This window comes from Felis catus, chromosome E3 (genome assembly GCF_018350175.1).
Source record: "Felis catus isolate Fca126 chromosome E3, F.catus_Fca126_mat1.0, whole genome shotgun sequence".
Lineage (NCBI taxonomy): Eukaryota > Metazoa > Chordata > Mammalia > Carnivora > Felidae > Felis > Felis catus.
The window spans coordinates 12206999-12278253 of NC_058383.1; the positions used below are offsets into that span (position 1 = coordinate 12206999).

Below are 71255 nucleotides of genomic sequence, written 5' to 3' on the forward strand. Positions count from 1 at the left end.
TGAAGAATGTAGAGGTTTAGCCAACACCTCTAGGTTTTAATGCCTTTGGGGTATGCCTCAGTTTAGGGTGTTGTGGCCACACGGGCCTCAAGGAGTCCCCTGGCCGGTGGCTGAATGGAGAAGTGGGACTCAGGCCAGGTCATTTCCGCCTCATGAAGGACTCCTCCAGAGGGCAGCCTGTGCTCTCAAACTCCCCACGGGGCTGGCAGAGACTTGGCGAGTTCTGCGTTGGCCCAACAGCTCCCCTCTGACAGATCCAGCTTCCTTCCACCTTCCCATTCAGGGATGTTACTCCCAGTAAACCTACATCCCTTCCGTCCTCGGACCATCTGCTTCCAGCGACTGCCTATCACCAACAGCGCCTGCCTAGAAGAACCACCATTAAGACAATATGGGTGAAGATTGGAGTCCAGACTTGGCACCTGGGAAGTTACCCAATAAACATTAGCTACTGCAGATATCGCTACCCTTGCTGTGTGCTTGGAGGAGAGGAGGCAGTGCTGTTGAGTGATCAACCAATGGAACCAATTCCTTCTACCAGTCAGCCATTTGAGAAGATGCCATCTCGATGGTGCCTGGGTGGCTCCGTCGGTTGAGCGTCCGACCTCGGCTCGGGTCATGATCTCGCGGTTCGTGGGTTCCAGCCCCACGTCGGGCTCTGTGCTGACGGCTCAGAGCCTGGAGCCCGCTTTGGATTCTGTGTCTCCCTCTCTGTCTGTCCCCCACCCCCTGCTCATGCTCTGTCTCTCTCTGCCTCTCAAAAATAAATAAAAAGTGTTAAAAATAATAAAAAATAAATAACACAACATAATATAATGTAGAAGATGCCATCTCAAAGGAGACTTCCCGACGTCACGTTATTTGACCGTGTGCATCAGTCATAGCCAAGAGCTCATATCTGAGTCACTTTCAAGGGTGTGAGCCATTTATCTTTCAAGATGGTGCTGGCATGTGTGAGGGAGGTATGCGGGAAGTTGTGCCTACCTTGGGACTAGTCCTCTAGATTATCCGCTCTGCGGTCCCCAAAGAGACAGAAATCCGGCTCGCTTTCTGCAGACTCTTTGTGAACATGATAATAACCTGTTGGTGTGACCTTTTCCATTACGTCTCAATTGATTCGGCCTTATCTTTACAGTTGTGTCTCAGTCAATTGTCTTTAGAGCGTGGGCTTATATATAACCTCTGAATGGCACTTTGTGCTTTTGAAAATGCACAAAAACTTACAGATGACATGCTGTGTTCCAGCTTCCGCGTGCCAATTTGCTTCTGAATGCCTTCCACCATTCTGAGATCTTAACTTCTCGATGCAGGACATAAGAATTTTTCCATTCTCCTCCTTTCCCTCCCATTTATTAAGTATTTTTTCTTTATTATAATTTCTTTAATGTTTATTTTTGAGAGAGAGAGAGAGAGAGAGAGAGAGAGGGCATGAGCAGGGAGGGGCAGAGAGAGAGGGAGACGCAGAATCCGAAGCAGGCTCCGGGCTCCGAGCTGTCGGCCCGGAGCCCGACGCGGGGCTCGACCTCACAGCCATGACATCATGACCTGAGCCGAAGTCGGTCGGCTAACTGAGCCACCCAGGCGCCCCACTAAGTGTCTTTTAGATGCCAAGCTCCGTCTCCAAACTTTACACCTTACCTCATTCGCTGTCCCCAAAACTCACGAGGTAGGTGTTGCATAAAGAAACCGAGGCCAGAGAGGTTCGGCGTCTTGCCTGAGGTCACCTAGTTGGCAGGTTTCTGTGTCATTTGGGGACCATAGCTATAAGTAACAAATGATGAATATGTGCTGGTGGGAAAGGGTTTTGTTAAAAAGGTATCAAAAATTGTTAATGAATGATGAGGGCAATACTACTAAGTATTGGAAACAATAGTTTGGGGGGGGGGCTGTCAGGAGGCTCACAGAAATATTGAGAGGCAGAAGCCCAAGAACAATGCCCCATACTTCACTCAGCGGCTCCCCCCCACACCTTGTTCTTGTGAGTCCCAAGCTCAAGTCCGGTCCGGGCACCTCTGATGAACTGGACCGAAGTCACAAGCCCGAGCCTGGGAAAACGCATGTTCCAGTACCGTCAGCCTGTCAGTGGGAGAGGGTCTTTGCCCGTCACCAGGTCTCTGAAACACCGGCAGGTGTGGAAGGCAGAAAAATGCCCTCCGCCCCAAAGATGGTCAAAGACATTACGAGTATATACGGGTAAGGTTAACTGGCAGAGAGAAATTAAGGAAGCAGGTGGAGTTGAGTTTGCTAGTCAACTGACCTTGAAACAGGAAGATTGCCCTGGATGATCCAAATGGATCTCACGTAATCACGAGGGTCCTTCCAGGTGGAAAAGGTCAGCGTCAGAGTGATAGAGTAGGAAAAAGCCTCAACCAGCCCCTGCTGGTCTTGAACACGAAGCAAAGAGCCCACGGGCCAAAGGAATGTGGGTGGCCTCTCGACGCCGGACAAGGCAAGAAAGAGACTCTTCCCCGGGACCTGCGGGCAGGAACGCGGTCCCGCCGACACCTTCCTTTAACCCGGGGAGAGTGACCCAGTTTGCGCGCCTGCCCTCCAGAATGAAGGCGTCATAAACCTGTGTTGTTGCCAGCTGTCAACTTTGGGGCAATTTGTTACAGCAGCAACAGACGACTGATACAGCAGGTACCAAGACAAACGTCCCCTGGAACGCAGAGCCAGATCTCCAAAATCAGATCTGCCTGTTGCAAAGGTGTAGGCTCCGCTCAGAACACTGTGCTATAATGGTCTGCACCGGAGACGATTCAAAATGAGGGCACTGAAGGCCGGAGCAGAACCATGATGGTAGGAGAGGTGTGGCGTGTGTAAAAATAATCTGAGCGGGATACAGAGGAAGCAGAGAGGAAATAAACCCAGGCTTCAGATATGCTGTCTGGTAGGGGACAGTGAGTTGATACGGGCACGAAGGGCCCGCCAGCCTAAGTTCTGGCTCCGAGTTACCATGTAAACATGCATATGAGAAGCAAAGGTTGGAGGAAGACTTCTAAGACAAGGTTACGTGGAATTTGACCACCTCCAGCATCCAGGCTCCTCAGGGGCTCCCACGAGATCCAAGAAGGGAGACCCCCACCCAGCAAAATCGTGAACATACTGAACATTTGGGTGGAGGGTCCTGCTTGGAGTAAGTGCCCGTACGTTAACCGCAGCAAAGCAAAACAAATCCATTCAAGGCGCCGAAGAAGCCGGGGGGGGGGGGGGTGTCTCTAGAAAGTTTCCAGGGCACAGAAGGATGAGAAATGAAAATTGTTGCAGTATTGCTGCATGAGGGCGTATAAAATTCGATTGATGTTCTCTATGTTTGGTGAGCTGTTTTTCTTTTTTTTTTTTTAATGTCTTATTTATTCTGGAGAGAGAGAGAGAGAGACAGAGCATGAGCAGGGGAGGAGCAGAGAAAGAGGGGGGACACAGAATCTGAAGCAGGTTCCAGGCTCTGAGCCGTCAGCACTGAGCCTGACGCGGGGCTTGAACCCACCAGCTGTGAGACCATGACCTGAGCTGAAGTTGGACGCTCAACGGGCCGTGCCACCCAGGCGCCCCGCCATTTTCCCTTTCTTTAAAAAATATTTCTAGGGACTTTCAGGTTGCTCCCTACCAGCCTTGCCCTCCTAGTTTTCTCCTCCATGAGATCAGTGAAGCCTCCACTGCGAATCAAACACAATGGCGACAAAGGGGGTCTGGAAAACAGAAACCAAACTCCTGTAGTTTGAAGGAGACCATGAGAAGGGGCTTTGTGCAGAAGTCGGCTTCCATTTCTGCCCCCCAACCATTTGAACTCTGAGCTGTGGACCGAGTTTTTCGATCTCTGAACTTTTCTAAGTGTCCCTCAGCAACACAGAAATGGGCCATAAATTCTGATCATATACGTGTTCCCATTGGGCCGTTCTCGTGAATCTTGGTGTACCCCTAAAATCCAGAAGACCACATCCTTTCCGGCGAACCCCTGGTTTCGTGACCTATGATTTGCCCTGGGTTGCCCTGGGTTCTCTGTGTGTGTGCCCCACCCCTTCCCTATTTCCAGCCTGGTGGTGACCCTAACGCCCCCTCTCAGACCCTGGCTCCGTTCTGGCCCTGACTTCATGCCCTCAAACTGGAGCTGAATGGCGCCCCTACCCCAATCCCGCTCCCAGGACCGAGGACCAGCCTGTAAGGAGGTGAGGGGAGGGACTACCGATTTGTCTTTTTCTTCCCAGACCCTTGGAGCTCATCCAGATTCTATGGGCATCCGAGTTCTGTTTGTCTTTAGAATTTCTAATTTCTTCATCATCTTTTTACCGATTCGGTCTTGATTCCTTTCTATACTGTTTTCTCCCTGGGGGATGTGTGTTCAATCCAAGCATCTGCTCCCAGCCTCCTTTTGAAGACTCAGGCAAATATTCATTGAATTTCTGTTGCATTGTTTTCCTCTTCTCTCCATAAATTATCCTGTCTCCTCTTAGAGGCCACCACGTCTCCCTTACTGAACTCCAGGCTCCTCGTGTGCATGAAAAATCCCTCTGAATTTATCTCCATCTCCAATGCAGCCTCACCTTGATTATTTTCCAGAGTCGGCACGCTCCTGCCGCTGTCGGATATTAATGCTCGGGGTCGCCCCCGGAAACGTTTGCCAACTTTGTTCCTTCCTTGTCGATGAAAGTCTCCCTCCTGCATGAATAGGCTTCTGCCCAAGCATGGAAGAACTCAGGCAGCCCCAGCCCTTGGAAGCCCTATGCCACACACAGTCAGCAGCCCCGAGCCACGTCTCACCAACTCGTCGGCCCGTTTCCACCCATGTCAGGAAGGGTGGCTTCAAAGATGAGCGGAATGGTTCGAAGGGCCCTTCCGGCCCCGGCTGCCATGTCTGGGCCTGGGCTATCCCAGAACGTCCCCATCCCGTGCGGGTGCCCTGAGCCTGAGGCCGATGGGGATGCCCATTTAGACACGGAGTATCGTTCCGGTTACAAATCTGAGAGACAGTACGAGTGTTTTGTGATACTCACTCGGACGAGACAATGTAAGAGTTGTGCAAACGTTGGGCAGCATTCAAGGGTCAACCGCTGTTCACACTCCTTGGGATCATATCCCCGTATACCCCAAAAGACACCAGAAGGAAGGATCTTCTTTTTTGCCAGTCCAAATAGAGACTGGGAAAGGAAAGTTGTCCTTGCCCTTGCGTAACACTGAGGAGCATCTCCCTTGTGACCTGGTTTCACAGAAACCCTCACCAGGGCAAGCTAGGATGATACACACAGCCCGGAGGCCAAGGGGAAAACGCCATGGCCCTCGTGTCTGCACAACGCTCTACCAATTCGAGTTGCATAATCCAGGACAGGTTATTCAACTTCCCCAAGCCTCCGTGTCCTCAATATATAAAATGGAAACAGTAATAGTCATGTAACAGGACTGCCTTCCACAGGAAATGAGGGGATGTATTTGACTGTGGTGTTGGCTCTTCACCTTGGCTTCTGAGCTGGTGATGACCTTCTGGGTTTGGCATTGCAGGTGGCGGTCCTGCGGGACTTTCGCCAGGACAGAGAATCTGCTAGGCATCGTGGATTTGGGCGAGCCCCCCCCTTTGCACAGACGTGGATCCCCCCTCCAGCACCGTGGTGAGGTGCGTGGCTCTGGAGCTCAGATCTCGCTCCTGCCCCTGGATGGCTGAGTGATCTCTGGCAGGCAACGAGCAAAATAATAGAACGGATAGGATTTCACGAGGATTAAAAGAGATAATCCATGTGAGATATTCAACAAATACGTTCAATAAATATTTATTAATATCTAAATCCTTGATTATTTTGACATGTCATTTTCCTAGGAGGGGTGGGGGTGAGGATGGGGAAGATGAGGTTCTTTCCCCCTAAAGGAGAAGAACGTGTTCGTGTTCCTAGCACCTCTCCATGGTCAGAGCTTGGTGGACTGATCCTGTAAACTGTCAGACGAGTAAGGCAGCCACTAGGGCCCTCAGCTGACCGAGGAGGAAACTGAGACGTGGAGAAGTTCAGTGGTTTTTCCAAAGCCACATGGCCAGTAAGAGAGAGCACCCATCCATCCGACGCTTAGCTCAATGATCCATAGCATGCTGGCCCTCGAAGGAAAAGTCAAGCCAACGGGAGCCTAGCCTCCAGGCTGGAGTCAAGATAATTTTCTTTGAAACCTTTAATAAAACCATTTGTTTGCTTTAGTGCCACGTGTAGCTCCTCGCCTTCTCTGCCTGCCTCTTGCCTCCTCACCAGAAAAGGACATCGACTCATTCGCCGGTCTTTGAGATTCCGAGCGTCGAGCGGAATCACTCTCTGAGGTCAGTCCAGATGATTATTTGAGAGACTCAATTTCCTTTAGAGAAGGCACATTGTCAGTTCAATCTACTGTGGAATTTGTAGTATTAATGAATTGAAGTATACTTTAGGGATTTCTCCCAGATGCTTATTTTAATTTAAGCTCTAGGGGTTTAACTTTCCAAAATACTCAATTTTGTTCATTATGAAAACTAATAACTGGCTTATTTCACTGCTAATTTGGGTACGAAGGTTAATTATCTATAGTGGAGTGGTCTCGAGCTAATCTAAAGTCTACCTGAACACAGCGCTGTGGCTAATTGATTCCCCCATGCACTGAGAAATGACTATCTCTTTGTGGGGAGGAAAAAAAAGGAAGCTTCATCGACTTGGATTCTCTTTGTCTCTCTCTGTGTGAAAGGAGTAGAGTCTCTCCAAGATGGTGGGCAATCGTTCCCTTGTTAGGGTGCGGGGAATCCATGCAGTATCTCTGTTAGAATGTTCCACTCCGTTCCATCTCAGCGTCTCCCTTACGTCACAAAATGCCCCGTCACTGCTCCCACCATCGCTCCTTCAACGCAAAGTTTGAGGAATATGGATGCGTATGTTACATCATGCTAGCGCAGTCCTGCTCAAATCAGAATGCCTTGCCTTCTAAAATACACCCAAAGTGGGGCGCCTGGGTGGCTCAGTTGGTTGAGCGTCCGACTTCGGCTCAGGTCATGGTCTCGCGGTCCGTGAGTTCAAGTGGCGGGCTCTGTGCTGACTGCTCAGAGCCTGGAGCCTGTTTCAGATTCTGTGTCTCCCTCTCTCTCTGACCCTCCCCCGTTCATGCTCTGTCTCTCTCTGTCTCAAAAATAAATATACATTAAAAAAAATTCTTAAAAATAAAATAAAATAAAATAAAATAAAATAAAATAAAATACACCCAAAGTAATGGTAGCAACATCAAAAACAATATCAATGTCTTGTTCTCTTTATAGTTCCCAAAGGGCAAAGGGTTTCCCGCATCTTTCTGAGAGTCCTGGGAAGCACATGGGACACGTTATTTATTCCCCTCTTTAGCAGATGGAGAAATTGAGACCCATAGAGACCCAGCTTCCCGCATGAGTCTGTGTGACGCATGGAAATCGAATACTGGTTTCCCGATTCCTAATTCTGTGTGCTTCCTACTCAGTTACACCACCTCTCTGTGATCCGTAATGTATTCCAAAGGCAACCTATTCTGAGCATTCTGTACTATTTCAGAGATCCTGCAATATAATCGTGTTTCCGGCATTCCAAGAAACCCAATTTTGCCTCCGGGAAGTAAGGTAAGGAACGCTGCCCGCCGGATCCTAGAGAGCGCTCAGTCATTTGGTGTTCACCCCTTTGCCTGTAAGGTCAGCCCCTTCTCTCTGTTGGCTCTGTTCTTGGAATAGAAGGCAGGGTGTCTGGGTCCAACTGAGGAACCCACTCTTCTCCAAGACTAAAACCAGATTTGGCCCCGAACTTCCCGAGCACATGTTAGTCTTTGGAGCTCTCTTTCCCCCGTCCACCTCTGATTTATTTAAAAATTACTTTCGAAACCAACTTGAAGCAGCTCAAAATTAATTTAAACTCCCCCAAAACTGAATTTGTCAATGTCCACCATTGTAATTTGTTACGTTGCATTATAACCCACTACAACCCGTGGCAATGTCAGAACTCCAATGATGTAGTGTAATCGCCACGTACAATATATCATGAGAGCAGTTTCAGCTTGGATGATAGATGGAGAGAGCCTGGGAAGAATTCGAAAAGAGACTTAAATTTCCAGAATTTTTTTTCTTCCCTTTAAGTGGCTGAAGGCGTCACCCCCCCCCAGAGATTACTGAAAGTCCAAATAATTGTTTTCTCTTTCTCGCTCTGCATCGGACAGAGGTCTGCACAGGCAATTAACCCAGCACGTTGGCAGAATGGCTGAGGCATAATGTGCTTTTGCTATGGCCTTGTAGCTTTGGCCATGGCATTGCCCCATCGGTTGGGGCAGGGAGAGCAAATCTGCTTTTGTTTAAAGGTGCTAGCAATTATCTACGATCGTGGTCTACCCATCCCTTTGGCAGGCTCTGAACGTCTTGGGTAGGACCGATCCCCAAAAGAGGGGAAGGAATTCACCTACAGCCTGACCATCATGCCTGGGCCAACGCCTATCAGGCAACCTGCTGACTTAAATGCCTTGATGCTGGGCTGAAGCTCTACCACCATGGAGAACAAACAAATTCATCTACAGCGAGACATAACCTCTAGAGCAAGCAGAAAATACAGCGCACCCACGGATATGGATGATGTCCTGTCATTCTGGTCCTTACCAGAGTCCCAGACTCCTTTAGCTAACTTCCGCTCAACGGTCCAGCCGTCTCATTTTATGGAGGAGGAACCCCAGGGCCAGCGACTCATGTCAGGTCAACAGCAGGACCTTGGAACTGGATCTTGAGATCTCAGGTCCCTTATGGTTTGCACTCTAAACCGGCAGGTCTCCTTGGTGACTGCCTACCATGCTGATGTGTCCTGATGAACTGTGGGTTCGGCCGCAGGTAATTTGTTACTTACAATAACGTTAAAACTCGTGATTTTTTTTTTTTTTTTAGCCATCCTACTTGCTTTGTCGAATGAAAGAGAAAAACGGACCTGCAACCATCACATTGGAAATTACGTGTACCCCTTGGGAGTGAAATTCACGCTATAATGCTCAAACTCGTTGTATTAGATCGTCATGGAATCTAAAATGGGGTGAGAGGTCTGCCAACAGCGCGGAAAGGATCAGAACATCACTGGGGCCACTGAGGACCAGTGTTTCAATGACACAAATTGCCATGAAGACTATTCTCTCCTTAATGCATGGAATTGAGTCGATATGTTGTATACCCGACACTAATATAACATTGTACATTAATTATGCTTCAATTAAAAATATTTTTTAAGGGGCGCCTGGGTGGTACAGTCGGTTGAGTGTCTGACTCTTGATTTCGTCTCAGGTCATGATCCCAGATTCATGCGATCAAGCCTCACGTCAGGGTCCACGCTGAGTGTGGAACCTGCTTGAGATTCTCTGTCTCCCTCCCTGTGTCCCTCTCCTCTGCTCATACACTCCCTCTCTCTAAAAAAAAAAAAATATATATATATATATATATATATATATATTTAATTTTTTAACATTTATTCATTTTTAAGAGACAGAGAGTGGGAGAGGGGCAGAAAGAGAGGGAGACACAGAGTCTGAAGCAGCTCCAGGCTCTGAGCTGTCAGCACAGAGCCCGATGTGGGGCTTGAACCCACGAGCCGTGAGATCATGACCTGAGCTGAGGTCGGAAGCTTAACCGACTGAGCCACCCAGCGCCCCATATATGTCTTTTCCAAAGACTACTCTCTCTGTGGTACTCTTTGTTCCCATCGCTAGGGTGGTGTTTCTCCATCTGATAACACACACGCATACATGCGTGCATACATACATACGCACATAAATCCTGTGGGCGTATGAACAGCTCAGAGGAAGCCCAATAACCCGATCACAGAGACAAGCCAGGGCCTGTCATGGGCAGAAAGGAGGATAGGGGTGGGCGCATCCTGAGCCCTTGATCATGTAGATGAGCTGAGGGTCTCACCCTCAGACAAGGGCAGCTGTCAAACAGGTAGAATCATACCCCAGGGTGGAAAGGGAGATGGCCAGAATGAGACACAACCAAGGGCCGCCCGCAAACTCCCCCTGGACCTGTTATGGCCTTGATTTGGCTCCCAAGTCTCAACACCGTGGCGATCAGCAGTCAGCAATGGCCCCAGAGCCACTCACGTCACTAGTCCCACTTTCACTTAGCAGCTTTTGTGGTGGTCCCAGAACCCAACCCCTGTTACACGGAATGGGATGGCGTGGGAAGGTAGATTACGGTCACGTCCGGCGCACAGCCTCCGGGGAAGGACCCTTGCCATGTGACCTTGGGCTGACACTCAACATCTCGAGCGTCAGTCTTCTCCTCTGCTGCTCCGCACAGTATCTGACCCGAATGACTGGTTCATAAACGATAGCTCTCGCGTGTATCGAATCTGAAAGTTCCAGACACTTCAGATAGGCTATCTTATGGCTTGAGTCTATCTAAACTGGATTCTGAAGGCTTGATTGCTTCTTATCACTTCTGAATCGCCGACAGCATCTTGGCCCCACCCAAGGAAAGAGGCGATCGTTTCATCCTTGCTGAAATATTTCTAAGAGATACACTAACTCCTGATGCAGATGATGAATATGCTGCACCTGAGCAAAGCAACTGGAATTAATCACAACTGTTCAGTTTCTCGGCGACTATTATTCAACTCGCCCTTGCTGCAAGGCTCCTTTAAAAATGGACACGCTGAGCTCAAGCCCTAAGGAAAATATCATTTGATGCAAAATCAAAATTTCATCTAAAACCTGGGCAAGAGCTCCAAATGCCCGTGCTTCCAGAACTTCCTAGGGTATCTCCGCCACTTAAGAGGATTTGTTCGGAACTTGTGAGATTAACGATTCAACCCAGGGCGCCCGGGTGGCTCAGTGGGTTGAGTGTCTGACTCTCGCTTTCGGTTCAGGTCATGATCCCAGGGTTGTGGGATCGAGCCCCGCATCAGGCTCCGTGCTGAGCATGGAGGTTGCTTGAGGGTCTCTCTCCCTCTCCTTCTGCCCCTCTCCCCTGCTCTCCCTCTCCCTCTCTCTTCCCCTCTCCCTTTCCCACAAAAGAAATAAATAAATAAGAATAAAAGAAGAAGAAATCTCTAAACTGAGAAAAAACAACATAGTTGAGACACAGGAGGCACCTCAGATGTTGGTGGTGTTCCCATCTACAACCTGCCTCCCTCCTTCCAGAAGTGGAAGAAGAGGAGAAACAACCAAGTCAGCAAGTTCATTTGGAGAATCCGAGACCAGAGGGTCCTGGGCTGCCTCCTCCCCTCCCGGCAGGAGTTCGGAAAAGCAGTAAGACTCTAGCGAACAAAAGCCTGCCTGACACATCTCGCCCATGTGTCTGAGGGAGTCTCAGGGTCTTCCTTCGGCTCAGAGCCCCCGCGGGGAAGACTGGGTTTCCTGGGTGTCCAGGCACAGACCTGGCCCAAAATGCCACCGAGATGGAGAAGCTATGCCGGTCCCGAGATCGCTTTCCTTAGAGAGGTCTGTTGGCAAGGTCGTCCCCTGACTGGCGTCCAGGAAGCTGATCTGGGGAGGGCTCTCACCCCGCCATGTGGCGGGATGGGATGGCTTGCGAGAGAAGGGAAGTTTCACTCGAGAAAATTCAGTGACGTTTCTCTCATCCCCGTGCTTGTTCTGGCTCCATGCCAGCTCTCTGAAGAGAAAACCCAAAGTATAGGATTAGCAGTGGAGGCAAGAACATAAAGGTGTGGCTCACCCTCATCTAGCTTGCATTGTCCAAGAGTTGTGGGGTCCCCCCCTCAAGCCTGTAGACTGTCCCCCTGAAGAGGACTTAATATGGCAGCCGGTATCTCCACGGGCTCCCTCCATTCCTCCTCACGCCTCCTTCCCTTCTAATCTTCCCAGCCCTTGCTTCTTTTTAATTCATCCCTAAGCCACATCCTCCCACTACATTCTCCTAAAAAGCGAGCCCGTCCCACATGTGCTGTCAGCACATCTTCACGGCATTGGGTCTGAGCCAGACCTTGAGGACGCCCATCTTCTGTGGGCTCTGCTCTTGGTAGAGAACAGAGTAAACATGGAAGGTGTTTGGGGAATGAGGAAAAACTGGGAAATACTTTGTTGTTCCTCTTTATTTATTTTCGTGTATGTTGCGGGGGCAGGGGGAGAGACTTATGGTTCCCCAAGAATTAAGACCCCACCAATTACCATTATCAGGTCTATAAATGAGATTCATAACCTACCAAACCCACTCAGTCTTGATCTAATGTTCAAGGAGCATTTACCGCCTTGAAGTCCTCAGATGCTTTACAAAGCAGCCCCCAGCATCTCAGGGCTACCAAGACCCAGGCCCCATTCCTCCTCCCAGAGCCTGGATCTCCCCCTTCTTGGTCTCCCACCCAGCCTGGAGAGATTACTAAGAAAATGTGTCCCACCACCCAGAAAACAAAAGGGGGGGGGGTTCCTTTGAAGATTTCCTTTGTGGAGAAAGTGGTTTTAAATCCATAGATGAACAGATTATTTTATAGTTCTCCACTCTGACTACATTTGAAAGGCTAAAACTTAAGAGCATCCTAAGTTCTCTCCAGTTTTCCATAATCAGCACATTGGGCCTCCCATCTAGGGCTCCCTGTTTGACGGGGCCCCCCAGAGATGTGCTGTGGGAGGGTGTGGACGTTCTTGATGTCAACCTCAAAGGTAGCCCTGTGAACATCCCCACTTTCCCCTTCATCACACACAGTAGATCTATTATTCATCAGTTCTACTAAACCTTTTCTTGAAGTTCTTTAAACTGGCAGCCTCTAAGGTAGTCATGTTTCTTAGAAGATAATCAAGTTTGAAGGCAGTTTGGACCATTGTAGAAATTCCTTACGCAAGTAATTCCACTGTGGGTCTCCCTCAGCGTCCAGTCATGTCACAAAGTGCCAGAAACTCTGAAGGCGCCATATTGGACCCTGACCGGAGCCTCCTTCATCCACTCTGAGTATGTGTCATGTTCATTTCTCTCCATTCTTGAGAGCAGGTCCTATACCAGCAGCCACTCCTGGCCTATTTCCTCCTCCTCTCTCTCATAGAAGGACTAATACCTAAGACTTCGCAACGCGATACTGGAAAGAACGATTCCTTCCTTTTTTTTTTTTTTTTTTTGTTTCTTTGGTCTCCCTAGAGTGGCCATTGAACTTGACTTGATATTCCAGTTTAATTGCTCTGAGAACATCTCTACCACAAAGGTTTCATTCACCTCCACGAGAGCCTCAACACTCCACTTGGCCCCAACCTTCTTCATTCCACTCTTTTATGTTAGCAGGGCACTTTTATTTTCTGTTCCTTTGAATGTTTTATTTTAATTACCAGCTGAAGAGGAATGCCATTCCCCCCATAATGCAATTCCATGAAATACAACGGAAAATTATTTCAAAAGACTGGAGCATGGGGTGGCATCTTTGAAAGTCAAATGTAGCATGGTGCACACGCGGGCTTCAGCCGTGGAACGTACATGAGAGGAATTGGGAAAGCAGGCTGAAAACCACATGGCCTTCAGTAGCATGAAACGTGATACGCTTACCTACACTAAACACAAGTAAAATGTATTACGTTGGGTGTGGAGAGAGCCTATTGCCTTTTGAGAGAGTAATAGTCTAATAGTAAGGACCAGTTGCATACGGAGCTTCACGTTTTTACAAAGTCTTCATTGGCTCATGATCTCAACCCTGTGAAGAGTGACCATCAAAGAAATGCCAGTCCTTTTACAGAGGAGGGGACAAGCAAAGCTCTTGGGGACACCCACGGTCGTCCTATTCCTGAGTCTTGGTGCACTGATGCCATTGAATCGGGCAGAGGTCCCATCTAACAGGTGCCCACGCAAAGCCTGAGCTCAAGCGTTCAAAGCACTTGACCGGACACACACCCATGCAAGTGAGTGCATGACAATGAGTGAAGTATGCATAAGGCCTGTGGATTGCCCTAATGTCAATCTCCTAGCTGTGATGCTGCAGTCATGCAAGACGTCACCGCCGTGGGGAAATGGGCGAAGGGCACAGGGGATCCCTCTGTACTATGTTTTGCAACTTCCTATGAATCAATCTGTAATTATTGGAAGAGAATTTTGAAAAATTTCATTTTAGTTGAACCTAAGTTTTTAGAAAGTGTCCTTCTTTTTCGGCAGGCTGTTTATATTTGTTTTCGCCAAATTAGGAGCTCTTTGCCCTTACGAATAAGGACACCTGTAACGACTGACCCATCCTTCTCCAGTGAGACTTCATCTTAGCTAATTGCGTCCGCAATGTCCCAGTTTCCAAATAAGATCACATTCTGAGAACAGAGGGTTAGGAGGACATATCCTTTGCCAGGAAAAGAGGAGAAGAGATTCAGAGACAGACAAGGACGGAGGGAGACGTCCATGTGACCAAGGAGTCAAAAATGGGGGCGATGCGTCTACAAGCCCAGGACCACCAAGGCAACACCAGAAGCTAAAAGTTTGAAGATAAGGAACAGACTCTCCCCTAAACCCTTCAGAGGGAGCAGGGCCCTGCTAACATCTTCGTGGAAGACTCTAGACCCTAGAGATGGTACCGCTGTAAGTTAGAATGGACTCCGCTGGCGGCTACATACACATAACGACATACCGCTCCACTACGTACGGGAAATAGCGGTCTACTTTTGTCCTATAAAATCGTTGTTTGCTTACGACTTCTGAAACTGTTACCCCAACGAACTCCCATGATGCAATTCCACGAAATACAACGGAAAATTATTTCAAAAGACTGGAGCGTGGGGTGGCATCTTTGAGAGTCAAATGTAACATGGAACACACGTGGACTTCGGCCGTGGAAGCCACGCACGGGTCACTGCACGAGGCAGCTCCCAGCAGGGCTTGCCTAGAACAAAGCTCATCCAGAGCGGGAAAGGCCAGGGCCGGTTTACATCCTAAACCTGTTTACACCCACAGAATCCTTATCCTCCATGGAGGGCAGCAGGGTTTGAGAGGGACATCAATTAACAGAAGCTGAAACCAAGGGGGACGACAAGATTTCTCACCATGAAGCACCGGTGAGGAAATATTTAATCTGGAGACACAGAGATGTGAATGGGGCTTTGGAGCTGTCTGCTCGGATTTCAAGAGCTGTCGTGCAGAAGTAAGATTAAATCAATCTGCAGAAATTCAAGCTAAAACCGGTGATGGCTGTTAGACAATGGGCCAATTGGTTCTATATGAGAGAGACTGAGTCTCGTTAAGACTTGCCTCCTTCAAATACGTCCCCAGTGGCCTTCCATGTTGCTTGAAATCCCTGCCATTCACATCACTCCTTCAGGACAGGGCAGGACGGTTCCTATGAACGATCATCTGAAAAGCAGAACACCTCAAACCATTAGCTTCTACTCACACGTTTGCACAGATTACTTGGTTTCGCAAACCACCTGTGAAAGCAGAAAGCAAGCCACAGAATGGGTCCCAAGAATGGGACGCCCCGCCACACAGCTTAGAGCCAACTGCAAAGTGGGGTGTGCTCGGGGGGGGGGCGGGGGGAAGGAACATATTCAGTAAGAAAGACCCATCGAAAGTCCCTCCTTCAAAGTCCCATCTGTGGACAAAAGGGGATTCTGTTCCATCCTCTCCCGTTCCAAGATGAGTTGCTCTACGAACCCCTTGACCTTACACACACACACACACACACACACACACACACACACTCGAGCGCATGTAAAACAGGTAAAATCTGAGGAAGGCCTGTGGATTGTTTCGTGCCACTTTCCCAGTTGTGATGCTGGCCTGTCGTCCTACAAGATACCGCCATTGGGGAAACCTAGGTGAAGGATGCAAAGAACCTCCCTGTACAATTCTTTGCAGCCTCTTGCGAATCTGTGATTATTTCAAAGTAGTAAGTTTAAAGAAAACAAAACAAAACTCGATTTTAGGGGCACCTGGGTGGCTCAGTCAATGAGCGTCTGACTTGATTCCGGCTCATGTCTTTTTTTTTCATTAATATGAAATTTATTGTCAAATTGGTTTCCATGAAACACCCAGTGCTCATCCCAACAGGTGCCCTCCTCAATGCCCATCACCCACCCTCCCTTCCCTCCCACCCCGCCAGCAACCCTCAGTTTCTTCTCAGTTTTTAAGAGTCTCTTATGGTTTGGCTCTCTCCCTCTCTACCTTTTTTTTTTCTTTCCCTTCCCGCATGGTCTTCTGTTAATTTTCTCAGGATCCACAGAAGAGGGAAAACATATGGTATCTATCTTCTCTGTAGGACTTATTTCACTTAGCGTAACACTCTCCGGTTCCATCCATGTTGCTATAAAAAGCCAGATTTCATTCTTTCTCGTTGCCACGTAGTATTCCGTTGTGTATATAAACCACAACTTCTTTATCCATTCATCAGTTGATGGACATTTAGGCTCTCTCCATCATTTGGCTATTGTTGAAAGTGCCGCTATGGATATTGGGGTACAAGTGCCCCTCTGCATCAGCACTCCCATATCCCTTGGGTCAATTCCTAGCAGTGCTATTGTTGGGTCATGGGGTAGGTCTATTTTTACTTTTTTGAGGAACCTCCACACTGTTTCCCAGAGGGGCCGCACCAGTTTGCATTCCCACTGACAGGGCAAGAGGGTTCCCTGCTCTCCGCATCCCCCTGGCTCATGTCTTGATCCCAGGGTCGTGGGATCGAGCCCCGCGTTGGGCCCCCTGCTGAGCATGGAGCCTGCTTGGGATTCTCTCACTCCCTCCGCCCCTCTGCCCTGCTTGCGTTCTCTCTCTCTCTCTCTCTCTCTCAAATAATAAAATAACATAGCATAAAACAATCAAGAACGCGGTTTTAGTTAAATCCCCATGTGTCGTCTCCTTCGATTTTCCGCGAGTGCTTACAAACCTTTTTGACAAGCGAAAGGTCCAGTTGTCAGTTACACTTACCCAGGCCCCAGATCCCTGGAGTCACAAGTAACTGAATGGTATCCCCTGCCCCTCTGTCCTTTCCTCTTCCACCCTCTCCCCACGGGACAAATGGGCAGCCGGTGGCCACCCGGCTTCGGCGGGAGGGAAGGCATGGACGGAGAAGAAGGGAATAGGTCCGGCAGAGAAGGGAAGGAGGGAAAAGGAGAAGAGAAAGGAGAGAGAGAGAGAAGACACGCCAGCGTTTGTCATTCAAAAAGATAAACATTTTACAGCCCAGCTTGACTGGGTCAAGCACACTTGTGTTTTAATAGTAGGCCTGCAAGCTTTCAAAGCAAGTGTTTACCTGTCACAATAAACAGTTATGAGGGAGGAACACAAAACAGAGGGAACCAGGAGCTGGCGGCCTGCCAGCCCCGCTCGGCGCGACTCGGCACTGAGCTTGTCACCCAGGCGAGGACCACCGTCGCACGTGGCAAAGCCTCTGGGCCCAGAGGAGGCCATTCGGGGCCAGCGGGCGCCTGGTGGAACCAGATCCTCCAAGGACCCGACGCAGCCGCCGCTGGCTGAGGGCAGCCCTCGGAGGGGGGGTCAACGGAGGGCAAAGGGTTAAGAGATGGGCTCCCCCAGAGACCTCTGGAAAGACCCTTTACGGAGAGCTGGGCCACAAAATGCCACCCACTCCCCATCCTTCTCTGCCCTTTAATCTTTCTACAGAGCTCACGCACAAGGTGAGCGAACAACAAGGGCCCTGTGGCTACTTGAATATTTGTCACTGGCCACCGGGAGCTGGCGGTCTCGTAAAAACTCACTTCTCCGGAGCCCTTTCTTCTACACCAAGAGCTTCCGTGCCCTTCCGTCTCAGGTCATCCTCATGACCATCTCTTGGGATAAGCTGGGGAAATATTACCGCCCCCACTTATGGGAACTGGACACGTCGCTTCACGCCTGACCCTCGAAGTCCAACAACTAGGAAAGACCCACACGAGGCCTCCCACCCATAAACAAATGCCTCCAATGACCTGTGGTTCTCAGTCTCTGCTTTCAGGGATCCTAAAGAAGAATCTCTTGAGTCACTCATTTGAAAGGCAGACCCCCAGGGGCGCCTGGGTGGCTCAGGCGAGTAAGCGTCTGACCCCAGCTCAGGTCCCGGTCTCACGGTTCGTGGGTTCGAGCCCCGCCTCGGGCTCTGTGCTGACAGCCCGGAGCCTGGAGCCCGCTTCGGATGCTGTGGCTCCCTCTCTCTCTGCCCCTCCCTCGCTTGTGCATTCTCTCTCTCTCTCTCTCTCTCTCTCTCTCTCTCTCAAAAATAAATAACCTGAAAATCTTTTTTAAGAATAAGTAAAATGCAGCTCCCCAGTTAGATTCAGGGATGTGGGCGGTGACGCAAGCATCGTCGTGTTTAATCAAGCGGGAAGCGGACTGAGAGCCAGGTGATTCCGAAGCAGGGAGCCGCGGAGGCACAATTTGAGAAACATCGTCCCTAGAATCTGGGGCCCCCGAGATGACCGGCGTGCCTCCGAGCCCTTGCGAATTTACCGGCTGGAGCGGAGCAGGCCGACAGTGTGGCAGTTATCTGGCTAGCGAAGCCCGGCGAAATGTGTGGACAGCCGTCCAGGCTGGAATGATATTGAGGGACGTTACCGGGTTACACGGGGTAGATCGCCTCACGTGAATTCTACCCCTTCCTTTTGACTTGTAAAATGTGGCTACCAGACCGTCTAAAGTGACCTGCGGGGTGTGCAATCCCGTTGAACAGCACAGGTCTTCGGGAGTCTGTGAGGCACACGAAAGGCAGATTTCAGCCCACGGCTTAGCAAAGGGCCACCGTGCGAGGATGGCAAGGTGAGACCGGTGGCCCGAGGCAGACCCCCGGGGGGTGTTCCCTGCCGGCCCCGTCTGGTCTCAAAGGACAAGGAAGAACACAGAGGCAAGGGGGGAAGCAGGTGGCGGCATAAGCCCCCCGCCATTCACTTCACTCCTGCAGGGTAAGGGTAGCTTTGCAGCAATTCACGATCTGTCCAGGACAGTCCGCCAACCACGTGGTATTACTTGGGAGGGACCAAAGGTGAACGGGGGTGGTTAAGCAGGAGTCCGTACGTGAGCTCTCGAAAGGCGATCTGAGAAGCCTGGGAGCGATCCTGAGCAAAACAGACAAGCACAGACGGCACTGAGGGAGGGGAGGGAAGCACGGTCAAAGTTGACATCGAGACCGTTTGACTCTGGCTGCAGTGGGAAGGATGGATTTAGAGGCAATGAGACTAACTAGTCGGTGCGACGCTTGACCAACTGTAAGCAGTCAAGGCCACCGTTAGAGCAGTGCCTGGAAACGCAGAGTCAGCCACAGAATCCAGAAACCCAAGAAATTAACTCTGGTGATTAACCGGCTGGCTGTGGGGAAGGAGGAGGCGGGCCCCACCAGGCTCTGGTGACGGGGAAGCTTAACTGGTGACTCCAGAAACGGAATCTGGGAGCTTCGGAGCAGACCGTCTGTCTGTTCACTTGGAAGGAGATGGTTAATTTCGTTGTGGATAGGACGCACTCCGGAGAGGCCCGCGTGACTTTCACGCGCATAGGTTCTGTGCAGAGCAAGCTCTCTCTTCAGTGGGCTCCAAGTTCAGACATAAGCGGGATGCTATCCACATTTGGGAAGCATTTGTGTGGCGGGTGTTCAAAACCGTGAGAGTGAATTGAAATCACAAAGGATGACAGGGACACGGAGTCAACTTGAGAAGCCGGTGACTCACCAGCGTTCGATCTGGAGACTCCGCATTAGTCTGCGTGTTGGCAGACCCTCATGTGACTCATGCCAATCTCCACTCCCACCATTACCACCACGGCCGGATCGAACGCCTTTTGCCTCGACCCACTGGCTCAGGGGAGCTCACGGACCGGGGACAGGAAGCCACTTCTGAGGTCTTTGGGGGCCCTTGACTCCATCGGTGCCCTGGGATGGTCATGTGTGGCCTTCCCTATGCAAACCCAAGAAGAGTCAGGGAAACACATGTTCCTCTATTTCTAGAACATATGACCCGTTTTTCTTCCTTGGAAGATCAAGTCACGCAGAAAAATACAACGTGACCACGCTTTTTCGTGTCGTTTCAAGGTCTTAAATAGAATATAAGTTCCTAAGGACGGGGATACATATTCACATTTCTTTGGTGTCTTCCTCCTGACTCCCACTTTCAGGGGTCAGCAGAGGGCCAGACGTTTAGGAAGGCGTCTTCTCTTGAAAAAGAGGTTTTAGGGGCGCCTGGGTGGTTCAGTCGGTTGAGCGACCGACTTTCAGCTCAGGTCATGATCTCACGGTTCGTGAGTTCGAGCCCCGCGTCGGGCTCTGTGCCGACAGCTCGGAGCCTGGAGCCTGCTTCTGTTTCTGTGTCTCCCTCTCTCTCTGCCCCTCCCCCACTCATGCTCTATCTCTCTCGCTGTCAAAAATAAATAAAACATTAAAAATTTTTTTAAGCAAAGGAAAGAAAAGGAGGTTTTAGATAAATATTTGCAGGCAAAAAAATATATATATATATATACACTCCATCCAAATACACTGAATGACGGTGCATGAATGAGATAATCCCTCTGTGTAGGCGATCTTGAGCTATAGCAATATACGTATTAAACTATTAAAGCCTCCCTAGGTAAACCGAGGCTGGCGGTTGCTACTTTCACTTGCAGGGGGAGTTGCAGAGTTCACGTGACCAAGACAGAACTCCTGGATCTCATCTTCCAACCTGTTCTTCCTTGGTCTTCCCTGATGCTCAGCCAGGACCGAGGAGCTGTCCTCAGAACCGTCCGTGTGTCCTGTGCCCCGGATCTACTCCAGCACTGCCTTTCTCCAGTCTTCGGCCCAAGGGAGCTTTGCAAAACGCAAGCCAGACTGTGTCACTTCCCGCCTCCTCCCCTATCCCAGCTCCCTTTGTTTAAAACAGCCGTCCAGTGGCCTCTTACTGCATTTGAAATAAAATCCAAACTCTGGAGCGCCCAGTCTCCGGAGTCGCTGTGATCGCTGAGCGTGACTTCAACCCCAAGATCCTTCCCGGGCTTCTCCTCTGCTTCCTGTCTTTGCTCTAGCGTCTCCTCCTTGCAGGGAATCTTCTCCAAACTGCTGACTCCGTCTCGCTCTTCAGAATCCAACTTAAAATAACACCCTCCTTGGAGGTACCTTCCCCAATCACACCTCCATTAATTTCAGCCCAAAGGACTAACTCTCCCATGTACGTAGGAAAACATAATGTAGAGCTTGTATGATTAAAACAGTGGGGTCCTGGGGCGCCTGGGTGGCGCAGTCGGTTAAGCGTCCGACTTCAGCCAGGTCACGATCTCGCGGTCCGTGAGTTCGAGCCCCGCGTCGGGCTCTGGGCTGAAACGAAAAACAAAAACCTTGTCTTTTTCGGTTGCGTTAGAAGCAAATTAAATAAAGCAGGTGAAAGTGACTGGGACAGTGCCCGGGATACTGAATGTGCCCAATAAATGTTGGTAATCGTCATTACGGGGCGGGGGCGGGGGGGGGGGGAATGGCTTTGACATTGCGATTCTATTTTTTTTTTTTATTCTTTGCGTGATCATTGTTCGTTGTTGTGATTGCTTGGTGAAAGAACATCACGTTAAAAAGAACATTCCAGGGGCGCCTGGGTGGCGCAGTCCGTTAAGCGTCCGACGCTTGATTTCGGCTCAGGTCATGATCTTGCAGGATCGTGGGTTCAAGGCCCACATCGGGCTCTGCGCTGACAGTGCAGAGCCTGCTTGGGATTCTGTCTCTCTCTCTCTCTCCCTTTCTCCCTGCTCCCCTGCTCATTCTCTCTCTCTTTCTCTCGCAAAAATAAATAAACTTAAAAAAAAAATCTTCAGGTAAACAAAGAACATTCCCACACTACATTCGCCGACGATCTACAGTCTTACGTCTTTCTTCTGCTCTGAGCCTCGGTTTCCTTATTTCTTCACTAGGGAGGTTAACATGGGGGCTTCGGGGTTTTCGCCAAGAGTGGAAGAGGACCGGCCTTTAAAATCAGTGCCTGGAGCATAGCATGTACTTAATAATAATCGCGTCCGTCTCCTTCCCTTCCCTCCCCATCTGTCAGTCATATACTCAGTGGCAGAAGCAAGCTCAAAACTCAATTGCCTGCTCCCCCACTCCCCCCGGGTGATTCAGGTTGGAGAGCCAGTCCTGCTGGGGGTCTTGGGAGACTCAGGGGATCCCCAACCTGGTGCAGTGGCTGAGCGTCTCATCCCTGCAGACCTAGTGCCTTTTAAACCACAGTCTGCATTTGTAGCAGGTGACAGCTTGCCAGGGCGTCCGGCCAGGCATCCGGGTCTCCTCCCTGCCCCGGGCTCCTGTCTCGAAAATCCCAGTGCCCCAGTCTGTCCACCGAGGAGTCCTGCTCAGAACTTCTTCCCCGTGCTCTCTAGGATCTAAGGGTGGCTTCTAAACTTGATCCCCGATGCTCGCCCGGGCGCCCTCCCTCCCACTGCAGCCCTGCACAGCCTGACAGTCGCGGTGCACCCCTCCCAGCCTCGAGATTCCTGCCCTCAGGGCCTGGTTCTGAGAAAGGCAGACTTCCAGATTCGCCGTACCTTTGAAGACCAGCCCTTAGGCACCTGTTGGGATGAACACTGGGTGTTGTATGGAAACCAATTTGACAATAAGTTATATTTAATGTATATTTAAAAAAAAAAAAAAAAGGACTGTTGGGGCGCCCGGGTGGCTCAGTCGGTTGAGCTTCCGGCTTCGGCTCAGGTCATGATCTCGCGGTCCGTGAGTTCGAGCCCCGCGTGGGGCTCTGTGCTGACAGCTCGGAGCCTGGAGCCTGCTTCCGATTCTGCGTCTCCCTCTCTCTCTGACCCTCCCCCGTTCATGCTCTATCTCTCTGTGTCTGTCTCAAAAATAAATAAACATTTTGTAAAAAATTAAAAAAAAAAAAAGGGATTGTGCAGGGAAAAAAAAAAAAAAAAAAGGCCAGCCCTTAGGAGCTGGACAAAGGGATTTGAGAAGCTCTGTTAAGCAATCCCAGAAAAAAATACTCCTATGGGATGTTCTAGGAGGTTTGCGCCGTGCTTCCCGCTGTATAACCAGCCTTAGTGGAGCTCAGCGGCAAAGCAAAACAGATGAGCAAAGACTAAATAAACCAACAGGCCGGGGGCCAGAAGGTCAGAGCCCTCGGCCATTTGCATATGCATTTACCAGCCCAGGGCCAAGCTCCCTGGGCTCCAAGTCACTTAAAAATGCGGGTCAAGTCACCGAAAGGTTCTGCTTTTAGGAAAAGCAATTGAGTCCCTAGGCCCTCCAAGAGATCAAAGGACCTTCTTTGTCCTTTAATGAATAAGCTGCGAATGAATAAGAGAAACAATTGAATTCTCAAGCGACAGAGCGATTACCCCGGGGCCGCGATCCAGCGGGTTTGCACCCCGAACCCTCCTTGGAAACGAGAAATCCCAGCCCCCAGCCGCGGCAGGCCTGTGCTTTAAGGGAGCCGGAAGGCAGCCCGGTCCCCAGCTGGAGGAGAAGACGGGAGAGAAGCAGGCACACTTTCAAGGACCCAAGTTTCTCCGAAGCCGCTGGAAGTCTGGGGCCCCCGCAGGAATTGAGGGAACCACTAAGAGTTTCGCGGGGAGCTTTGGGGTTTACACCCTCACTCCTGCGTCCCCTCGGGGCGAGCGCCTCTCCGCACCACGCACACGCGGCCTGAGTTTTTCCAGGGCCCTCGGCCTGGCCTCTGGCTTTGAGGAAGGCAGACAGATGTCATTCTGGAGCCTGGGCTGGCCCCAGCGAGGGGGACGGAACCACGGGGCCCGCAAAGGGGCCTCAGGCGCCTCTCATTCTAAAGTTCTCAGCGGCGCCCTGGGCTTAACGAGAGGCTTAATAGACGCCCCGGTTCTGGAGTTTTCTGGAGGTGGGTGTGAATTTTCTGGATTGGCCGGCAGCACTGATGAATATTTACCAAAGGCTCCCCGGGAACCTGGCACTTTGCCCAGTCACCGGCTGCCTGGAAATGTCACCCTTCCTCGTCCCTCAGCTGAACTGAAAACTGGGGGCTATTTTTATTTACTTATTTATTTATTTTAATTTAAACTCAAGTTCGTTAACATACAGCGGTAGCATAGTCTTCAAATGACAGGCAGGAAATAATCAAGGCTTCATTAACACCTTCACCTTCGTGCTGTTGAAGAGAGACAGGGGGCGCCTGGGTGGTTCAGTCCCTTAAGCGTCCGACGTCAGCTCAGGTCATGATCTCACGGTTCGTGGGTTCGAGCCCCGCGTCCGGCTCTGTGCCTACAGCTCAGAGCCTGGAGCCTGCTTCAGATTCTGTGTCTCCCTCTCTGTCTGGCCTTCCCCTACTCGCACTCGGTCTCTCTCTGTCTCTTGAAAATAAATAAATGTTTAAAAAGAGAGAAAGACAGGAATGAGGAAGAGGGGAGTGGGGAGAGGGGAGGGAATCCAAATAAATACCCCAATCCCAGGACACACTACTGAAAGGGTATCTGAGCTTCTTAAACCTGCCGCCTCCCGTCTGGGTCATTGTTAAGGACCCTTCAGGGCCGGACCGCCTTCCTTTCCAGAACCTGAGAATAAAAACGGATTAATTCGGCTGTAATTCTTCACATAAGAGAAAGAGCCCTGGCTTCATGAAAGATCTGACTACGAGGCTCGTTGAAGTAGAGAATTTTCCTTCTATTATTTCAAGCGGGATTAGATTTACATGCAACCTCTCTCAGGCAAAATGAGGTCCAACCCTAAGGGGGTTTATCCAATAACTGGGTTGAATTACAAGTCGCCAGAATTTACAGACTTCGGTGCTTTGGGGCACAGGATTCGGGGTTCCTACATTCCATTAAAAGACGGGGAGAGGGGCGCCTGGGTGGCGCAGTCGGTTAAGCGTCCGACTTCAGCCAGGTCACGATCTCACGGTCCGTGGGTTCGAGCCCCGCGTCGGGCTCTGGGCTGACGGCTCCGAGCCTGGAGCCTGTTTCCGATTCTGTGTCTCCCTCTCTCTCTGCCCCTCCCCCGTTCATGCTCTGTCTCTCTCTGTCCCAAAAATAAATAAAAAACGTTGAAAAAAAAAAAGACGGGGAGAGAGCTGGATGGAGAGGCCTGGGGTCCATCCAGGCACCTGCTCATAGGGCCTTGGGCAAATCCCGTGTCCTCTGTACGAATCAACTGCTTTCTCTGGAACATGATGGGGTAGTCCCGGGTAGTCTCTGGATCTCCCAGGTCCACGAATCTGCATTCATTATCATCCAAGTTCCTATTTGTGATTTTTCTGCCTTGCATTAATTCAGAAGGAAGGACAGGATGCCCGGAGAGATGTATCCATTTCCACCGAATAGAATTTATCTTCCAGGCTCTGGGTGCAAGGGAGACAGAGAGGAATACGGTTTGGAGACTGCTTCTGGAAGCTGAAACAGACTAAGGAATATGGAAAGCAGTCTAAAGACGAAAGCAGATTGGGGTTCCTGGGTGGTTCAGTCGGTTGGGCGTCCGACTTCGGCTCAGGTCGTGATCTCACGGTTTGTGAGTTCAAGCCCCGTGTCGGGCTCTGCGCTGGCAGCTCGGAGCCTGGAGCCTGCTTCGGATTCTGTGTCTCCCTCTCTCTCTGCCCCTTCCTCACTCGAGCTCTCTCTGTCTCTCTCTCTCTTAAGAATAAACATTAAAAAAAAAAAAAAAAAAGAAAAGACCAAAGCAGAGAGAATGGGCGCCACTTTGGGGGGGATAAGAGAGTGCATCAGAATACATCAGAGCTAATTCTGAATCAAAGCAGACAAGGCAGGGCACGGTCTTCTGGAAACCTTAAACACAGAGTCAGATCTGCCCCAGTGCTCACTAATGTGCCGTCCTAGCTTAACTCATTCGAAAAAGGTCCCGTCGAACCTTCCGACGGATCTTAAGGGAAGAGTCCCCATAGATTCCTCATAGATTTCTGCCATCCCGGACAGAGAGGGTGGAAAAATTCTCCCGCTCCCCACAGCACTTCTGATAAACTCCCTTACACCATGTGAGCTTCTAATCAAGGTCTAGGAAGCTAGATTCATTAATTTTAATGAATCGCTAGAACCACCCAAACAAGAGCCCTTGCTAAAAAAACCCTTGCCTGAGTAAGATGACAGGTATCCTTCCGAGTAGGAAAAAAAAAAAAAAAAAATCCGTAGAAAACTAAAAAAGGAAAGAAAAAGGCATGGTTGGGGGGGTAAGAAATCACTTTGGAACCTCTGGATTTCTCCAGTCACAATTTACAATCTACATTTCAAGGTCAATTGAACCACTTGATGGCCAATTTGGGGACACGCAGAGAGATACATGAGGAATTATAAATAGGCATAAGGGTTTCTGACACCAAATAGACCCTCACAGCCACACATGGCTGAGTCCGTAATGATCTCAGGTCATTCCCCCAAAGCGCGGGTCAAAGGGGCTCCGTGAGCACAGGGACTGTTGATTTCACACCGGCCTGGTGACATCCATTCCGCTCCAGTCCTGGGCACGGACTCTCAACGTGGAGATATGGCACTAGTGAGCTGCGAGGGGGAAAATCAGGATTTAAAGTGGTTGCGGAAACCTGACCCTTCTCTGACAGCCCAGGGCTCTCTTCTCAATTCTGAACCGTCTATCCTGTTTCAGGGACGACACCCTGTGGGTTCTGATGGGTCACGATCGGGGAACACCGGGCCCTGACGGAGATGGTCGTCCACGGGGACTGGAAGTCATCCAGGAGGGGACTTTGTCCAAGGGGTCAAAGGAAGTGCCTGAGGAACCGGAAAGTAGAATCGGTCTGTCTGTCTGTACGCCCCAACCTGACAGCCTGTGGTGGTCACGGTGAAGGGGAGGCCTCAACTCTTTCGAGCGTAGGGAAAAAATTCATCCCCACGTCAAGACGAAGCCCCCACGTGGGTATTCAAATATGACTTCGTTTGGCCACTTTCCTTCGGGGGCCGAATCAGAAGTTTAGGGAGCCTTGCCTTCGTAGAACACGTCTGAAGATTGCACACTGTTTCGTCCTTGCCGCCAAATGTTCGAAAGCCGGTGTAGACGCGGCTGCGTCACAATCACCATTTCTCACGCGTGCCCTAAACCTCACTGCCAGAGATCTGGGTTTAGCGGGTTACCAGCGCTTCGGTCTCCCCACTGCTCACTGGGGAAACTGAGTGGTGGAAAAGGCATTCATATTTCATGATAGAGCTCATTCAATTCTTCTTGGGAATTCAATTCTTCTTGGGCAGGGGAGTTGCCTCGGAAAACGAGGCAGCTGGTTCCGGACCGAGCCCCGAATGGCCCAGAGATATTCAACCCCCGTCCGACGTTCATTCCCTCGCTAATCCGTTTTTTCCCCTCCTCTCCATTTGGAGGGTCTCTTTCCCCTTAAATTTCCTGCTTGTCTGGCTGCGACACCCGGGGCCTTGAACGTGATCCGGTCCGCCCCCGAACCCACAGCCGAACACGCGCTCTCGTGTTAAACCCTACAGCTCAGTCCTGTACTTCATCAAGGCACGATCGCAGCCGCAACACCTGAACATGCCCCCTAATACGTTGTGACACCCTATTACTACCGTGCCTTTATGGCCTTCAAGGGAAATTACATTTTAAATTATAGCGCACAAGTATAATGGAAAATCTAATTGTAGCAATGACAATTTATTTATCAATCATTTATCATTTTGATTTATAAGGTGCCCAACTTGATTTAAAGGTAGCTAACGTTCTAAAATCTCAGGGCACCCGTACAATCAAGTACACGTTGGAAGCAGCAGACTGAACAAGGGGGCTGATTTTCTACAGCCTTCCGCTCATCTTTTCCCAGGGCTGACGCTAGGAGCCCAGCGAGGTTGAGCCCAGGGACCTCCAGGCAGTAGCTCGGAACTTCTTGATATCACATCTCATGTATTATAGAATTTGGCGGCCATGAAGCGTCAACGTTAACAGGGAGCCAGGTCCAGTCGTATTGATATTTCCACGTGCCGGGTTTACACGGCCTCGGAATTCAGAGGTAGGAGGGGCTTCCAGAAGCAAACTGATGGCCTTGTCCCCCTCCTCCCTCTTGCTTCTAAGGAGTGTGCCTCTAGGATTCACCCAAAGGCGTCCGTAAGTGCAGGTTATCAGCCCTTTGCACGCAACCCACCCCGTGGTGCAGATTCCTACGTTCTTGCTCCCAAACTCTTCCTTCCTCCCTGTCAGACGTCCGTGGGCTTTGTTCTAGAATCTGAGCACCTCTTTGACCGCCATGCTTGCTTAAGCTCGATGTGTCCTTCAAAGCCTGGCCCACCTGTATCTGGGCTTAGCTTTCATGACCCATCAACAAGGTCTACCCAACGCACACCTTCACCGTGCCCTAGTTTCCCACTTGACTGCACTCATTCATTCTGGCTCTGGAAGCCCCAGATGACCTCACCGTGAAGCAACACCCCAGTTAAAGCGTCAGGAGTCTTGGGATGCCTGGATGGCTCAGTCGGTGAACCATCAGACACGATATCGGCTCAGGTCGTGACCTTGGGGTTGTGAGGTCGAGCCCCACGTCGGGCTCCGTGCTGATCTTGGAGCCTGCTTGAGATTCTTTCTCTCTCTCTCTCTGCCCTTCCCCCACTCATGAGTGCACACACACTCTCTCTCTTTCCCTCAAAATAAATAAATAAACATTTAAAAAATAAGTCAATAAAGCATCAGAAATCCTAGGAGATCTGAAGCCTCAGACGTGTTGTTGCGGCAAATGAACCAAACTCAGAGACTCTGAGGGAGAACCATGCCCACAGGTCAAACTCAGTGGTCACATAGGGTTTTCCAGAGCATAGTTTTTCTTTCTTTCTTTCTTTCTTTCTTTCTTTCTTTCTTTCTTTCTTTCTTTCTCCTTTCTTTCTTTCTTTCTTCTTTCTTTCTTTCTTTCATCTTTCTTTCTTTCATCTTTCTTTCTTTCTTCCTTTCTTCTTTCTTTTTCTCTCTTTCTCTCTTTCTTCTTTCTCTCTTTCTTTCTTCTTTCTTTCTTTCTTTCTTCTTTCTTTCTTTCTCCTTTCTTCTTTCTTTCTTTCTCCTTTCTTCTTTCTTTCTTTCTCCTTTCTTCTTTCTTTCTTTCTCCTTTCTTCTTTCTTTCTTTCTTTCTTTCTTTCTTTCTTTCTTTCTTTCTTTCGTATTTTGAGAGAGACAGAGAGAGAGAGCTCAAGAAGGGGAGGGACAGAGAGAAAGACAGAGAATCCCAAGCAGGTTCAGCCCTGTCCACTTGGAGCCTGACAAGGGGCTTGGACTCACGAACCATGAGATCATGACCTCAGCCAGAAATCAGGAGTTGGACACTTAACCGACTGAACCACCCGGGCGTCCCCAGACCGTGGTTTCAACTCAGCACACACACACACGGCAGGCATCAAGCTAACTGGGGTCCTACCACGAAGGGATTTTTCCCAACTACATGTTCTTTGAATTCTGGCCTTCTACCTTCCAAGGCGAAATTTTTTCCACTACACCCAACTGTTCGCCAATTCAACACATCCCTCATCATTTACGCTCAACCTTGTTTGGAAAAAGACCTTGGGGTCCCTAAGCTGCCACTGTGAGAAAACACGACTCTTCTTTGCTTCTTCAGGGTTCTGACACTTGGCATTCCCAAATGCCTTGATCACTTAATAGTTATCATTTCTTGACTTAGGCTAAAATGACCTTTAAGGGCCTTTCTTGGGGGCATCTGGGTGGCTCAGTGGCTTGAGCGTCCGTCTCATGATTTCGGCCCTGGTCATGATCCCAGGATCGTGGGATCGAGCCCTTTGTTGGGCTCCATGTGAAGGAGCCTACTTGAGATTCTCTCTCTTTCCCTCTGAAATAAAATAAGTAAATATTTCCCTAAGAAATAAAATAAATAAAATAGATATATATATGTATATTTATATATAAAATAAAATGTCCCGTAGGGCTCATGATCTTCCCCCAGCAAGAAAGACGAATCTCCAAAAACAACTGATGGTTGGATCATCTGCCCCCTTACGCATGATGGGGGACCACTTGGGATTCGCAATGAACTCTGTACACACCCCCACCATTTTCTTGCCTGAAAAAAGAAGGTAAAGTTTTCTCGCCTCCCTCGCACTAACTTGAAGGCATAGAAGGTTGGAAAGCCAACCTTCGATCTGTTTTTAGAGGGAACAGGGCTGACCCAACTCTCTATGTGGTTTGATTTCCAGACAACTGTTCGGCCCCTGGAAACATTCCCTTTGGGATTTGTGCTGAACATAGTGCTTGACATGCCCTAGGCTCTTAAAATACATTAGCTGGCAATTATTATCAGTATTATAATGATTATTGCTACTATGTGTTAAAATCTGTTGGGGGCACCTGGGTGGCACCCTTATCTTGATTTTTGGCTCAGGGCATGATCTTACAGTTGATGAGTTCAATCCCCTTCTCTGGCTCTGCACTGAGAGTGTGGAGCCGGCTTGGGATTCTCTGTCTCCCTCTCTCTGCCCCTCCCCCACTCACCTGTACGCTCTCTCTCTCTCTCTCTCTCTCTCTATCTCTCAAAAATAAATAAACATTTTTTTAAAGATCTCTTAAAATTGATTCAAATGCATTGACTATTATGTCACTGTGTGTGTGTGTGTGTGTGTGTGTGTGTGTGTGTGTTGGGAGCGGGAAGGAGCATTTGATCCCTTGTTCTAAGAAGGCATAATTTAGATATTAAATTTTTTTAATGTTTATTCTTTTATTTTTGAGAGAGGGAGAGAGAGAGAACAAGCAGGGGAGGGGCAGAGAGGGAGAGGGAGCCAGAGAACCCAAAGCAGGCTCTGGGCTATCAGCGCAGAGCCTGACGCGGGGCTCGAACTCACGAACTGTGAGATCATGACCTGAGCCGAAGTCGGACGCCCAGCCAACGGAGCCCCCCCCCCGCAGGCGCCCCTATATTTTAAAAAATCATGAGAGCAACTTGCACGTTCACTGCACTTCACCTTTGCGTGCAAGGTGGACTTTTAGAAGTCAGCTCAAACACCAAAGTAATGGAACCAAGAAGGAGCAGGATGCCACCCCGGCGTCAGCACGGACGTCCTTATCAACTCCACCCCAGCCAGTCCCCACCCCAGTACCGACCAGCTCGGCCGTGGTGTGGCACGCCTCACTTTAGCGCTCTCGGCGAGTAAGGACGCAATTGGCTGAGCACCTGCCATAGCCACACAGCCGTCTGGGTGGTAACTTTCTCCAACCCATCTTGTCCCCTGGCTTTCTGCTGAGGCTGAGGAACCCGGTTCTGAGCTGCGGACAGTGCGGCTAAAACCCTGCCGCCCTAACTCGGTCTGCTACCGCTCTTTTCTGGTGGCCAGACTTTGTCCCACGTGTCTCCCAGGTGGCCAGTACCTGTCTGCCACTGACACCTGAGCGTTCCTCCACCCCGCAACCTAGAACCTTCCACCGTGCTCCACCCACTGGACGTGATCTCCTGGGAACGTGAGGGCAAAGCCAGTTCTACCCACCGTTGGTTCTTCTGCCAACTCGGACACTCGTCATGGGAATCCAGACTCTTCCACCCCAAGGTGGGATCAGTGATCTCCAGCCGTGCCCGGACCTGATCTCGTCTTCCACCTGTGACTCGGGTGCCCCTACACGAGCTATGACGTGAAGGGTCAGAGGAGGGAACAAGACGTCAACAGACAGGATTGCACAAATCTCCACCCGAGCCCTGGGAAGCCTAACGCATGGGACACCCATCGCCCTTCTCAGTAGCTTAGCCTCAGGTCAGAGTTTAATTCTTTCACTAGACTTTGAACACCTGGAAGGCAGGGACCGAATCTCACTGTCGCGTCCCCAGTGCCCGGCATAATGCCACAGGCACCTGACATGCTCGGTTGGTGTCTGTTGACTAAATGAACATCCCAACAACTATCCTCGATTTCCGGCTCCCAGGTATCACTCCAAGGTCCGGTTCTGCCACGGGAGCAAAATGGACGCTTAGTTTTCTACTAGCCAACAAGTCAGCCACATGGTATTATTAATATCTGCCCTGACAAGAGTACTCCGAACCCGTTAAACGTCATTCCAATGTGTCCGTCATAGAAAGTCGAGTTCGCGCAGATAAGCAACAGGTACGAAATGCAGATCAAAACCATGGTGAGCTCCCATTTCACACCCACCAGGAGGGTAATAATTACAGAAAATAGTAAGTGTTGTTGACGATGTGGGGAGATCGGAACTCCGAACGCTGCTGGTGGGAGTGTAAAATGGCCTACCCCCGCGCGAACAATAATTTGGTGGCTCCTCAAAAAGTTCAAAAGGCACTGCTAGGTATTTATCCAAAAGATACAAAAACACTGATTCGAAAGGGCACACGCACCCCCGTGTTTATAGCAGCACTGTCGACAACGGCCAAAGTATGGAAAGAGCCCAAATATCCATCGGCCGATGAATGGATAACAAGAGGTGGCATATATCGCGTTGGAATATTACTCAGCCGTCAAAAAGAATGAAAGCTTGCCATTTGCAATGATGTGGATGGAGCTGGAGGGTATTATGCTGAGCGAAATAAGCCAGTCAGATGAAAGACAAATACCATATGATTTCACTCCTGGGTGCAGTTTACGAAACAAAACAGATGAACGCAGGGAAGGGGAAGGAAAAATAAAATAATATAAAAACAGAGAAGGAGGCGAGTCATAAGACCCCCTTAACTGTAGAGAAAAAGCCGAGAGTTGCTGGAGGGGAGGTGGGTAGGGGATGGGCTAAATGGGTGATGGGCATTAAGGAGGGCACCCGTTGGGGGCGCCCGGGTGGCTCAGCCGGTTAAGCATCCGACTTCAACTCGGGACACGATCTCGAGGTTTGTGAGCTCGAGCCCCAAGTCGGGCTCTGGGCTGACGGCTCGGAGCCCGGAGCCTGCTTCAACACATCAGCTGTGTGTCAGGAACGAGAAACAGAGACCAAATATCTCTTCCCTATTGTGTCACAGCTGCCCACTGCTGGACCGATGGAATCTTCCAGAGCTGCCCCTCCGCCCTGGCCTCTAGAATTGCGCCAACAGAGAGGTGGAGCTCCCAAGCCACGTCGATCTTGGCTACAACCCTCTCTCGTCCCCCGTACCCACCATGGACTTCACGACGACCTACAATCTGTGGCGCCTCGGTCGGCTCATTATTGAAGCCAGCGTGGGACCCCTTCCTGGCAGGGGAGGCCTCCTGGGGGAGGAGGCGAGGGGAGTCTATTCAGTAGCTGCTCTATCAGGCCCGGGGAGGAGGCACGGCCTCTAAGGGCGCAATGAAACCAACTCCATAGTGGGGAGTCTGTCTCTGCCTTCACGGCAGTTCTCGAACCAGTCAGTGGGAGACAAGTGGGACCCACACACGGGGACCCACAGTGATGCAGGTTTTCCGGTGCTGGGGGACGAACAGTGCCGGAGGGGGTCACGGGCCTCCCCAGGCTGGGCAGGCCCCCGCCCAAGGCTGCTTTTATCCCGGCCAGGCAGCTAGAGAAAGAAACACCCCAGCGGTCTGGGGAAATGCCTCTAAACCCATCGTGACCCTGAGGCTTTCACTTCCAGGCTCACTCAAACAAATCTGGGCCTGGGGCAGTCGCCTCGCACCCCATGATCCCCCATTTTCAGGCCGCTTTTTTATTGTAACCAGATCAGGCCATCTAGTTGAAAATAGCCTCGATTGAACCTCTGATCCCTGCTGGAGTGGGAGGTGAGGAGACCGCCCCGAGGCGGGCGGCCAGGAGCCGGGAGGGTGGGTTGGAGCCTCACTGACAGCTCAGAGCCTGGAGCCTGCTTCCGATTCTGTGTCTCCCTCTCTCTCTGCCCCTCCCCCGTTCATGCTGTGTCTCTCCCCATCTCAAAAATAAATAAACGTTAAAAAAAAAAAAAAAGAAAAGAAACTCACCTCTTCCAGGAAGTCTGCCTGGATTACCCTCTCGAAACTACCCATTCCATCATACCAGCTTCCTCAAATGCAGCATTGCTTCCAATTTATATCTTCCTTCGTCACCGAGTCCTTCTAATAAACGGATATCAGAGGGAACGGGGTTCTTGTTTTCTAATTTATTCTGAGAGAGAGAGAGAGAGAGAGAGAGAGAGAGAGAGAGAGAGAAAGTGCTCACGTGCCGGGGAGGGGCAAACAGAACCGGGGAGAGGGACTGAGAATCCCAAGCAGGCCCTGCCCTGCCAGTGCAGAGCCTGATGCAGGGCCCATGAGCCCATGAACCGTGAGATCGGGACCTGAGCCCAAATGAAGAATTGGACGCTTAACCGACTGAACCACCCAGGCGCCCCAGGCATGAGGCTCTTGATCAGATTATCTCTCAAACTCAGAAATTAGGAATTCTGACATCAGGTGTGTTCCTTTTCCAGGGCCGTTGAACCTCCACAACGTGACCGTGAAGCAGATGTTTTCAACAGCTTTGTCCCAGAGCACCCAGCTGGAAATGTGCCTTCCGGGATCGAAACCCAGGTGTTCCGAGGCCCGGTCGAGCATGGCTTCCGATCGCCTGCCCCCTCTTTCGTGGTGTCTCCCTCCTGCCTGCTCACCCGGGCGCTAGGTGAGCCCTGATGAACTGGCCGACCGTGACAACAGAGGGACGCGGGCCGAGACCCCTGTCCCATCTCAGAAAAGAAAAAAACGGCCATTCGGTTGCTAAGAGCCGTCCCTCCCACAAACCCCTCTCGCTCCCCAAGGTTACGGGTCCCCTGGATTTTCACTCCGCTGACTCTGAAATGTGGACATTGGCCAACGTCGCTCCTACCCCCCCTTCACGTGCCCTGAGCCACGGCGATCTCTCAGACCTCTGGGTCCAGCCACAGGCAGACAGGGTGGGCACCGTGCCCCTACGAGCCCCTCGGGGCTCCCCAAATATCTCCCCCAGAAACCTAGGACAGGTGGGTCCTACAGCCCTGGTACACCCTTCAGTGGGGCGGAAGGGGACGGGGTCCCAGACAAGGCTCTGATGAGCGACCCGTCCGCGAGGGCTGAGTTATCGACAACTGGGGTTATCGACAGCTGGGCTCTCCGAGTTCCGAGGAGGGAGCCAAAGGGCCGGTAGCTAACCTCCCAGCTCGGCCCTTTGGCCAAGTGGCATCGCCTAGCCGAGCACCACGCTTCCTGCGGGGCTTATTAATTGTACCCCGCCAGCCCCTCGGGGCCCGTTAAGCCGTCGGCACCAGCGTTCAAAGGAAGATCAGCTTCAAGGCCGAAAGAGAGTAACAAGAAGTCAGGCAGAAGCTGTGCTTCCGGACGGATTTCCACGGACCTCTCTCCACTCCGCCAGGACCCTCTGGAGAAGCGGGAGCCCCGGATCCCGGCAGCAAAGGGCTGGCCCAGGATCCCGGGCTTGAAAAATGTCACGTCCCCTTGCTCTGGTTTCCTGCTGTCCTGTTGGAGAAGCTAGAGACGGGCCGGGCCGGCGGGCGTCCCGGGGAGGGCGCCTTCTCAGGGAGGAGCGTGGGAACTGCAGGCGACCAGAGGCACCTGCCCGGTAAAGCAGGCACCAAGGGGACTCAGTTGCCTGGGGGAAGTGGCCACACACCCCAAGGTGCGGGCACGGGGCACTTTACATATCAATGAGGTCAAGGATCAGAGGCTGTCCGCTTCCCGGGTGCTGTTATTAGCCTTTCTGGTGAAGAATCTTTCAAGCATAATTATATTAAAGCACGATTCTCTGCGAGTTTGAAATACGGGAATGTTCCGTTTCGGTACGCCTGTGTCATGAGATGATGAACACCCGATGGCCCGGCTACCGCGATGAGGTCTTTCATCGGGTAGAGCAAGACCCGGTAGGTCCTTGCTCTACCGGGGTCTGGGGGAGGGCAAGCGAGCTCGACAGGCAGGCGGCGGGGTAGGGGGTGGGAGGAAGGGTTCCAAGGGCAGGACTTTCCAGCAGACTTTGAGGGGAAGGGAAGGGGCCGGTCTCCTCTCTAGAGGAAGAAAAGGCCACCCACTGGTGTGAGTTCTGGGGTCCCAGGAGGGCTCCTCCCCAGTGTCTGCCCCCCACGTCCCGTCCCTAGGGGCTGGAATTGGTTTCTTTATGGAGGACACACTGTGGTTCCCAAAACAGAGGACCGTGACAGGGGCTGATTCTGTGCCAAGCACACGTAAGTGCAGGTCGGGGGCACAGAGTTTCCAGACACCCGGGAGGAGGGTCGGGGAGGACCAGGAAGGAGGAGATACAAGCAGGTAGGCATATTTGGACATACCTGGTCGACTTTACCCATCCCTGTAACTGCCTACATGTGACACAGGACACAAACGGACCCTCCTGGGAGCCAGGCAGCCCGGGAGCCATCGCCCGTCCCCACTGTCACACAGGCTCAGCCTGAGTCACAGGTGCAAGGGGAGATCACTTCCACAGTCCCAGAAACACAATGTCAGGGGCGGCTCATTTCTGGGAGTCCCTTTCTGCTGGCTTCGCTTCTCCTCCACGACACCTGCCCACATCAGGAGGTTCCCTTGTGCACCTTCGAGAACAATGTCTGGCTCAGAGCGAGCCCCCGGGTTTGTCTTATTAGTAGGGACGGTGGGAGTGAAGGCGTGGGAGCCGCCACAGCGGAGAGCCTGGTCTTTAAACATAAACCCGAATTGGCGCTGGCCGCCTTCTAGGCTCTTCTGCCAACGTGACATTGACGCAGCCATCTCTGACCCCTACCTGTGGGTCCAGCCTCCCACCTGCCTGCGGTGGAGATCTGTGGTCAAACAAAACCAACCCCAAGAAGAAGAGTTCACAAAGAAGCAGCCTCCCAACTGCGTCACATGAGGTCACCGGGAAAGGGGATTTCCGTGACATTCCACGCGTTGCCCCCACATTCACTTAAATCACAACCTTGACGGACTAAACGGCGGGGACACAATGCCCCTAAACACCGCCGGGGCTACGGGGGCCAGCAAAACCGTGGACGACTCTGGACTTGAGTCATAACAAACACGGGAGACGGTTGCTAATATCACCCCATTTTACAGATGAGGAAACTGAGTCACAGAGAGGTTAAAGAGCGTCCCCAAGAACAGTCACATGGCTAGGAGCGGCAGACCCACTTGGCTCTCAGTCTCTCTTGGTTAACCACGAACTTCCCCTGCATGGAGGTGGCCGGCTGAGAAATACAGGAATGGGCGAGAGAGAACACTCCCTCTCTCGGCTGAAAGGGAAATTCAGAGGGCGACAGAGTGTGACCGCAGCACACATCACAGTAAATAAAGAGCCAGCAAATGCCGGTGACCCAGACAGCCAAATGGCAGGGGTGAGAGAGAGACTAGGATCTTGGCAAGCAAGGGTCCCTATCCAGGCAAGAGTTGTGTAGCAGGGGCCAACAAAGCCCAGGTCACCCTGTGAACGAGCCTTTACATCACGGAAGATGCCCACAGAATGCGCCTCCGGTCCTCCCTTGTTGGGGATAGAAAAGGTGACGGGTCACCCAAAATGTCTCGTAATCGAACCATCCAGAAGGTGAACAAGAGCCAGATACCGGAAGCCCCAAGGCCAAACCTGGGGAGGCCGAATACCGTCTCCAGACCATCGCGGGCACCTGCCCGGCAAAGAGGCGTCCTGCCGCGTCCTCGGGGGCACAGACCAGGCTGAGCCGCCTGATCTGGCTTCCCAGCTCCCCCAGTCCCTAGCTATGGAAGCCTCGGGAAAATTGCTGGCTTTTTCTGAGCCTCATCTTCCTCCCTGGTAGAACCGGGTTCTTATAAACATTAAATGGGTGGTTATCTCATGCCGGCCTTCTTAAAACACAGGCCCCCACCCCGGAGATTCTGAGTCAGTGGGCCTGGGGCCTGGGAATCAGCATGGCTGACAAATGCCCGGATGCTGCTGGGCCCCCACCACCCTTCGAGAACCCCCCGCTGGCCTAGAACAACAAGCAGCAGGGGAACTCCGGAGAAAACGCGTGTTGCGACCCAGGAACGCGGCTCCAAATTGGATGTTTGAACGACCAGCCCTCGACTTGGAATCTTCTGGGATCTAGGCCGATGTCTGAGACACTGTGCAGGCCACGCAAAGACATGGCCACCCTTGCGTGACCCTGAGCAGAACATTCAGCGAAGGGCGGCCCCCTGGGTGGAGAGGCCTGGGTCCGTGCGGACGACACAGAGAGCATGTGCGTCGCTGAAAAGCAGGGAAAGCAGGGAGCCTGCTCGTTCTGGAGACTTCTGCGCTCTCCTGCTGGTAAGATGTCAAGATAGTTGAGCGGCTTGTGTTTTTCTCTGACTTCAGAAGCAACTTATGCAAATGCGGATAAGGAAAAAAGACAACAACACCCCCCCACCCCCGGCAAGCTGCAGGTTAACATTCTAATAAAGAGAAAAGTGGGGCGGGTAGGCGGGGCGCGGAAAAATTGTTCGGAGGGAGAGATAGTGGGATAAGGGGGGGTCAGCGGTTCTCTAACCAAAAGTCAGCTTTCACGGCAGATATCTGAGATATTCGTGTTACAGCTCTGAGAGCATCAGGAAGCATTGAAATGAAAAAAAAAATGTGGTTTCTTTCTCTTTTTTGGCCCCCCGAAAGACTTTCTAAAAACCAGGAAATGCGAGAGTCTCAAACATACCCCTAGAGATCTAGAAAGTTGTTTTCATTTGTACCAGTTTCCATAAATAGCATTTGCGAATAAAATCCCTTAATTGTTTGTAATATTAATTAAATTGGAATACACCTTTGATTTGCACTGGCACCTTGGTGTGAAACCAATATCATCGGGCTTTTGTTCAGTGATGTTCTAATTTCCCCCTTCTTTTTGTGAGAAGTAAGTCCCCTCGTCACAAGCAGGGTCTTTGTTGGTTTCGTACAAGACATGCAAATTCACCATCCTTTCTTTTTCTTTTTTTTCCAAAATGCAAGGTACAGGTAAGGAGAATTGGCTTACCTGTTGCTGCTAATCAATTTATTCGGATCCACACAAATCTCTGTTCTGTGGGTTGTTTTTTTTTTCAATCTGCATGCTCTAGATTCGTTACAACTAGAATCCGATGATTTCTAGTTACCATTCTAGTGGGACAACTTGACCAAGAGCTGTTCGATGCCAGCTGACTTCCAAATCCAAACTACCTATTTTAAAATGGGGATGAATGGGGGTGGGGGGGGGCGCCTGGGTGACTCCGTCGGTGAAGCGACCGACACTTGACTTCGGCTCAGGTCATGATCTCACGGTTCACGAGTTTGAGCCCCACGTGGGGCTCCGGGTTGACAGCTCAGAGCCTGTTTGGGGTTCTCTCTCTCCCTCTCTCTCTGCCCCTCCCCTGCTCATGTGCACTCTCTCTCTCACCTTCACTCTCAAAATAAATAAATAAACATTTAAAATAAGATCAAATAAAATGGGGGTGGGTAGGTGTTTTACAGCAAGGATTTTGTTTTGTTTGCCTTGTTACCAACTTGGTTTGAAGGTCGAGAGAGACAGAGTTCAGGAGTTTCCGCTCAGAAGTGGGACGGAGGGCAGGTACAGAGGACGATGCCCCAGACCCCAACCAGGCACCTATTTGCAAATCAAACCGAAAGTTCTAGATATCTGGTACCCACTAGTTTTAGGGGTCCTCCGGTTATCCGAGGAGAGTTAGGGTACGAAACGTCGAGTATACCCCACAGTCCTCAGCAGCTAAATGGGGAGTTTGGTTAAATGCAGGCAGCGCCCTCATCGTGAACACACTTGGGCTGTGCGTCCGTGCACAGGGGTGTGCGATCCGGGGCCACGACTTTCAAAGTGGCCTCGAAGGTCAACCGGTTCACACAGCTGTTTCTTTGGGATGCGGTCTTAGGCCATGACCACATTCTCATCCCGAGCCCCTTCCGACCCATTAGACGGATCCCTGTGTGGCTCTATTTTAATCTCTGATCCGCTTAATTACCTGCGCTCTGCTCACGATCCAAGGCCACCATTGCTGTTTCCATGGGGATGAGATATCCCATCCCCCTCCACGTTCGTTCTAAAGCCGCCCTCCTCGGCTGTCCTGGATAGTCCCACCTTCGTGGAATGTTCTTCATGCCAAGCCCAGAGGCCCTCGGAATGGACCGGAAACCCGAATCATAGTCGCAGGTGTCACCCGCCTAGACAGTGTCCACATCCAGCTTTCTTCCGGGAACCCAGTGTCAGGAGGAAGAATCCTTGGAATCACCACCTCCCCGTCCTCGGTCTCCTGCCAAAGAAAGACGTCATGGTTCCCCGCAACGCACCTACCCTCTTCCGGCACAGATTTTAAAAGACGACGCTCGTAGGACGAGACAGTAAATGTCACCGAGTGGCCAAAACAACCAAGCTCTGGGCAATCAGTGTGTCTTCATCTTCGATTTTGGGTAATGGAAGGCTAAACGCAGGGAAGTGACGGGCACTGAGGCTCTGCTACGTACCTCTGTGTAACCTTGGGAGAGCGGTTTAACCTTTCTGGGTCTGAATTTCCCTGCCCATGACCCTGAGGGGCTTGGCAACATCCTCTGTCAATTTCCTTCCAGTTCTAACATTCCACGATGCTGTGACTTTGAGCCACCCAAGGGATATGGTAACGGGCTACTTTCCACCAAAGACTCGGATGTAGTGTTATGAGCTGTAACACGGGCTTCCAGCAAATTCCCTTGCTCTCCCCAGCAGAATTCCCCGTGTCCGCACTCGGGGCCAGCCCGAGGCAACATTGTAAAACTGGAGAAGGCTGCTATCAACCTCTCCTCTTCCCCTGGGGCTGCCCCCCACTGCCCCAGGTGACTGTATTATTCACTTGTCTTGCCGTCACCCACCAGGGCTGATGCCGCATGTTCCGACCACTTCCTGCTCCCCCAAGAGCCTCCAAACCCGTCTTCCACTCCTCTGGGGCTCAGTGTGCCTTCCGTCAATCTCACGAGGTGCTCCGTTTAAATACATATTACTCGCCTCTAAAAGATACCCAAGGTGAACAAGACATCGTAGCTCTCTCCTCGGGAGCCTTCGATCTCAGAGGCAGGGGATCCTTACACACAATTATGCACTGGAACACATCGAGGACAAAAATAAAAACGAAACACCCTTCTTTTAAGAAGAGGAACCCTTCTTTTCAGAAGAGGAAAAGGGCATCGCTCCCTGAAGCGAGAAGGGAAGACTGTGCAGAAAGGGGGCATCTGAGCCGTGACACGGGTGTAGGTGGCTTCTGATGGCCCAGATGGCCGGTAAGAAAGGAAAGAAAGGACAGAAAGGAAAGTGTGAGCAAAGAGGCCGAGCGAGGAAGCACACCGAGCGACCCGATTTGGTTGGCTTCCACGGAAAGGAAGCAAACGAACGAGGTTATCAGCAGGGCTGGTTGAAAGCCCGTCATGAATGCCCGGAAAGCCTAACTAAGGTGCTGTTGTTTTTTCCATTGGACAACAGAGAGCTCTTGAAGGTCACGGGGCAAGGGCAGGGGAAGGGCAGGTCAGACAAGTGTGAGTTCCCAACTCTCCCCCGCATCGAGCAGCTGTGGTGGGTGCACGGATGAGAGTTTTGTGTTCACAGAATCCCTCCCCAAGGACATAGCTCTGGCTGCAGGCAGACCTGTGCACAACCGAGGAAAATAGAACGAGCCTGTCGTGGGGCGCCTGGGTGGCTCAGTCAGTTCAGGGTCCGACTGCTGATTTCGGCTCAGGTCATGATCTCGCGGTTCGTGGGTTCGAGCCCCGCGTCCGGGCTCCGTGCTGACAGTGCAGAAACTGCTTGGGATTCTGTCTAACCGTGCTCTCTGCCCTTCCCCCGCTCCTGCTCTATCTCTCTCTCCCCAAAAATAATGATAATGAGGAACTACAGACTGAAGTCCTGAGATGGGGGGGGAGGGGTGGGAATGAGACAAAGAAATGTAAGAATTGGAGGAAGCCCGCCCCCCCCCCCGCCCCAGGCTGGGGGGTGAGAAGGACATTTTAAGAACTTCTAAAAATGAAACCATCTTGGGGCGCCTGGGTGGCGCAGTCGGTTGAGCGTCCGACTTCAGCCAGGTCACGATCTCGCGGTCCGTGAGTTGGAGCCCCGCGTCGGGCTCTGGGCTGATGGCTCAGAGCCTGGAGCCTGTTTCCGATTCTGTGTCTCCCTCTCTCTCTGCCCCTCCCCCGTTCATGCTCTGTCTCTCTCTGTCCCAAAAATAAATAAACGTTAAAAAAAAATGAAACCATCTTAGATGCATATTCCTAAGGGAACGAAGCCAATCGAGGAAGGCTACCCACTGTATTTTACCAGCTACGTGACCTTCTGGAAAAGGCGACGCTAGGGAGGCAGTAAAATGATCAGTGGTCGCCAGGGGGTGGGTGGCGGGCAGGGGTGAACAGACACAGCAGAGGATTTTCAGGGCAGTGCAACTCGTCTCACGATACTTCAACGGTGGATACACATCGGTGCCCGTTTGCGCAAACCCACAGGACGGACCCCACCGAGAGTGGACCACAGTGTCAGCTATGGTGGGGTGATGACGGGCCAACGTAGGCTCCTCGGCTGCCACAAACGTACCAGTCTAGTGCAAGATGTTCCTCGTGGGGGCGCCAGGTGTGGGGGTGGGAGACTGGGGGGCATAGGAGAACTCTGGCTTTCCGCTCAGCTTTGCCATGAACATAAAACTGCTCTTAAAAAAAAAAGCCGATCTAAAAGGAAAAAAGAATGGATACTGATATTGCGTCCTTTTTTTATGTTTATTTATTTCTGAGACAGAGAGAGACAGACCATGAGTGGGGGAGGGACAGAGAGAGAGGGGGACACAGAATCGGAAGCAGGCTCCACGCTCTGAGCTGTCAGCACAGAGCCCGACGCGGGGCTCGAACTCACAAACCGCGAGATCATGACCTGAGCCGAAACCAAGAATTGGATGCTTAACTGACTGAGCCCCCCAGGCACCCCAAGGGCTTTTTTTTTTTACTTCACGGATCACCCAGTAGGAGCAGAGATTGATGCACGCAGAGAACACCCCGCTTTTAAAGGAAAGGCAAGGCTGTAAAGAGAGTCCATTTTTACACACACACACACACACACACACACACACACACACATTACGGCCAGGATCTCCAAACTTCACTTTTTCTGTAACACATCTTCTCGAAGCATGTTAGCCTGTGCGTGATAATAGGTGATATTATGCGTGGAAATAAACTATCTTTACACGGTGCGTTAAAATAAGGTTTCGTTTTCAAAACCTCTTTGCCATAATTACGGGGATTCACGGAGGCCGCGTCAGGGAAGCCCCTCAAGGCTTTCACGTATTTTTAGAAAGTCCTGAATCCCGGACCCTGAAGCAGGTGTACAGGACTGCCTGTCCCTCCCCCAAAGGAAAAGCAGGCCAGCTTTCCCGTCACACCCAGGGCCACCAGAGGAAGCCCTTCTGTGCTTCCCATGCAGCGTCCAGGCCTGTTCTGATTCCTGCCGAATGATGCTAGACCAGCTTGGTAACAAGGGGAAAACTTTCAGTCCGTTTGTTTTGTGGGCTTGATATTTCCCGAGGACTTATTCTGAGTAAGTTCAACTCCTGCCTGTTTTCTGCAAATTTAACTCTGGGGGTTTCTGTATTTTGGGTAGGGCTCCTGTTCACGCTTCAGTCGTGCAAGGGCAGAAACTATAGGAATTCATGTGCTTTGGGTGAATTTTTGGAATCTCAGCTCTTCCTCTCCAATGTCATAGTGCCAGGCTACGGCCCCGCCTTCTTCCTCCTCCTCCTCCTGGATTCTCTTCACAAAGAGAATGACAGGGGCGCCTGGGTGGCTCAGTCGGTTGAGCGTCCGACTTCGGTCAGGTCATGATCTCGCGGTCCGTGGGTTCAAGCCCCGTGTTGGGCTCTGTGCTGATCACTCAGAGCCTGGAGCCTGCTTCAGATTCTGTATTCCACCCCCCCACCCCTCTCCCGTTTGCACTGTCTCTGTCTCTCAAAAATGAATAAGCGTTAAAAGAGAACATTAAAAAAAAAAAAAAAAAAGAGTCCAACTCTTGATTTCGGCTCAGGTTGTGTTCTCACGGTTTGTTGAGTTCGAGCCCCGAGTGGGGCTCTTTCGGACAGGGCAGAGCCTGCTTGGAATTCTCTCTCTCTCTCTGATTCTCTCTCTCTCTCTGCCCCTTCCCAGCTCATGTGCGCTCTCTTTCTCTCTCTCAAAATAAATAAATAAACTTAAAAAAAAAGTGAATGACGATGATCAACCCCTAGGTAGACACCAGCACGTATTAGGTCCAGCCTGTTGCTGGCACCGACAGAAGGAAACCAGCCACAAAAGCGAGACCTCTCTAGGCCTGTCACCCGTGATCCTTACACCAGGGACAGAAAGGATCCTCCTCCCGGGTTGCGGTCTTGAAACAACACATGCCCCTTGTGCGGCCATCCTCTAATTTAATTGTGTTGTAGACAGAAATTGCGGTCTGTATGTTACTCTTCGATATTTTCTTAAATTTGTCTTATGGGTTAATCAGTGGTCAATTTTTGCAAATGTGGCCACGTGTACTAGAAATAAATATATATTCACTAATTACTGGGTACAGAGTATGCTTTTTGTATCTTGGAGAGTTTCAAAAGATGTTTATTTTTTAAAATCTTTTTAACGTTCGTGGGCTCGAACCCACGCATCGTTGAGATCACGACCTGAGCCGAAGGCGGACGCCTAACCGACTGGGCCACCCAGGCGCCCCAAAAGATGTTTAAATAATGTATGTCTTTCTATGTTTCAGTCTATTGGTTCTAATACTGACAGTGAGGCAAAATCTCCCAGAATCATTATGGATCTGTCCAATTCTCCATATAATTCAATCAAGTTTTCCCTGTGTATTGTTTGAGACTGTATCATCACTTCAAGCTTAAAATCGTCACGCATTTCCAAAGAATGGTTACTTTTCACATCACGGGGACCGCGTCATTATGCCTAATTTCTCCTTTCCTTGGAAAGCAGTTGTCCAATGTGAATGTGACAACGTTGTCTTGTTCAGCAGCTGACTCGTCGCTCTTCCTTCCGAATACTTTCGATGCCTCCGTGTCTTTACGTTCTGGGTACGTCTCCTGTATTGTGCACTCAGATGGATTTTTCTTTTTTCATTCGACCTCTCAGCGTCTGCCTCTCGACTTAGGAGTTGAGTCCACTTACAGCAAATGTGCAAACCAATTTTTATGCCTTCAGTTTTTACTATTCTGTGCTTTCTCATTGTTTTTTTTTTTTTTCAACGTTTATTTATTTTTGGGACAGAGAGAGACAGAGCACGAACGGGGGAGGGGCAGAGAGAGAGGGAGAGACAGAATCGGAAACAGGCTCCAGGCTCCGAGCCATCAGCCCAGAGCCCGACGCGGGGCTCGAACTCCCGGACCGCCTCGAACTCCCGGACCGCGAGATCGTGACCTGGCTGAAGTCGGACGCTTAACCGACTGCACCACCCAGGCGCCCCTAAAAAAAAATTTTTTTAATGAAGTCGGATGTTTAGCCAACTTAGCCAAAAGCTTTCCTTTGCATAGGTTACCTCTATCTACAATTACTGTATTAGAAATTGATATATTTTTTTAAAATTTTTAACGTTTATTTATTTTTTTTTCAACGTTTTTTATTTTATTTTTGGGACAGAGAGAAACAGAGCATGAACGGGGGAGGGGCAGAGAGAGAGGGAGACACAGAATCGGAAACAGGCTCCAGGCTCCGAGCCATCAGCCCAGAGCCCGACGCGGGGCTCGAACTCCCGGACCGCGAGATCGTGACCTGGCTGAAGTCGGACGCTTAACCGACTGCGCCACCCAGGCGCCCCGCTTTCTCACTGTTTTTATGTTTTTTTTTCCACATTTCCACGCCCGCATCCTGAGACTAATCAGTTATCCTTTATACTTTTACTTCCCTCTGATACTTAGCAGTGACATCTGCAATTTCTAGGTGTTCAGGGGTCAAAATTTTAACGTGCCTCCTTGGCTAACCGAGACCTCAAGTTATTCGGTATCTCTACCCTCCTCCTAAACAGGGAGACGGACTTCGAACACTTCATGCCGATCACCCCCTCTTTCCCTGTGAGACTGCAGACTGGCATTTTAATTCCTTCTTCTGGGTGGGAAGCCCAGGATCTGTGGTTGTTGGAGAACGTGAGTAGCTTCCTTGCCCTTCCAGGGGGGACAGCCTTCCTTCCATCCGTCTAGAGCAAATGTCCTCGGCTTCAGTCTGATTGGACAATTCTGGTCTCATATCTTTTCCTTAACCAATCCTCTGCTCTTAGGGGAGGGACTTTACTGAGTAACTGAGGAAGTGGATGACCAGGGTCCCTGTAGGGAATGATGGATCGCCACCAGGCACAGACACAGGAGAACAGCATGCTGTCCTGGAGAGAAGGAGAGATTGCTATCTGTCAGCTCCAACCAGCAGACATCTGCCCTTCAAATAAAGGGGGAGTGGGGCGCCTGGGTGGCTCAGTCGGTTGAGCATCCGACTTCGGCTCAGGTCATGATCTCACAGTCCGTGAGTTCGAGCCCCCCGTCGGGCTGTGTGCTGACAGCTCAGAGCCTGGAGCCCGCTTCGGGTTCTGTGTGTCTCTCTCTCTCTCGGCCCCTCCCCTGCTCATGCTCTGTCTCTGTCTCAAAAATAAATAAAAACATTAAAAAAAATTCAAATAAAGGGGGAGTTAACTGTGCAGTAGGTACACTACATTCATTCGCTTACTTATTCATTTAAATGATAGTTAGTCATTCGTTTAAATATTAGATACTTGCCTTTCATGAGGAGTCTGGATGGCTCCGTCGGCTAAGCGTCTGACTCTTAGTTTCAGCTCAGGCCATAGTCTCATGGTTTGTGAGTTCGACCCCTGCATCAGGCTTCCTGCTGACAGGGCGGAGCCTGCTTGGGATTCTCTCTCTCTCTCTCTCTCTGCCCCTCCCCGGCTTGTTCTCTCTCTGTCTCTGTCTCTCTCAAAAATAAACAAACATTAAAAAAAAAAAAATAGAGAATATATGCTCTTCCCACATTTCACACAGGCTGAGAACGGTTGGATAATTGCCCCGGGTCACAATAAATGGCGAGGCGCAGATGAGAACCAAGGCTGTCTGGTCCCCACAAACCAGCTCTGTATGGACACACATGCACCGAATCCTGTATCTGGGACGCTTCGGGAACCCCGAGGTCACAGCGCTGCCGCCTTCCAGGGATGGAAGGATCCACGAAGGTGCCGAGGAGCAGAAAGATGTCCCATGTCCCCGGGCTCGACTTCTGATCACCTACGTGACCTACATCTCAAATGTCCACATATGTAAAGTGACAAAAAGACTAGTTCCCACCTCTCAGGGTCCTGGAGAAAACCCAAATGAGAAAATCCATATAAATGCTAACCACCCGGCCGTGCTTGTAGTAAGGGTTCAATACACATTAGCCCAGGAAAAAATAGAAAGTGACGTTCACTGGGAGACCTAACGAATGAGTCATAGGGCTGAGTCAGACCAACAGAGGAAAGAGGGGGGAAGAGGTGTAATACTCAAAAGAAAAGCCAGAGCGGCCCCTGGGTGGCTCCGTCGGTTAAGCATCTGACTTCGGCTCAGGTCATGATCTCACGGTTCGTGGGTTCCAGCCCCGCGTCGGGCTCTGTGCTGACAGCTCGGAGCCTGGAGCCTGCTTTGGATTCTGTGTCTCCCTCTCTCTCTGCCCCTCCCCGCTCATGTCCTGTCTCTCTCTCTCTCTCAAATATAAATAAACATGGAAACAACAACAACAACAAAAGTAAAGCCAGAGATGATGTCCAGAGACAAGAGAAAGCAAAGGCTGAAAACTGGGTCGGGGCAGCTCGAGAAGGCGGGGGAGGAGGGAAGGAGGAAACTTTCCATGGAAAGGTCAGCAAGGACCTTTCTCCTACCATTTTCCGTTTAAGCAGGGAGGGTCACGAACAGGTTTTTTTCCAGGAATCCAGACCAGAGGTGGTGGCGGTGTGGACGAAGAGGCAGAAGAGACGGAAGGGAGAAGTGGATAAATCCAGGACGCGGCTAGGCCTGCTAAGCGATTCAGTTCCGGGAAGAGCGAGGGAAGCATCACCATGGCAACCGGGCTTCAGTTTGGGAAAGAGGCAAGCAGAGGGGCCTCAGGGAGTAGCATAGTGGGGAGGCTCTGGGGTGCCGGTGAGACAGCCAGGTGGAGCCAACCATGGGGAATGATGGACGCCAGCAGAGGGTTCTGGGAAATTTGGGAACCGCGGCAGATTTATGTCAGTAGTATCTCCATCTTTTCAAGGCAGCTTTGAATCTGGCCAAAAGAGTGCTTCTTCCAGCTTTTTAAGATGTGGTTAAGGAGATAGAACAAAAACATAAGGAATCTGTCAGGTTTTTTTTTTTTTTTTTTTTTTTTTTTTCGGCTGCCTGGGATGCAGATGTGATGGCTGGAGCCCCAAGGACCCGTCTCTGGCCATGAGGTAGAAGTCAGGCTCTGAGGCTGTTGGGGCAGAAGGATGAGTGCTTGAGTCCCGGATGGCCTTGTGGAGCTGGCAGCAGCCCTCAGGCGCCCGCTTCTAGCACTCACTGGCCTACAAAAGGGAAAGCTATCAAAGAGACTCAACAGCAGCCAGGATGAGATTGCTGAGAACCACGGGGGCTGATGCCCAAGGAAAGCCAGAGAGGGTGTAGGTAGATGAGGCCCAAGTGAATTCCCTGATACAAAGAGGCTCTCTCTGTTGCGTGCCCCTGTGGAGGGGGATGAGCAAAGAAAGGGACTCCACACGGTCCCCATGGACGAAGGCCTCAATCCCCCTCAAGCCAAATACTTCAATGTCAGGAAGTCCTGACAGTTGGAAACCTTTTCCTTGTATGAAAAACAAAGCCTGCCTTCCGGTGATTTCCACCCGTAGCCTCCTAAAGACACACGGAATAAAATCCACAACGCTCAGCTTCAAGACAGGCCTTCCAAACTTCAAAGAGGACATAATTGTTCTTCGGTCCTCCCAGATGCGGACTCATTAACTGCCTCTCAAACATTCATCACGTCAAATTCCAGATCCTTCACAGCGTTCGTTACCCTCCTCTAAATGGACATTATCGTGTTAACATCCCCCCGTGGGCACCCGCTAAAGCAGGCCGGTGAGCCCCGCAGCCCATCACCTCCCTGGACCGGCACCGTGCTCCTACTAATGCGACCAGAGTGGCACAGGTTTCTTCAGGCGCTGATCACCCCGCGGCCCGTACGGAGCGTGAGGCTCTTGTTACGTCAGCTCACCCATCAAGGACAAACTTGTTGACATCTTTTTAAACGACATCCAACCTCTCTGCGGAAGTGGACAGAGAGATTAGATCCCAAAAGACAGTTCAGACGTGTTCCCTGACAGTGTCGGCTTGGAAATCAATTTTGATCTCTCGCCTATTATGTCAGGATGAAGCAGCCCCTAGAATACAACAGCCCCATTAGCAAAACAAATGACACGGGGCCCTCAACCCTCCAGAGCATTTCCAGCCACCTACCTTCCCGCCGGTGACAAAGACAGTTGGCATTAGAGTGCCAACAAAGGGTGCCCGGCAACAGAAGAAGCGACTACCCTAGAAACGCCTCGTTCCAAGCCGCACTCACAGAAACCAGAAGAAACTCTAGAATTCTGTCTAGAGAGGCCTTGCAAAAGAATGAAAGACCACCGATGTCCAAATTTAAAAACCAGGGCTTCCTGGGTCCCCGCTGTAGTGGAAACTGGGTCCTGGAACACGCGCTCTCTTGGCCTCAACTCCTGTATCTACAAACACGGATCCCAGTATCTGTGTCGTGATATCTGCTTGGGTCAGAATATCTGCTTTGTGAGACCCGGGGATGACGTCAGCCCCTGAGCCAATGAGAACCACCCAGGGATGGCAACTATTAGCATAAACTGTCTAAGCCCACCTCCCACTTGGGGCGGGGCTTGTCTCCACGGCAACCCTCCAAGCCGATTCCCCCAGGGGCTGATCCCAGCAGAAATATAGGTGCTGAAGGGCAGGTGGGGGTTGAGAGGAATTCCGATGGGGGGGTGGGGGGCAGGAAGAACCCAGGCGCTGGAACTTCTTTGGCTTCTGACCTTGTCACCTCGCCTATTAAATGGGCCCCATCATTACGGGCATCAGACACCGTAACGTTTTCTTGAAAGCGCTGCGAGGGATCTGGCGGACTCCTAGAGCAGCTTTGCTTCTTCGCCACACTCCCCTGCAGTCCGCGGCCTGTCCCCGGATGAAATCTTCGGAGCCTCCCCACCTTTTCTGGACTGGCCCCTCTCAGTCGAGAAGAGTATCAGGTCAGCGGACTAAAGCTCCAGATTTCATTCAGCTGAGGCTTCTCCCCTCCTCCCCGGTTGGGGGCCCCGTTTTAAACCCCGAGGCCTGGGGCGCCTGGGTGGCTCAGTCCGGTAAGCATCTGACTTCGGCTGGGGTCAGGATCTCACGGTTTCGGGGGTTCGAGCCCCGCGTCGGGCTCTGCGCTGACAGCTCGGAGCCTGGATCCTGCTTCGGATTCTGTGGCTCCCTCTCTCTCTGCCCCTCCCCTGCTCGTGCTCTCTCTCAAAAATAAACAAACATTAAAAAAAAAAAAAAAAAAAGAATGTAAACCCTGATGTCTGCACTGGAGGAGCATCTGGAGCACCGGACCTTCCATTCTTCTCCAGCCCCTCCTCCCGCATCTGTCTGCTGCTTGGCTGCCCAGGACGATGGCAAGTTTGCCCGGAAGCATCCAGTTTAGGTCACTTGCCCAGACATGGTTACTGAGAAGAGCGCTTTCTTTCTCTCAACGTCCTAGTTGGCACAGTCGGTGATATGGTCTCCCTACTTCTGACGCCTCTGCTGTCCAGTGGATAGAAGGATCTGGAAGAGCCTGAGAGGCAGGCCCGGTTTGACACGGTATTCGTTCTCTGCAGGGGGGACGGTGCCCAGAGCTGACTCCCGCCTTGTGGGGCAGGTGAGTGGGTTTCTCAGAGTGGCTCCCCCTGGGGACTTCAGCGCCCTCCTCAGAGCGAGGCATTGCCTGCCGGCACCTTCCAACTCTCTCCCCCAGCCCCCGGACTTCTGGCTGCCGCCTCTCAGGTTCTCCCTGGGAGGACCTTCCAGCCAGGATCCCTTTCATCCGGCTCCAGGCCACGTCCCACATCAGGGTCCATCAGGGTCTCTAGGTGTCTCTAGAATATACAGGACACACCCCCTTTGGCCTGACTTCTAAAAAAGGGCCGTAGAGGCAGCACCAGCCACCGCGTGGCACCTTCAGCCCTCTCTGGGTGGGAATTACACACTAGTGTGTGTTTCCCAGCATCAGGGACACAGGGCAGGCTCTTCCAGAGCGAAAGACCTTCCGCTTTGCTACCTCGAGGAGGCAATGGGAAAAAACAAACAAACAAACATGGGACTCCAGTAGTTTCTCCCAACAAAAAACATGGACGCCCCACCCGTGAATCCTCGGGAGTCACTGTTGGGCCGAGCGTCTTCACCGCGAAGGCGTTTAACAAAAATGGGTTTTTAATGTTTATTTATTTTTGAGAGAGACAGAGAGAGACAGAGCACGAGCAGGGGAGGGGCAGAGAGAGAGGGAGACACAGAATCCGAAGCGGGCTCCAGGCTCCGAGCGGTCAGCCCAGAGCCCGACGCGGGGCTCGAACTCACGGACCGCGAGATCATGACCTGAGCTGAAGTCGGGCGCTCAACCGACTGAGCCACCCGGGCGCCCCTTTTTAAAAAAAAAAAAATTTTAGTATTTATTTATTTATTTATTTTACTTTTGAGAGAAACGCATTTTATAAAAATCATGCTACGTAGAACAATTGTCACAGCAGCCAACATTTCCTGAGCGATCACCATGTGCTAGGCGCCATGCCAGGAGCTTTATGTCTGTTCCCCAATCCCTGAGAAAATCCCGTGGGCTGGGGCCCATCGTCAGCTCCGTCCTCCAAGGTCAGCTACGTTATCTTGCGAAGCGTTCTCCGCCCCCCAGCCCACCCCCCAAGCCCCCCGAAATGCCGGTTGACCCAGAACTGCTTTTCCGAGGCTGCTTCTCCGTGGTTCGGGGTCAGCCCTGAGGAACCACAAGAAAAAAGTCTGGTGTTGAAGGCCACGTGTAACTCTTACGGAAATAACTTCTACCCTTTCCCCAAACTCCCCACGACGCGGAGCATCCCTTCATCCTGTCCGCTCATCTCTCGGGGATCTAAACCTTGCCTCTGCTCTTCTGTGTCCGGAGCGAACACAACCAGAAGCAAGGTTTGAAAGCCAGCGTCTGGAGCCACGGATATGAGAGCAAGTTAGCAGGGTGACAGCGAGCCACAGGAACACGGCCGTCCACGGCCGCCCTTCCGATGGTAAGATGTCATCACGGAAAGGGCCAAACGCAAACCACTAGCCTCTCCGAGCCCGACTCGTGCAGCGCGGTCGGTGACACTGCCCTACCTGGGCGCGCGATGGCTTTCCGCTCCCCGCTTTCTAACACACGCGCACACATGCGTGTGGTGTCCTCGCTCTGATGGACAGAACGACAAGGGGTCTTGGTTTCCATTTGTCGAGAGCCTCGCCTGTGAGGTGGACTATTCAGGCTTTACCCGAAACAAACCTATCAGATGGACACGATTATTATACCTGTGTTCAAACATCCATGTTCTAACTTACAAGCCATGGGACGCTACTTATGTACAGAACCCAGATAGGGAGTATTAGATAATCAAAAACACAGAAAAGGTGATAGCAACCCCCCTGGACCCGCGGGGCTCACCCAAAGCAGGGCCGGAGCTCACGCTACGCGGAGCTCATTCTCGTCCGACGTGGGACTCGAACTCAGGAACCATAAGATCGTGACCCGAGCCAAAGTCAGATGCTCAACGACTGAGCCGCACAGCATCCCCCCGCCCTTTGTTTTTAGAGACGGAGAGAGGGCACAAGTGAGCAAGGGGCAGAGAGAGAGAGAGAGAGAGGGAACCGAGGCACTAGCTACGTTGCAGCGGACGAGCCGCTTAATTCCCTTCGACCCTAGTGTCCCCGTGCAACATGCTGGGGCAAGAATGTGTCAGCGCCTTTTTAAGGAACACACGGATCCGAAGGTAAGAAAGCCATCACACCTTTGCTTCTCGTTTCTGCCACTTGTATTAAGCGTGCGGCTCCTGGGTCCACACTGCGCCGACCAGATTCCCCGTTTGCCGAGCCGACCCCGCGGTCTACGACCCAGCTAAGTATTTGCCGGTGGAAAAATGGACACACAGTGGAACAAGGGAGGCGCCCCGAAAACAACATCGGTCCTGTTAAATGACTCCTTCACGGCCCTCCCTGGAGGAGAAAGCACCTCGGCGACAGTCCCACTTCACAGAAGCTCTGAGGCAGAGGGTTCCGGCCACGAGCTCATACCCGTCATTTGTGCAGGTTGCTTGGGATCTGTTTTCCTCACCCCTCCCTCCAGCCCGGCAGGGGTGCCTTCATGCCTCCAACATTACAAACGACAGGAGAGCCTGGTGACCCCCACCTCCCCCCCCCCGGGTCCCCATCACCCTCTGCGTCCCCAGGTGAATGCCCCTTCACCTCCGTGAAGTCCAGAACAGCTGCTCTCCACCCGAGCCACGAAACTGCCAACAAGGCGAATTGAGAATTCCTGACAAAGAGCCAGGCTTCTGGGAGTTTCCGGACGGTAAAGCAGTTTAGTCCCTGTCATTCACAGGATCCGTGCGGCCCAAGATAACACTGGCACAGTAACCAGGGACTCTCTCTGACTGGAGGTGCCCGTGACAGAGCCATTAGCAAAGTGACGTCCGTAAGGATTTGATGAGAAAGCAAGACCCGGATTCTGATCAAAGCAGCCACAGGGGTGGCAAGACCCCCCTGGGATGGGCTTGGGGCCTGCCTCCCCAGCGGAGCAGATCAGCCCCGGGGCGCCTGGGTGGCTCTGTCAGTGGGGCGTCCGACTTTGGTCATGCTGAGGTCACGATCTCATAGTTCGTGGGGTTGAGCCCACAAACAGTGCGGAGCCTGCTTGGAATTCTCTGTCTATCCCTTTCTTTCTGCGCCCCCCCCCCCAAATAAATAAATAGACTTAAAAAAAAAAAAAATCAACCATAAGCAAAAGGATTCTCCGAAGTTGCACCTGAACATACACTAGAGATTCCTTCCTTCCTTCTGCCTGAACAGTAATCTTTAATAAAAGCAACTATTTATTCTTTAGAGCCTGACACGGTTAGCTTCTCCGGCATTTCCACCTCAAGATAAAGCATGTTAGGGGCGTCTGGGTGGTTCAGTCACTTGAGCGTCCGACTTCGGCTCAGGTCTGATCTCACCGTTTGGGAGTTCGAGTCCTGCGTCGGGCTCCGTGCTGACAGCTCAGAGCCTGGAGCCTGCTTCGGATTCTGTGTCTCCTCCTCTCTCTGCCCCTCCCCTGCTCATGCTCTGTCTTTGTCTCTCTCTCTCTCTCAAAAATAAATAAAACTTTTTAAAAAATTAAAAAAAAAAAAAGAAGGGACTTCTCCAGGCAGAAGGGGGGCGGGGGGTGTCACATCGGAGCCGGAGAAAAGTGTGAGGAACCCTTCAATCAGCAGCAAGCCCCGAACTCAGTCTGGAGACTACCCATCACTCCTCACTCGGCTCACCCTGGGCCAGCTTGCGGATTTTGACACGTAACTCGTGACCAGCTGCCTGCCCGGTCCAAAACATATAGTCTCAGTTTCCCAGAAAAGAACGCATCGTTCTTTAGCCTGTGTCTCACTCTGTCACACCTCTGCAGTGCCCGAGAAGTTCAACAACGTACGTGTTTCTTCACAACATAACAACGAGCATTCGAATTTCCCAACATACGATGAGAAGTTCCGCCGGCGGAACCATCGCGAGCCCACGCGGGGATCCCCCAAGTGACAAGAGTAGCAGCCGCAACAACAGAGCAGAAAAGACATAAATTAATCTCTGATGGGGGGGAGGGGTGAGGGGGCGGGTCTCTCTGATTCTCTAAGTGTATATTTACAGCTGATCATCCCCGCCCCCCAAAAGCCACATAAGCGAACTCGATGGACACGTTGTAATATTTGGTCATCAAAGGACACTTGGCTCCTTTGAAGCCTCAAAGTTTCCATCACTTGCATTTTGGCTACAAGTGTCGACTTTTCTGCCAAAGCAACTTTGGATTCTCTGCCTTTGGTCCCGATAATTTTCCTGGAAATCAGATGGGACGATTAGACTCCCCCCCCCCCGCCCCCCCCCCCCCGCAATTGGAGCTGCACCTCCAGGCTGAGAGAAGGGAACCAGAGGCTAACCTACCTTCTACACAGTTCTTCTTCTCCACCGGTCTACACTGTGCACGGTAACATAGTAACATACGTGTTCACGGAGACGTACCTTAATTAAAGTCATTAAGAGGGTTATTGGTCCGTGTCTTGCTTTGGATTCACTCCCCCCACCCCCGACATATTCTGGAATAAGGGACTGGAGGCAGGCCCTTCATTTGGAATGTGTTCCCAGGAGCGGGCCACCTGGGTTCAACGCAACCATAACCTTCCAAGCTGTCCTAAGCAGCCCTCCTTAGGATCAGTCCATCAAGGGATATTTATATCTATCTCCCTGACCACGTTTCTCATCGGTGAAAAGTTATCCCTGGGGGTGTCAAATGCCCGGCATTCAGGGGCCGCCCCACACCCAGGCAAGTCCCCAGGGCCCTGGAGAAAGCCCCCAGGGGGGCCGAGAGCAGCTGCTGTGGACACCTGAGGGGGATGGGGGGGGGTGCGGGGAGCCTCATAACACACAGTAATCTCCACGTCCCTGCAGGTGAACTCAGGGCAGAGCCCGAGGGACACGAGGCACCGCATGAGCGTCTTCCACTGCCCTTACTGGGATCGCTGGTTCTTGGAAGATTTCATCTGAAAGTGATGTTGGAGATGTAGGGGTTTGTGTTCGTTTCCTCCGCAAACAACTGAAATTTATCCTCTCGCCGTTCTGGAGACCAGAAGTCTGAAACCCCCGGGGTCGGCAGAACCACGCCCCCTCGGAAGGTTCCACGAAAGAACGTGTCTCTCTTCTCCCAGCCCCGGGTGCCTCCAGGCAGGCGTTCCTCGGCTTGTGGCCGGGTGGCCTCTGTAAAGACACTTGTCATCGGATTTAGCGCCCCCCGGGTAATCGAGGCCATCTCACCTCGAGGCCCTTAATGTACATCTTTATTTTTTTTTTCAACGTTTTTTTTTTTTTATTTTTATTTTTGGGACAGAGAGAGACAGAGCATGAACGGGGAGGGGCAGAGAGAGGGAGACACAGAATCGGAAACAGGCTCCAGGCTCCGAGCCATCAGCCCAGAGCCTGACGCGGGGCTCGAACTCACGGACCGCGAGATCGTGACCTGGCTGAAGTCGGACGCTTAACCGACTGCGCCACCCAGGTGCCCCTTAATGTACATCTTTAAAGACTCTTCTCCCGCCAAAAAAGTAACTCTTCCTATGGAGCAAAATCCGCTGGCATTTACTGAGAGCCTCCCCTGTGATGCGGGCTATTCAGGCTTCCCCCCAAATTAGCTCATCGGATCCTCCAAACAAACCTGTCAGCCAGACACGATTTTTATACCCATGTTCAAACGCCCATGTTCTAACTCACAAGCCGTGGGCCTCTGGTTAGGACGTCTGCTTCTCAGATCGAACACAACCAATTGTTTGATGAATCTGTGATGCTGTTCGGACAAGGTGCCTGCAAGGAGACGTTCAAAGAGTGGACCCCTTGTTTCCATCTTGCACCGGGCGGCGCGCATCACGTAGCCGGTCCTGTCAGCGGATGTGAATTCCAAGCAGCGGATTCCAGATCCACCTGGAGAATTCTCCTTTCACGCAGAGCGACGCATTCCCTCCGGAGGCGATGTTCCCCCTTTCGGCGCCTATATTCACGCAGACGCCAGACAAGCACACGGTGGAGACGTTAGAGAAATAATTTACTTCTCAAGTAAAGGGTTAGAGCAAGCCAACACCCGGGGACCAGCCACATCATTCAGAGTAACGACAGCATCTGAGATGACAGCAAATGGCCTCCCATGACCCATCCTTCACGGCAGTGGATTCTGACCGGGGGCGGGTGCGAACCAGAATCACTTGGCTTAGAGTTTGTTCGAGATAAACGTGCCCAGGCCCTACTCAAAACAGTGACTCCAAATCTTTAAGGGTGGGACGGGTGCGTGAATCCTTGGAAACTCTCTCCTGATGACTTTTACAGGCCCCCTGATTAAGGACCACGTCCCAAACAAGGGCCGTCTGGCTCCTGTCCACGTAGACACCACGTAAAAGGAACCCAGCACTTTGTTACATTCAAAGAGAGGGCTGGCGTTGAAACCAGGTTGTCCCTGCTCAGTCCCCAGACCTTTGGTCCCGCCGGAGTTGCAACTATACTTACCCTGCCCTAACCTCCAACATCTCAAATATCCCAAACTGCTCAACAAAACAGAAGATGACCCAGAAACTTAAAAAGAAGACAGAACCAAGGACAGAACGGACTTCATCAACAACCGCCCTCCCCCCCCAACCTCACTGCCACAAAAAACGTCAGATGAGCCCTCTGTCAATCCGTCCTATAGACCTTTTCCTATTTTCCGGCTTCTTCGTTATAATAACAGAATAAAGGATTGACAGAATCACGTTGTACAGATTAAGAAAATCCTAAAGGGTCCTCAGTGCCATGTTTTTTTTTTCTTAGTTTATTTATTTATTTTGAGAGAGAGAACACAGCAGGGGAGGGACAGAGAAAGAGAGGGAGAAGGAGAGAGAGAGAGAGAGAGAGAGAGAGAAAGAGAGAGAGAGAGAGAATTCCAAGCAGACTGAGCTGTCGGTGCAGGGCCCCATGTGGGGCTCGAACTCATGAATCACAAGATCATGACCTGAGCCAAAGTCGGATGTTTAACCGACTGAGCCACCCAGGCAACCTCCCCCCTGAACCCCTCCCCCCGCCCCCCACCTAGAGACATAGCAGAGAACCAAATAAAAATATGTGGAAGTCAAGGTTAGCCGGCTCTGTTACCCTAAAACTACATCATTGCACCCAACTCCTGTTGGATGAAGCCAGAGTCCTAAAGTTCTGTCTCCTTCCAGAAAAATGCAAACAATGTTTCAACACTAAGGGCCACCTGCTGTGTGTAGTTTTTTTTTGTTTGTTTTTTTTTTAATGTGATTAGAAACAGTGTTGTTCCAAACTACATGAATCATCTCTGCATTTAGAAGTCAGCTCCTGGGGCGCCTGGGTGGCTCAGTCTGTTAAGTGGCCGACTTCAGCTCAGGTCAGTATCTCGCGGTCCGTGAGTTCGAGCCCCGCATCGGGCCTGGAGCCTGCTTCCGATTCTGTGTCTCCCTCTCTCTCTGCCCCTCCCCCCCTGCACTCTGTCTCTCTCAAAAATAAATAACCATTACAAAAGAAAAAAAGCCTTACCCCCAATGTGAGGGTATGAGGAGGCGGGGCCTCTGGGAGGTGACTGAGTTTCGATGAGGTCAGGGAGGTGGGATGGGATTAGTGCCCTTAAAAGAAGAGGAAGGGACACCAGTGCTCCCTCTCTCTCCACCAGGTGAGGACAGAGCAAGAAGACAGCTGTCTGCCAACCGGGAAGAGAGCCCTCACCAGGAACCCAATTGGCCGGCACCCTGATCTTGGACCTCCAGCCTCCAGAACCGTGAGCAGCAAATGCCTGTTGGTGGAGCCCCCCGGACCCCGGTTGCCAAAGCCGACTTTGCACACATACGTGCACCCTCACAACCACACAGGGCAACTAGTCTTTTCAAAGAAAAGGGTTTTCTTTCCTTTTTGGTGATTTCGTCTGTTTCCCTCCACACTACAAAAAAAAAAAAAAAAAAAAAAAGGCCAAGGTCGAGGAATTTCTTCACATCTCCAGGGTTTGCTCTGGTGTCCCGAGAACGTGGCTGGTGACGCGGGATAAGGTCGCCCTATTATGACAGTAGTTCCTTCTGGCTTATGATAAATCCCAGCCGGGTCAACCAGTGCACAGAAGGACTCTTCCGACCGTGACTCCAGTCCCCTGAGCCTCTCTGTTAGGTTTATCAAACTCTAAAGCTATAGCCCTGCCCCAGGGTTACCACAGCCCCCAAATCCTACTGCTCCCCCAAACTCCTACCCTGACTTCAAGATAACTGGCATAAATGTGGCTCATCTGCTCAGATAAGGACCCTGCTCAGATTATGAGTTCCACTCTACAGGGCTGGGGTTGTATTTTCAAAATGCGTATCAAATCCCGCTTAAATGCCTTTTCACTGCTTCGAGGACAAATTCACCACATTGAATGATAGCCCTACCGCAGTTCCCAGAAAGGTCGGGAAGGTTGTGTCCTAACATGTGATTGGTGATGTCATATAGTCCAACATCCAATATCATTCCCATACCTGACTCTCCCCAACTCAGAGACTGACTGGCCGCCACTGGCCGAGCCCACCCACCCCAGGTTCTAGAAGAAAACGCGGCCAGAGGCGCAGGGAGGGATTCTGCAGGCACTCAAGTCACCTTCCCTGCCTCCACCCCAAGAAATACTCTCCTGCTTAAATTTCTATGCCTTTCTTATAAGCGGTCCAATAACTCACCCCTTCAAGGACGGGCCAGCCTTGTTCTTTCCTGTTTGGCCAATCTCCCGCTCTGGTCCTAACTAGGAGCAGAATCCCATCCTGAAAACTGAAAGGTACTGAGGACGTGAAAAAAAACCCATAAATGGGCAAGTGAACACACCATGTGATATGATACATGGTTGACACGACGTGATGTGCTGTGACGTTGATAAGATGCAATGTGGTCCCTGCTTAGACCACTTGCAATTCTTGCTGATTTCCCGTCCTTTTTCTAGACACTTCTTTGGAACTCCCTGAACCTGCAACCCAGACCACGTGTGGGCCATGCCACAGATCTGTTTACGTTCTATCTGTGAAACTGCTTTTCTCCTCCTGACTGTTGACGGATATAGTTCTGTCTGGTGCGAGCCTGGCAGGAACCGGACTCTTAAGGGCGAGGTCAAGTTAGGTTAGGGCCAGTGCAGGCAGTGAGTTACCTGGGACCACGCTAAAAAAGGGAACTTCTTTTTTTTTCTTTTTTTGAATGCTTATTTATTCTTGAGTGAGAAAGAGAATGCCAGAGGGAGGGGAGGGGCAGAGACAGAGCGGGACAGAGGATCCGAAGCCGGCTCTGGGCGGAGAGCAGCGAGCCCGACGCGGGGCTCGACCCCACGAACCGTGAGATCATGACCTGAGCCGAAGTCGGACGCTCGACCGACTGAGCCACCCAGGCGCCCTAAAAGGGAACTTCTTACAGAAAATGGCAGAGGAGGAGGTAAAAAAAAAAAAAAAAAAAAAAAAAAAAAAAAAAAAAAAAAACAGAGAAGCAGAAATAATCCAAGGCTCTAGTTCAGGAAGCCAGAAACAGACGCTACATGGGCTTCCAAAGGACATGCGGCCAGAAGCAAGGTTTGAAAGCCAGCGTCTGGAGCCACGGATATGAGAGCAAGTTAGCAGGGTGACAGCGAGCCACAGGAACGTGGCCGTCCACGGCCGCCCTTCCGATGGTAAGATGTCATCACGGAAAGGGCCAAACGCAAACCACTAGCCTCTCCGAGCCCGACTCGTGCAGCGCGGTCGGTGACACTGCCCTACCTGGGCACGCGATGGCTTTCCGGTCCCCGCTTTCTAACACACGCGCACACATGCCCGTGGTGTCCTCGCTCTGATGGACAGAACGACAAGGGGTCTCGGTTTCACACGTCGTCGATTTGCACTCTCCACCAAGGCAAACCTCCAGAGAAACTTCTCCATCTTTTTCCCAAGAACCCGACAGTACGTCCCAAATCCTGCCCCCCGTCCCCTCTTCACCAAGCGGTGGCAGAGCAACCCTTCGGGGCTGTTCGGCATCAGTCCCCAGCCCTTTCCACATTCATCACCGAAGCCATCAGTGCCACCCTTACGGCAACCCCGGCAGGCTGCCCCGGAGACTGGAGCATTCGAGCTGTAATGTGGCCCGGGCCCTCAGCGTCTGGACGGGGCTGTCCCCGCTGGCAGGGGCAGGCCTTGGGGCAAATCAGAGAGAAGAAAAAAGAAAAGAGGCTGGCCTTTTACCTGGCTGTTGTACCAAGCTGATACAGATTTCTATGGATGGACAGGAAAAACGTTCCTTAAATGATGTGGTCATTGGAGGTCACACGTCATTGAAAAAAAAAATAACGAAAACAGATAGAAACAGGATAGTCAAGGAAGGATGATTATGAGTTACCCACTGTCTGGGCACCTGGGTGGCTCAGTCGAGTAAGCAGCTGGTCCTTGATTTTGGCTCGGAGGGTGACCTCAAGGTTCTGAGATCTAGCCCTGCGTCCTCAGGGCTCCGTGCTGAGTGTGGAGCCCGCTTGGGATTTTTCTCTCTCCCTTTCTCCCTGCCCCTCCCCCTCCCTAATTAAAACAAACATTTTAAAAAACATTTATTTAAAAAAAATGTTGAGCGTCCGACTTCGGCTCAGGTCACGATCTCGCGGTCCGTGAGTTCGAGCCCCGCGTCGGGCTCTGTGTCTACAGCTCAAAGAAGCCTGGAGCCTGCTTTGGAGTCTGTGTCTCCCTCTCTCTCTCTCTCTGCCCCTTCTGCACTCACGTGCTCTCTCTCTCTCTCTGAAAAATGAATAAACTTTAAAAAAAGAAGGAGGAAAAAAAAAACGTTACCCACTGTCACAACAAACCGAAAATTGGGGTATGAATGGCAGAGATCGTGAGTGATACACCAGCCTGAGCCCCTGGCTCACTAACCCTCTGAAAAATCACACAAGTAACTTACTTTTCCGCTTTTATAGGTAAAGAAACTAGGCTCGGAGAAGTTAAGCAACTTGCTCCAGATCACACAGTCAGTAAGTGGCCGAACCAGGGTTTGAACCCATGGCTAGTGTGGGAACCAGACTAACGCCCCTGCAAGATGTTCACATCCCAGTGCCTGCGACCTGTGTTATGTTCCCACGGTGAAGAGGCACTAAGGAAGCAGGTGGAATTAAGGTTGCCCATCAGCTCCCTGGGAGAGAGGGGCGCCCATGTGGACCCCCCGTAATCACAAGACCCTTAGAGGTCGGAGATGGGGGAGGGGGCAGGGAGCACGAGCTGAGGAAGGAGGGCAGCCTCCGAGATCTGGAAAAGGCAAGAAAACTCTTCCCCCGGAACCTCCATAAGGAACACGGCCCCTCCTGACACTTTCATTTAAGACCCATTGCGGACTTCTGACCTCCAGAATGTTAAAATAATAAATTCGTGTTGTTTTAAGCTATTAAGTTTGCGGTGATTTGTTATAGTAAGCTCTAGGACACTAATAGAATCATCGAAGTCCTGGGTCTTGTGTTCATTATGACCACTGTTCATCTTCTTCGACTCTGTAACAAATCACCACAAACTTGGCAGCTTAAAAGCTGCACGAATTCATTAGCTCTCGGTTTCCTAGGTCAGAAGCCCGGATACGGCCTGGGTGGGTTCTCGGCTCAGGATCTCACGAGGCCAAAAGCAAGGTGTTCCTTTCCGTAGGTCCTGGGGAAGGACCTGTTAATCCAGTTCATTCCGGCGGCTGGCTGAGCTCAGCTCCTCGTGGGGAATCCCTCTCAGCTCCTAGAGGCTGCCCGCCTTGCCTGCCATGAGGCCCCTCTTGCGTCAAAGGCAGCAACGGAGAAGTCGCCTTGCATGGAATGCGTCTCCCTTCAGAAAGGGCTCGGACCCTTTAAGGGGCTCGCCTGATTAAGGCTGGCCCACCCAGATAATCTCCCTTCTGATTCACTTAAAGTCAACAGCTTAGGAGTCCGAATTACAGCTGCAAAATGTCTTTTGCCTTATAATGTAGCACGGCTGTGGGAGTGACAGCTCATCACACTCGGGTCCTGTCCACGTTTCCGGAGCCAGGAAGGGGGAATCATGGAGGGCCACCTTGGAATTCTGCCTTCAACAACCACATTAGCATAGAGCAATTGTTTTGACACACTTGACTCCGTTTCACCCTCCCACCTACCACAGTAAGGTCTATTGCTTTCATTGGGTGAACCACACACACACAAAAAAAAAAAACCTTAAAAAAAAAAAATAAACACCCAAACTCAGTATCGGCTTTCCCTGCCCACCAATCCCACGTCCCACCAAATCTCGCTCTGAGGGTGGTTTATCTCTTTTCACAGCATTACGCAAGCACCCAGCTAGAAACCTAGTAACAGGAAGGGTTAAATTTACTGGTTCCGTCGGTTAAGCATCCAACTTCCGCTCAGGTCGTGATCTCATGGTTCGTGGGTTTGAGCCCCACCTTGGGCTCTGTGCTGACAGCTCGGACCCTGGAGCCTGTTTCGGATTCTGTATCCCCCTCTCTCTCTGCCCCTGCCCTGCTCATTGTCCCTCTCTCTCTAAAATAAACCCTAAAAACAAAATTTTTTTTAAGTTAAATTTACCGAGCACCAGGCACTGACCTATGAAACATGCTTCCCCACAAATCTATGAGGTGGGTATTGATACTACTCCAATTTGACAGAGGAGTAAACCAAGGGGTGGAGAGGTTAAGCGACACAATGGCTCTTTTTTTTTTTTTAAATGTTTAATTTTGAAGGAGAGAGAGAGTGTGAGTGGGGGAGGGGCAGAGAGAGAGAGGGAGCCACAGAATCCGAAGTGGGCTCCAGGCTCCGAGCTGTCAGCACAGAGCCCGACGCAGAGCTCGAACCCACGAACTGCACAGTCACGACCTGAGCCCAAGTCTGGCGCTTACCCGACTGAGCCACCCAGGCGCCCCAAGGACACAATGGCTCTCAGCGGTGGGCCAGGGCCAGGATTAAAAGGCAGGCCGTGTGACTCGGGAGCCCAGCGCGTCACACGTTGCTGGCTTCTGAGCTGTACCCAGGGTCCCCACCGGGAAAGGAGCACCAGAGGGTGCTCCTATTTGCAGATCAGCTGTGACTTTGCTAACTAGGGCAATTTCTCCGATGTGGATATTTTTTCCTCTTTACAGAACAAACGAGTTCACAGAACGTTCCAACAAGCCCCGGGGAGTTGGGGGAAGTTTTGACTTGCTCAGCCATTTCTCCAAAAAAGCCAATGATCAGAGATTCCTCCGCCCCCCCCCCCCACCTCCCACCTCCCACTTTGTAAGTTTCCAGGCAGCAAAGGTACAGGGAGATCTGGTCGCCCACTCCCAGCAAACGACAAACCTTGTCGGGAGGGCAATGAGGAGTCTGGAAGATTCAGGGATTCTGCCCACAAATAACGTCTGTGCCTCACCCACACACGGAAGGTGGGAGCCCCCCCAGTGCTCGCCCCAGAAGCTGTGGTCTCATCTTCTTTCTTAGGACCCCTTATGTACAGGATCCATGTAGAATATATTTCTAAATCTTTTTTTTTTTTAATGTTGATTTGAGAGACCGAGAAAGTGCGCGAGTGGGGAGGGGCACAGACAGGGGGATTCGATCCCACAACTGCGAGGGCACCACCTGAGCCAGGATCACGAGTGGGACGCTTAACCGACGGCACCACCCAGGCACCCCGAATAGATTTCTGAATTAATCTTGAGCTATGCAGGGCCAAGCCCAGATCCCCAGGGCTGGTGAACTGTTGCCCTGTTAATCTCCCACCTGCTCAGGTGTGGGGTAGAAGCTTCCGGAGGCCAGGAGCTGTGCCCTATTACCCCTTTCATCTTCCTCGGTATCAACCTTAACAGGGGCTCAATAAAGACGTCTGTTGTTGGTAGGTTGGCATTCTTCTGAAAGGCCACAGACTTTCCATTGCTGAATGCCCTGCTTTTGGCGATTATAATAACATCTATCCAGACAGAACCATCCGATGGTTCTGTGGGGTCCCAGAGCCACAGAACCTAAGTTTCTCCTGTCTTATTCCCCGTTCTTGGGCAGTGGCCATGAGGGCATCTCGGTCTCATGAGAGCCATTAAGGTCTTCGTGTGATTCTGATGCCACAACTGATGATTATTCTCCCTCAGCAGATCCTAAGGGGGAAGGGGGTGGGCAGGGACCCAAAGGGATCCGTGGGATTCTTCTAGCAACCTCTTTCCAACTGTGCATTATTGCAGTACAGCCCAATTTGGGAAACTGACACCGACATGGTCACGATTTATAAAAAAGTTCTAGGCGATTCTGAGCCGGTCTCTGCAAACCTTCCCCCGACCCCATGCCCGCACGGAAACCCACATTACCAGCCGGGTTCATTACTGGAGCATCCTGCCGGTGATCTTTATTAACCAACCAGGAGAGAGTCCGGGCTTCTTCTGCAAAGGTCAAAATGGAAATTAATCTGATTTGTATCAATCTGCGCAAACAGTCTGCAGGCAAGCCGCTGAGCTCGCTTGGTTTTAAATGACCCGAAAATGAGCTTAGGTGGTAGCCAGCATTCCAAATTCACCCCATTGTTATTTTAAAAAAAAAAAAAAAGGTCTCTTTGTCACATTAACTGAATTGGGCTTTTTTTGGAGAAATCTGATTTTTTGGCATCATCTAAGTTTTCAGAGTTCGGCTAACATACCGTACAATTTGCCCATGCCCCCGCTGATGGTATCTTGGCCAGACATTGAACGTTTTTAAGATTTCTCGGATGCAACTTGCTAACCAAACTGGATGTGTTTGGCTCTCTGGTGGTTCCTGGTGGCCGAGGCTGCTGGTTGCCTCCCAGGATCCCTTCTGTCTTTCTTCCTTCCCGAGAACCTAAGTTTTCATTGCATTATCTGGAATGCACATGTGATATCTGGAGCCATGGCTGCTATGTGGGAACGTGAAGAATGGGTCACATATAAGACATGGCAGAAGGAGTCTGGAGTCTAATAACTTCGCAAAGCTGCCACTCTAGCCCCAGACCACCGTATCCAGCCTGCCTCGACTCCACCAGAAAGAAAGAATATTCTAGTTTGCTCAAGCCCCTCTAATGCTGGACTCTTCTGTTACAGCCACCAGCTCTGATCCTAACTGGTTCAGATGACAGCTTCACAAGCGCCTTCCAGCTTATTCTAGAATTCCAACGTGCCCTTCCTTGACTTACCATCAACTATCAGGAAAAATCAAGCTCAGAGAGGTCAAGTGTCTTGGCCAAGAGACCAGAAGAACAGAATCTGGGTCTCTCTTCTTGAATAAGTAGGTCTTGGGTTTACCAATGCCACTTGTAGTAAGAAGCTTCAGATGTCAACCCACAGACACATTACCACTCATCTCGACACTAAATCCCCTAATGTTTTCTTCCATTCTGCTTCTTAGACAAGCACGGCTTTCTGAAAGCTGAATTATCGCAGCATATCGTGCAGTTGATAGCACTCAATGGTACTCCCATCCATCATTCTTTTTTCTTGCGAACTGGGGTGCCTTGATTGCCCAGTCCAGAGGACTGTGACAATCCATAATTTTTTTCAGAGGAATTGTGTGTGAGACTACAGAAATTAGCTTATTTTGTCAGTGGCAAGAAACACGATGTCACTCAAACCCCCTTAAATCTAACTTCAAGTCAGGGCAAGTGTCAACACAAGAGAAATCTTAAGTCCCAACCGCCAAAGTCATCCTGAGAGAAGGCCAGTGGTCTCATGCTGGCTCAGCATGGACAGGACATTAAACACATAACCCCTGTCATACTGAGACACCACCCCCCCCCCCCACCGCCATCGCTGCCCAGTGGGACAAGTTGGAGGACATCTACTCTGCCTAAGGGCTCGACCTCACCACTACGATCCTCGACTGCATATTCCATGCCCTGATGACCGCTGCTGGGTAACAAATTACCCCCCAATTCAGCAGCTTGAAACAACCAATTTCGCTCTACTTTGCTCCCAGTTTTGTGGATCAGGAATCTGGGAAAGGCTCACCTGGAAATTTCTGGCTGAGGATCTCTCACGTGGCTGCAATCTGATGCTGCCAGGGGCTGACTGCATACAAAGGCTTGATTAGGTGGGATATTCAAAATGGCGCACGGGGGGCGCCTGGGTGGCGCAGTCGGTTAAGCATCCGACTTCAGCCAGGTCACGATCTCGCGGTCCGGGAGTTCGAGCCCCGCGTCAGGCTCTGGGCTGATGGCTCAGAGCCTGGAGCCTGTTTCTGATTCTGTGTCTCCCTCTCTCTGCCCCTTCCCCGTTCATGCTCTGTCTCTCTCTGTCCCAAAAATAAATAAACGTTGAAAAAAAAATTAAAAAAAAAAAACAAAATGGCGCACGCACATGGCTGATGACTGATGCCAACTGCTACTTGGATCCGTTGACTTAGACACTTGCATGTGGCCTGTCCAGCATGAGTGTCTCAGTGTGTCGGACTTCTTTTTTTTTTTTTTAATTATTTTTAATGTTCATTTACTTTTGAGGGAGAGAAAGGGAGACAGAGCATGAGTGGGGGAGGGGCAGAGAGAGAGGGAGACACAGAATCCGAAGCAGGCTCCAGGCTCCACGATGTCAGCACAGATCCCGACACGGGGCTCGAACCCACAAACTGTGAGATCGTGACCCGAGCCGAAGTCGGACGCTAAACCGACTGGGCCACGCAGGCGATCCCTGAAGTCAGACGTCTTACGGGACAGATGGCTTTCCCCAGAGAACAAGACGGAAAATTCTTGGTCCGTTAAGAGCTAGCCTCAGAAGTTGTATGCCACAGCTTCCGCTCCATCCTCTTGGCTGAAGAAGTGATTTGTGAGTTCGAGCCCCACGGCGGGCTCCACGCCGGCCGAGCGGAACCTGCTGGGGATTCTGTCTCCCTCTCTCTGCCCCTCCCCTACTCAGGCTGTTTCTGTGTCCCTCAAAGTAAAGAAATAAACAAAAATACAAGATTAAAATAAAAGGAATGTAATCAAAACCAGGGACATGAACCTCGAGGCAACCTGGACGGGGGGGGAGAGAAGGCACGGAAGGACCACGTACCGTATTGGATGGCGGTAGCTGGGGACGAAGTCTATTAACCCTCACGTTCAATGTTTTTATGGGACTTCCTCAAGCCTGTCACGACAGAGCCATCTCCCTTACGTGCCGCCTTCCCGGCATACTTCCTCGACGCCAGTAGCGAAGACAGACCCGGATTCTGAAGATCCTTCTTCCTCTTCGCTGCGCGTGCGGCTTACAGGGTGCACCAGACAATTCTGGGGCAGAAGAGATCTTCCGGTGCGTTTATCTGATGGATGAGAAAAGTGAGGCTCAGCGTAGCTGAGTGACTTTCCTGAGACCACACAGCCACGGGGTGGCAGAACCCGAGGCCGAGCAAACAGCGATATGTCAGAGGCACGGGGTGCCCTGAGTAGATACTAGCGTCCATTTCCCCCGGATCGGCCCAAGCTTCTCTGTCCTAATTGCGTCTCCTGCTTCTTCTCCAGCCTGACAGCCCATGTCAGGTTCTGCAACACCAGAGTGTCATTCTACAACCTTCCGCAGAATCTGTCAACAGAACTGTAAAGGTTTTAATTCAGCTTACACGTCACCTCCCTGTTAATTTCCCCGGCAAGGGGATAGATCGTGGATCGTGGTAATGCCCACTCTGTCCTATTCCAGGGTTATTTGGAAGGCTCGAAATCAAATTCTTGTTTAATGTTTATCTATCTTCAAGAGAGACAAAGATAGAGTGTGAGCAGGGGAGGGGGCGGAGAGAGAGGGAGACCCAGAATCCGCAGTGGGCTCCAGGCTCCGAGCCGTCAGCGCGGAGCCCGACGCGGGGCTCGAACCCGCGGACCGCGAGATCACGACCTGAGCCGAAGCCGGACCCTTCACCGACCGAGCCGCCCGGGCGCCCCTGGGAGGCTCGGACTCAAACAGTCAGATCGAGTCCTCCTTTCTACCGAGGCTCCAAACCATTTGGTTCGGTTTACCGTCCTGCCACACACTGAGGTTGATTTGGGTGGAGGCGACCACGCCGGTCGTCGCCCAGAGGGACACTCACGCGTCCCGACCATTTCCCAGGCAGACCCAAACCGGGAGAACCATCTATCGGAGCCGCCGTCGGATTAACAAGTCTCCCGGTGGAACTTTCGCTACGGTTTCATTACGACCGCATCTGCAAAGCTTTGAGAGAGGCTGGTGGGGAGGAAAACCCACAGCTGTTTTTCAAGAAATTAATTTCTATCCCTGCAGTGATCAGTCCTGGTTAAGTGAGAGAATCAAATTATCTAAGTTACTTCTGCTGGGAAGGTCGGCTGCTCTGAATCCTGATGAAAAATAACACAATGGTGCTATTTAATTTAAAACCTCCGTCTGCTTCCCTTATAATTCATAATGGTTATGCTTCGCGTACTTATGTAGTATCCAAGGCTCGCGAAGAACTTTGAGAGCATGAAGGATTCATCCGGGGGACCCTACAGGGGAGCAAGGCCGAGCCTCTCTCTCTCTCTCTCTGTCTCTCTGTCTCTCTCTCTCTGTCTCTGTAGGGACAGCAGACAGGTAGGACCGAGCCCCCTGACCTGGCTTCCCGACTGGCTTTTCCGCACAAGTCACCGCTCCCTCTGCGGTTGTTCAGGGCCTGGCAACACGACGAGCCAGACTAATATATTATACAAACGGACATCATGACATTAGGAGCATGAAAGAGATAAGGAGTTATGGCTTGCAAATGTGAATCAATAAAGACCACAGGCTTTCAGCCATTTCTTGCGGAGAAAGATGCCTCCATCGCTGCCGGCAGCCTGGCCGGCCTATGGCAGCCTTCTCCGAGAAAGTCTTCGATGTTGATCGAGTAGGTTCGTGCGTTACACAGACAGAACGGGCCGCGTACAAATGACAACCGACACGCGCCCTGCCCTTGGCAGTTTAAAAAGCGCTTTCGCGTGTAGTAGGGCCATTGGCACACCCCCCCTCTGTTCCTTCTGTGCTTTCTCCATTCCTGGCTAAACCGTGAGGGACTGTTCACACCCCCTCCAGGCGACACACCAGCTGCCCCCACCCCACGACGTTGGCGCTCACGGCAGCGGGGATCCTCGCAAGAGAGGGTTGACTTCGCTCCGCTCAGCGGCTGGTCACCGAGGACCAAACCACCAGCCATGTGGGACCTTCCGTCAGAGACCAGCTATCTGTCTCCTCTTCTGATCCGCGCAAAGAGTCCATGATACCCATGTCCGTGCTTTGTCGAGTGCCCACTTGACTTGCTTCGAACACAGCAACCATAAACCTTACCCCCGCCCCAGACCAGCCCAAGGTAACACAAAGGAAGAAACCGAGGCATATGCTTGCCCACGTTCGGAATCCAGCAATGGGTAGAGTCATTCAGATCTGCCCCCATCCACAGCCCGCGTACTTCCCCAGGAAAATCAGGACACGACAGACTACATGCTCCAGCGAAAAGTAGTTAACAGATACAGGCAGGCGCCCGTCCAGTCTGTGGCACCCCCTTCTTATGTGCTCCCGGCAACCGTGGTCTCTCCTGGTGGCACCGCCTCTGGGGAAGCCCTGCCCTGGTAGTGATAGACTTCTCAGATGCTGGGATGGTTGTATCAATAGGAGCATGATGTCCAGACTAGGGGAGGTTACTTCAGAGGCCCCATTTCCTCTACGTATACTTGAAATATACCCAACTGAGAATCCTGACCTTCCAGAACACATCCAGGGAAAAGGGACTAATTTTAGCTACATCTGAACAATCTGACTCAAGGGACAAGGACTGAAAAACAACCTGTAAGAGGAAATGCGGCACAGCCGGGATATTCGTCTTCGAGGATTTGCTGGGGGAGAAAGCACCCTCGCTCCGTAGGAGACAAAGGATAGAGCTGAGTCGGGAAGAGCAGGCCAGTTGGGGCAAATCTCTGCGAGCAGTGTGACCTCTTGGGCCAACTGCTATTGATGGGACAACATCAGCCCCTCCTCCTAGCATCCTAAGACGACTGGTGCGATAATGTATGCAAACGCTTACGCTGGGGTCTGAACGCTGTCATCTTTTGGTCATTACCAGGCAGGGTTCTTGCCTTCCAGGGAGAGACAGGGACAATGGTGGGGGATGAGAGTTCTTCTCGGGACTGATTTCAGGCCAGATAGTTTGAAAAGCCAAAGTAACACAGCTAGCCTAGCTTTGGGATAAGGCGTCCGATTCCTTTCCTGAGCTGCTCTTCCGCTGGACGGAGGATAGGCCTGGCCCGTATTACTACGAAAGAATTTCTGAATCTCTCCCCCTTGAAGTAACACTGCACATTCCCCAGAACAGGGAATCGTTTGGTGTGAAAATCTCTCTACACCGACCGGCAGCTGAAACCTTTCTGCTCTACCTTCTGCGAAAATAGGCCATGTGGGATGGAACCGGCCAATTGGTGATGGGCCCTCCAAACAGATGGCTCAGGCTTCTAAGGCACAGTGACCGGAATCCAGCCAGCTTCCTGGATCTCACTTTTTAGGTCACAGGAACTCTGTTTCTTTGTCTAAAAAAAAAAAAAAAAAGAAAAAGATTGGGGGAGGGGGAGAGGTGGGCACCATGGAGAAAAGCAAGTGGTTCCCATTTTCCACGACCGTGTGGCTCTACGGGGAGGACATCACAACGATCGCGTGGGGTGACAGAGCTGTGGGCACCAGAGTGGGAATGACCCAGGAAATTTCCAGAATCGGAGCCCAAGCGAGGGAAGGTACCCCTGTCCAGAGAGGGCCGCCCACCCCATGACAGGGGTGGCCAGCACAGACAGACGTCGGGACCAACTGGGGCACGGCCTGAGGGAGAGATACCGGCTGAGGGTCAGCCTGCGAGAAAGGCATTTGTGCCCACACGTCCCATCCCCCAGCCGGAACAAACCGCCAGCTTGTCCCCCAAACGCACTGGCGACTTCTGTTTCTTCTGCATGGGACGCCT

At 51.3% G+C, this 71255-nt stretch overlaps 2 long non-coding RNA genes across 2 annotated transcripts; one reads left to right on the forward strand and one right to left on the reverse strand.

The window, feature by feature from the left end:
• Positions 1–28963: 28963 nt before the first annotated feature.
• Positions 28964–40799, reverse strand: LOC109495176. The gene is made up of 4 exons (XR_002738961.2): positions 39551–40799; positions 33611–33773; positions 31214–31348; positions 28964–29568 (listed from the first exon to the last, which is right to left on the reverse strand). It is a non-coding gene; the product is annotated as an uncharacterized LOC109495176 (long non-coding RNA).
• Positions 40800–49395: 8596 nt separating this feature from the next.
• Positions 49396–59614, forward strand: LOC123382596. The gene is made up of 3 exons (XR_006591184.1): positions 49396–49839; positions 50337–50495; positions 58068–59614. It is a non-coding gene; the product is annotated as an uncharacterized LOC123382596 (long non-coding RNA).
• The last annotated feature ends 11641 nt before the right edge of the window (positions 59615–71255 follow it).